Source organism: Opisthorchis viverrini (genome assembly GCF_000715545.1).
Source record: "Opisthorchis viverrini unplaced genomic scaffold opera_v5_276, whole genome shotgun sequence".
Taxonomy (NCBI): domain Eukaryota; kingdom Metazoa; phylum Platyhelminthes; class Trematoda; order Opisthorchiida; family Opisthorchiidae; genus Opisthorchis; species Opisthorchis viverrini.
Window position 1 is genome coordinate 275616 of NW_008751931.1, and position 72089 is coordinate 347704.

Sequence of the window (72089 nt, forward strand, 5' to 3'; positions counted from 1 at the left end):
CAGAAAACCGATGAGCACATACAGCTGTTTCACCCTTATTGGGAGTCATTCACAGTCAAGGCTCCAGGAAATTTCGAATTCATTACCTCATAGCTAACCCTACGGTCACCAAAGTCTGCTCAACAATATGATTAGCTTACACTTAGACAGAATATATACCGCCCCCAAAATTCAATCACCAAAATTATATCACATGTTCACGTGGTCAGCACAAACTGTCTCTGATCACAGGACGAACCCCTGGGGAAACTTCACTTTCACACAGTCTCACACCAAAAGGAATTTTTAGGTAGCTTCGGGAAAGAAAAATTCACGTCCTTTTGCGAAGAAGGAGCCAGAGAAAAAGGTCAACATGTGGTGCTGCTCTCAGAATTGAAGAATAATTGGTAAAACATCCTGTCTAATTGCGAGTTACCCACACCGCTGATCAGCCTCTCTTGGTCGGTCAGTTAATGTTCGGATTGCTAGCCAAGAGATCTCCGGTTCGAGAATCCCTAAAGTGACCATTACTGATGGCTCCCAACGGAAAAGAAACACTTGTCCAGTGCCCTTCGACTTCTCAACAAAGTAGCTCAGTCTCTTCAGAGGATATCCCTGTTGAAAGTCTCCCCGAAATGTTGAAGAATAGTAACATGCAGTATTGTCTGAATCCCGTCTCTCTTCTATTTCTGGACAAAGAGAACTGCGGACATGCCGAAATTTTCAACGCTAACATTGGGTTTTGGAGCTGGTAGTGGTATAGTTGTTTTACACTTAACACAATGGTCTCAAAATTATGCATTTTCAAGGACCCAACATTTCCATATAATGGATATCTTGTTTATTTCACTTGTTGGTCAGATGTGGTCGTCGAAAGTGTTATGGGAATAGAACTTCAAGCGAAAATTGCTAACTCCAGTGTTTGCTTTGTGCGTAGGCAGGACTTTCAACGGATGGGTAACAGATTCATGCACTCAGTGACCAAATTATGACTGTCCACTTTTTGGCACAACATTTGTAACACTAAATAATATATCGACCTGGATTCAAAAACTACCAGGCATTGCTTTTACACTTAATTAAACACCGCATGTTGAATGAAATTTAAAGTTTACCTATTGAGGATCACATTAACCACATTAAGCACAAAAGTGATCACAAGCGAAGGGATAACAAGTAGTGGTCATCAGGGCATACTATGATCGACCACAGGTAGTTCGGCTTATTTCTGACCTAACAATAGGTTCGCTGCTGTGTTGAGAGTGGTTGTCAGATGCTTAGCACTGATGACTGAACATGTGATTTTAGCTTATAAATACGTCTACATGTGTGAGACTTTCTCAACCAATTTACAATGCATTTATCACAAGGAAGCTGAAAAATTCTTCTGCCTAATTCATAGGTTTGGCTGCGTTCCAGGTTAGCCTTTCGTCATAAACAAAATGGATATTTTTTCAAAACTCAATTTTTTGATGACGAAAGAGGACCCATTTTGACTAATTCACCTCCATGCGTTGTCAAGTGAACCAATTTAAGTAAACAAATACGAATGGGCTTGAACAGCCATTTAGATTGGCTGGAATTTGAAAGATGTGCTTTCAATGAAACACCTTTTAAACAGTCTTCCTTTGCTCTGCTGCAGTGGCTGCAGGTCGCCTGTTTTTATGAAACCTTTTTCAATAAGGTCAGAAACAAACCTTCTGATGCCATTTCGCTCATCAAACATACTGACGCATACTAATTGTCCACAGTCACTTTGGTGTATAATTTGGAAGCAAATCAGCAAATTGGTAATCGCCGGATTCAAAAATATGTGCGCAAAAGTAACTTGCGCAACTTATGAACTTGAGCTGTTCTGCAAAACATTCTTTTCTAGGAATGTCCGACCATTTGACCCCATGACTCACTGATACGTAAATCGCTTCCAGTGTCGTATATACACGCATGATTTTCAAGCAACCGCTGCATGTTATTTTCGGCGGGTACCAAGGTGTTCACTTGATCGCTCAAAAAGGAAAACGTTTAGGAGAAGTAGCTGTCGTCTTGTCGCTGAATTGGATATGTTTCAAGCCCGGCCTGTCTGCAAAAATGCATATGCCCACATGTCCTAACGAATATTGTCGAAACAATATACAATAAATTGTCAACCCACTGAAAAATATCCCTTCTTATTCTGGAAACTACGGAATGACCCCTAAAATAGTAAAAGTACATTTAAGTGAATTTGGCTCCAGTTATATTTTATCATTGGCAGAGGATTTAGACCATTCTAGAACGCACACTATAGATATTTGAGTAGCAAAGCCATTGAACTACTAAAGCGACACCCGTGCACGTTGGCTGTTTACGCACTGTGTACAGAACTGTGTGTGGAAGGCAGCCACACCTGAACGAAATGTATTTTCCTCCAGCTTTCTGCCACACTGGTGCTGAAAGTAGCATGACAAAATGAACTGAATGTAATAAGTGGATTAAAATATTGGGTCTGTGTTTTCTTTTGAATATGATCAATTTTGGCAGAACAGACAAATACTTTGTAAATCAGTCAAAAATTGACCATAACCAAACATCTCGAGTAATGAGGACTAGCAGGCTTTGGACTGGGAGTTTACACGTTGAATTATTTAGTTTCGGATATTTCCTCAAGAATGTTGAATAATCCAGATGGATAAAGCACCATCCAGCTTTCAGTTACGCGGTTATAATAGCCTTTTATGAATGGGAATTGGGTGCTAGGTCGATCAATTCTCGAACAAGAGAACTTACTTGTATGTCTCGTTTTCGAACAGACAACTAATGATTTGCAAGAGGAAATTTAGTGGTGGTCTCCAAAACAGACAAACTGTGTTTGCGTTCATCCTGAACTTTTCAGCATGGGTGGATTTCTCCGTGTAGCACAGTCCGAATTCCAAAGAACTCTCTTTTAAAAAAACGATGAAGCAAGTCGATATCAGCTTATAGATATGCAGATTTTACAGCAAACAACCAATCAGTATTAGGGCTGATGATCTGTTCAGCAACGCCCTTCGTGTTGCTAAGTTGTCGTTTGAATATGAGCGAGTCTTATCCAGGTTGACTTCAGAACATCGTTCAGATCTTCCCGCTGAATAAAGTGAAAATAAATTAATCTACCATGTGACAAAATGATATCGAATAGACCAAGGAGTTTGCAAAAAGTCGCAAAATTTAATTTTGGGTTTCGATGATACGGCTGCTTATTTGCGCAGAAAGAAAACGGATCACAGTTGTGTGAGGTTGAGTAAACGGTCTTCTCAGTAGAATGCCTGGAACAAATCTAGTTAAAAAACCCAGGTCTCAAGATCTAAGTGTCCCATCTCCCAAACTGGGCTATATATCATCTGATCACATTGGTAATAGGAAAGGCCCACATGTGTAAAAATTCCAGGTCATACGAAAAGGTTTTTATCGATTAAGCCATTTAAAATCTTGGTTTCTGAAAAGAATGAAGAAAGGAAATGACTGAAGCATGGGTTAATGAGTAGCTGACGGTTCTGTACACCTGAAGAAGGTCCTCTCGGATTTGGATTCAAAATAAAGGCATTTTAACATGTTCCGCAAACTGATTTCTCAAACCTGATGTGACTGTTACGCTGTTTTTTGATCTCTCCAGAAGTTGTGTTTTTCCTTTAAGTGATAGCGAAATGGTGAATATCATGTGCAACATAGTGTCTGGGGCATAGGTTACCGTTTAGTTCACCGCGGTTGGTAGTTACATTGAAAACACTTTATCACTATTTGAGGTGTCATCACCAGTGCGGGTTTGTGTGCATTTTCTGTGTTCGTGTGGCTGACAAATAGTACATAATATCCTAAAATGATTGACTGGTGGCGAGTTGGCTTTCCCGTAAGCATAGTGTTCACCTTGGAATTTTCGTTTCGTTGTGGTCTCATCTCCTTGTGTCTGGTTGATTCGATAGATTCCATCAATTCAATATTTCCGTTCCACGACTGTAGTTTTTCCGCTTTGTGGTTTGGTGTTTTTCTGCTGTACTGACTGACATTAGCAGTACAACCTTCGGTTTTCAGCCCGGTTTTACCCGGACAAAGTCATCGACGCCGTCAGTAAATCAATACGAACAAAAATAGTACACAATTGTGGGACTCGGATCCACGTGGGGACCCAGACAGAGTCAAAGTAACCAACGGATCAATCAGATTAAAAAGGGAAGCACAAAGTTTACTGACGAATTACGGGGTATAAAACATGTCCATATACATCCACCACGTGCATTAATACATTGTCTCATCCTGGTTTATGATGCGTGCTCTTGTCCCGTTGTCTACTCAAACTGTTCATTCGAGGAAACTCGATAAATATAACAGATACAGTCTGCACAAAACGCTGATGCTTCGCTGCTGTAAAGTCGTCCAATCGCCTTGGCAATGCGAATGTCAGTGGTAAAAGTACTATGTCAAGAGTTACCGAATAACACATATCACCTCGGGGTCCCAACGTTATGCCTTTAAAAGAAAAAACGATTGATTCGAATCTTCAGAGTTATGCGAATCAACTCTTTTGTTAAATGTATTAGTGTAGATCTCGGGTTCTTATCTAACTTTGCTGGGTTTTTCTGGACCAGTCAGCAGGGTTGTCATAGACCATCTGGACCAGCTGACTGCTTGTTTCACCCCCTTTTATGCACTTCCATATCGCGTCTTCGGCAGCATAAATAATTAATCCACCTAGAAATAATGCTACTGATTGATTTGCAATGAACCGGAGAGGTATACTGGCACAACCCCATTCTAGATGTCAGTCTGATGAGCACACGGCATTTTCCGTTCACTATCGCAGATCGCTATCACATTATTCCAAAGCATGCAGATTAATTTCTCTATTTCGTTCTTTGTGGAAACTGAGTCCTCCAAAGAAGGACATTGTGAAGAAAAGTTTCAACCAACGTTGATCGGTCTTATCAGAAGAATTGCTTGCAAAAGATTATAGTGGAAAACGAAACTTAGACTGGATGTTGGCAAACTATTCGGTGGTTGCAAAGCGGGAACATACATACAAAGTGCATTCAAGCTAGAAAAGGGAATATTTTATGCTCTCAAACAATTCGCAGACAACTGAGAAGACTTCGTTAGTGCGTGGGTGGGTGGGTGGATATATATCACATACTTGCATTTCTTTATATAGTTTTTAAAGAGAACCCATTGTTTATTGATTCGGAAGATGGCAGTGTTTATTTCATTGACCAGTTGATAATTTGCGTCAGGTTCTGATACGCTTCTCCGTTTTTAATATACCCCTGTTGTTGCTCGTTTTGTTTCCGTAGAATAAATACAATTGTCAATTGCATGCGGTCTACGGACTGTTCGCATTTGCGAATTTCCATCTAATGATTACGGCTGAATTACACATTTCTGTCAGGAAACTGGATTAGTTCTTATAGTCGTTTAGAATTTTTCGAGCCATTGGGTGCTCGCTTTTGATATGGAGGTTGTTCTGGAAAATCTCGAGTAAAAGCAATCGGATTTGTACGAAATGTAGTCCCCTGCTCTATTCAATAATTCAATTAGATGATTACAAATTAATCCTTCAAACCTATCTTTAATAAGACAAACGCTTTTACATGTGTTGCTGAAGGCAATGTTGGTTTGCTTGAATATGCCATCGATTATATCAATGAGGGTTTATCCCGATGAAGCTACCTTTCGCCAATATTTAATAGATTTCGTGTCTAGTTTCAAGAGTTCATTGAACTCACTCTCTGTATATTGTCGTGAGGCTATGTAAATAAAGTTTGCTGCACCACGAACTCTAACGAACCCTACTTCGGACGTCTAAACCTGATGTGTAATCTTTCCTCTAAAAAGCAAGGAGAGGATGCCCTTATAAGGCTGAAACATGAATTACAGTTAACTCGTGATAATTTTCCCATCGGCAAATGCATCGAGCAGAGTAGGTGCTGTTACCGCTTCTGTGTACCGTAACCCTAGACCGGGTGACTGACGTACATCCAGTGGCAACAAAATTAAAGGTCAATTCCAGATGTGGTTGATTTCAATGCCGTTCTTATTTGACGGGGCAAACTGATCCCAATATGGCGGAATGAATAACAGAAAATTTCGATCTGTATTAAACTAAAACCAACTCATCATTCTATACCTTTTGGTTTAGTCCCGTTTGGTTTTGTCTTGACTGTGGAGCGGTTTACATGTAAAGAGTACAATTTAGCTCGGAATCTAATCTACGCTCAGTAAGGTAAGATCAGTCTGATCAGGTTTGATCAGACGATGCATATATTTTCACCAATTTTTCTCAAGTGGTTGTATTACACGTAATCCCTCCACCTGATCGACGATGAAAGATTACAAGCGAACAAGAATTTCTTATTAAAAAACTGGCCTGTGACATCCATAGGGGAACGTGGACGCAGGATTCAGTTTGTCTTTCAAAGACCCATCAAACAAGTTACAACTAGCTTCGTTAGGTTCTGCGGTTTGAAAGCCACTTTGAATGATCGGCAACTTCATGTGATTTTGCTGTAATAGTAATAAAAGCGAAAATGAACAAGGTCTGTTTTTCAGTGTGTCTCAGTGTGGATAATAACACTTGGCCAAAGGCTCCAACTAGACTTGGAATGTATCAATACGTCACACGCTGAGAGACCCTTCAAGCGATTCCCCATTACATGCATTGTTTTCTGTCATTAATTAGGTGATATCCGTAATCCGCTACCTAGATAAATCTCATTCCGTTACAGATCACATGACTAAGCACGATTGTGTTGTTGTTTCATAATTGTAGACTACATCATACCTGTTGGAGCACCTCCTTCAAATCTGAAACATTTAATATTTTCCCCAGGGAATAAAGACTTATGCATATTCAAAGTCATGGGCATCAAATCAGCACATTCTAGGTGCCCTCAATAACAAGACGGAATTGCTTGTGAGGTTGTACCTCGGATTAGACATTATCAGGGTTGATAATATTCGCCTAAGTATTTGTGACAAATCAAATGTCATACATAGTTGCTTGGCATCTACTGTAAGAGTTTTGATTACGACCTAGCACGTAGAGTAGGGTACCAAATATGGCTTTATAGCCTTGGCCACGCCAGAGCGCATTTTTAACTCCCATTGATGTAATTCCAAAGAAGAAATATTTCATCACAAAATGGATAAATGTATTTGGTGATGTATTATTGAAAGCGAAAAGTGTTGAGGCGTCCTGAAAATGCTAACTATGAAATGCTATATTTTGATATAACTCCTGTAGAAAGACCCTGTGCACGGTTGTCATTGCTCGGCCCAGGTCAACTGTGACCTGCTCAAAGTCGGCAAATGTGTTAACTGTGTGAGCCATCGGTAGCCCTAAACATTCGGATGTGCGTTAATGCCGGTCAGTACAGCATTGCACATTGTTATTGGCGAACTGATGAATACTCCTCAAAAACAGTGTCCATTTAGCCCCATGAAACTATACGAGGCATCGTTGCTGTCCTTGAAAGGACTTTTTTGCTGCCCCATTGAATATACCCTCGATCATCAACCAGAAGAGGACAAATAGTTGACTCCTCTCGTCAGATAACATTGTATGCAAAAAACCACTCTAGGCACACACAGCTGGACTGCATGTGAAACTGAGCTGGATATGTTTTCATTGATTTAAATACATACCAAGTGGTTCCATTTGTTTTGCTGCTGCATAAAAAGCCCTTTCATAGCTCTCCTAATAAGACGTTTTGTAAGTCAAAAACGACCTTGAAACATATTCCATCCATCGTGCGCTTCGACAAACCTTCCTAGTCAAAGTTATTGTGTATGTTCATATCGTGCTACCTAATAGCACTCGGTGACCTATGGCTACAACGCTACTGGCTGCCGAAAGGATACGGTGTACAACACAATGCAACGACGTGTTCTGCTATACGTGGCAGTTTTATTACTACATTCCGTTTGCGATTGTTTTCAATGTCTCTAGTATACCAGACAAGAAGTGATTACATTGTCTATAGGTCTGTCATAAGTAGCAGTATGACGGACTCTTCTGTGTTAGTAAACGGATATTCAGAAAGAGCGCCTGGCAGTATACGTAATTTTGAAAACAACGCACAAGATAATAGAAGGCCGCGAGGACTCAAGCACCGTCAACGCTATTCAGAAACCCAGGTATCCATCTCCAGTTCGCATCATTGCACGAGGACCGGTCTAAGACAGCAGCATGGATGGGTACATCTTGTTTATACGAATCTGTTGAGCGGTTGAAAAAATTGCACACTTTACGCAAACTCAACTCGCCTACGTCAAGACACGAAACAAAGCACAAATTTCCACTTTCATATATTTAGTAGTCAGCGCCTTTTGGCGTGTGTATTGGGGATGTGTGACAAATTTGGACGCCATCTTCATTTCAAGGGCATTTACAACAAAATGAGTTCTTACACACAAAACGTGTGTATCGTTTCCAGTAAAACAGGAACAGACACGTTGTTTGTCACGTGTACAGAATAACTAAATAGTGTAAAAAGCCCATCCAATTAGACATAGGGTCAGTAACGCATGGTTAGCCAATAAATACTTTTAGATCACCGGCCAGTGAAAAACAACGGGGCTTTACTTGTCTATTCCGCCCTAGCTATTTATTTCTTCATTACCGGTCTTTTGAAAACATCCTTTTGAATTGAAGTCACCTATAAGGCCTGTCTGGTTGATTCTGACACAGCCGGTGCTTTTACTGACCTCCTGCTCAACAAACTATGCTCCAATCAAAAAGCGAAAATTCTCCTTTCTCATCCGATGACCGGATTGGATATACGATGGATTGATTGAATCCCAGTTGCGCGTTCAGCTGGAAGAGATGCGTGGGCGAGTGGCCATTAACTTATCAGTTGGTTAGCGCAATTCAAATTAAAACTAATTCATAATTTTATTTCCGATGCGCTAAAGCCAGCATAGTTTTAAATTCGGAAGATGCTATGTGACAACCGAAAACGGTGAGTTGCCCAATTTGTGAAATTTACTAGGGCCCGAGTATGGTCTTTCCCGTTTTTTTATTATCGTCATTGAATTTTTTTCAGTCGTATTCTACAGAAAACCAATTGGAAGATACAGTCGATCACATGATTATTAACAGTCTTCTGCTTACTTATTGCTTTGAGTTCCGCATCCTCGATTCGACATACGTGTTAGGAGGACTTTTTAGCTACCCTAATGTGTACCCTCAATCTCTAGAGAACCGGAAGCATGCTGCAACACAAAGTAATCTAAGTTCTTACTCTTAACTCTACTGATCTAATACAATGAATATAGTTTGTGTGGGCCAGGCTAATCAAAACCGTCTTTTCAAACTCCATAAGGCACCTTGGATCATTTTTAGGAACCACCAGAAAATTGAAGCCAAACATACAGTAGCAACTACGTCCTAACAGTGGCTCACATTAGATTTGGTTTGTTGGAAGAAAATTCTCCGATTTAAAGGATTTTTATACTAAGAAAATTGTTGCTATGACATAATGAAGTCAACTCAACGTGGACTATCAATACACTGCTAAATTAATCTCTCAAACATACTGTACAGTAAAAATTCAGTCGTAAGTTTTTGGCTGACCCACAATCTACAAAATTGACGGAAGAACTAAAGTATAATGGGAAAATAGAGTTAGTTTTGTAAATCTTCGAAGGAATAGTTAGAGTAAAAATAGGTTAAGCAAACTAACGCGCCTGGGAATAAACTGATGCCATCGACTTCACACTTATCAACGTCTGGGAAGTACTTGACCTATTTTGGAATTCATACAAGAGGTCTATGGGGGTCCATGGAAGTTGTGTTCGATGCTGTGTGACAGTGGGTAATCGTCCTCTGACGTTCACCTGGTGAGACTCTCTCTAGGTATGATGGAGTAAGTCTGTTCAAGAGTATCTCCAGTGGTCTACTTATGTTCGCGCTATGCGAATTTGGAATTCTTCATTGAGTAGTGCATGCTAATCATATCAGAAATTAACATCATTGTCCGAATCCATTAGTTTCTATGGTGAAGAAAGTATAGCACTATGATGAAGCCCCGTTCTCAGTACGATTCTGGAAAGTAACTATCCCTTCCAAGAAAGCATACTAACGTTTTCAGTGATATTTGTTTCACCTTAGAAGACTGAAGAGAATTCTAGAAATTTTATGTACTGAAAGACGTTTATTTGTCATCAGCGAAAGCACCGATGAGCGCATAGCTCTGTTTGTAGACAAGAGTCTGTTGTTAATCACGCTTACTTCTCCCACCTATTGCTTAAATATTTTGCAATGGGGTGTACGTTTGTATTTGAATTGGAAGTGTGTAAATATAAAGATGCCAATTCCTATCAGATTAATTTTCTAGTTCAACTGACCAATGTAAACGCATCCAAGGCACATTTAAACGAAAAGGATGCAGTACGGTGTGCTGCGGGTCTGCTGCAAGGTAGACACTGAGAACGGACCCAACTACTATATTACCCGTCCGTAGACATACGAAATCCTTCAACACTTTTAACACGGAGGCCCTGTGGATAGTTGTTTGGAGGTTGAACTCTACCAAAAAACCGCCACTGTTACCCACTCTCTTCAATGTGGTATGACTTGTGGAACTCGCTCGAGTTCGAAACTTTATTATTTGTATGTCTGGAGCCTAGTGGGACAAAGTATATACTAACTTTATGAGCCTGTAAACAAGAAAACTAATGCACCTCCGTGGTCTAAACCTAATATCAGTTGCGTAGAATACAGTAAAACTGACCGACGGAGTCGACGATCGTTCCGGTATATCAAGTGAGTCCCGATCCATAGCAATCGTACTTATGCCGTTATCTGGTCACTACGCGTCGTTGTTATTTACAAAGCTCTTTATTCTCAGTGATCACGTCATCTCAGCATAGCCAAATCCCGCATGTCATATGGAGAAAAATCGAAACCTCTCAAATGGAATACAAAAAACTCACCCGATTGAACAACCGTGGCTGTTAACAGCCATCTTGCCACACCAGGATAGGATCTTTGGGACCTAGTTACATTTCTGATGATTGCCCTCATCTTGTCCCTTGTATCGACCAATAAACCCCGCGACAATTTGCCTGGCTCACTTGTATAGCTGTTCCTTCAACCATTAACTCAAACCACATAATAATCAGGTCAGAAGGAATGTGGCCCTCTCGTTCCTCGAATTTAGGATGCAGTCTTTTGTCTCCATAGGATAAATTTTGACCAGTGTAAAACTCACGAACAGACCTAATCGGTTGTTTACAGTATTGCCTGCAGTAAGCGAATTCAGGGCATTAGTTTTTGTCTTCTGATCATGTGCAGAACACGTGCAGCGCAAATCGACGTTGCAGAGTACCCACGCGTTAGGCAACCTGATTCCGGTAGTACTCATCTGCTCAACTCTAGAACATGTAATTCGAGTCATTCCATACAGTTATCAATAACCAAAATCTCTAGCAAAAATCTACAAAAATCCCAGTTGATTCCAAAAACGTAAACATGCAAAATAGCTCTGGGGCTAGGATGATCCTATCAATTTTTTCCCATGAAAAGCCAAACTCACTAATCATTTGAAAGCACGTAAGCGTTCAGCTTAACGAAATTTCCATATTTTCTGCTTCCGACTGGCAAAGTTGCTCACGACCAAAGAAATGATTTTATCCATATGATGACATCACACTTTGATGCTAATTTTTTTCTTAGTTTTAATTTTACTTCTGAAGTCCCAAAAATATAGGTCGGCGTCGGGGCGTTGAACAAAAACTGAAGCGATTGGCCGTTATAAGTCGACACTGGATTTATTCTAGGGAACTGAGTCATCTGAAGGCCGCTAAATATTTTGTCAATCTTTTGTTCTGGCCTCCAGGTTTAAAAAGTTTGCAAAATCTGCCATAATGACTTTGAACCAAAGACAATTTAAGCCTCGAAATTGAAGCAACTACTCCATTGGTTCCTCGTTAAGAGGAATAATGGAACGCCCAAAAACAAAACAAAGTGGGCTCAAATTAAATAGTCCTTTCTAAATGGGGATATCACCGGGGACAGCTGAGGTCTTCTTTTCGTTAAAACGTTTCTTGATAGTGGCGTGCAAGTGGATTTTTTAAATAACTTCGTAAGGATTTATCGGAGCATATCACCGCGTTCTTAGAGTGGAATGGTCTACAAAAATGTACTATTTACAATAATACATTAGTACATTTTAAAAGCAAAGCTATTTTTAACATACTCTGATAGCAAGCTTGAAAAGGCTCCTTTTTGTCAGAGGACATTGAGAGTTGCAACTTAGTATCTTGTTCTGAGTTGGATCCTTCCCGAATAAACCTACGAATGGCCATGTTGTGTGGCTTTGTCTACCAGACTACATACCGGGAAAAATTATTTAAATTTCTAAAGGTCACATAGTAGTGTCCCACTGATATAAGAAGTACCTTGCTACAATGGATCCCAATGCATAAAAACCTTCGCTGTGTTTCTGTGGTGCATTCATAGTTTCAGTAACAGTTCTGTACCTGACTCTTGTTCTTTACTCTTATCTGGACCGAATATATGTAATCAAAAATAGATATGCGTGATCCTTATGCCTCTTCGCCCGTCATAAGAATGCTTTAAAACTCAATGGGCCGATTATTCTAACAACTATACACTTGGCTGCTTGCTATAATGCCGGTAAGCAGGGTCGCATTCGTTAGTCTGGTGCGTAAGAAACGGGCACAGTTGCACAACGTGACGGACAAGTGGCGATGAATGACTTGTACTGTACTTAGGTTTACAATTTTGACAGCTAGTATAAGTAATTTGAAACCTTTCAAAAATGAGTAGGATCTTCCCCTCAAATAGATATATTTTGTGCAAACACATCTGGCTAAAAATGGCAAGAAGCTTCAATATCACGCAATGATTTTCAACCAGCAAACTTCACTGAACCTTTGAAAAGCACCAATACAAGACCCCGCAACTGTCCTGATTCCCTTTGTTTAGGAGCTTTTGGTGAGAATTAAATCTTCAAGCCCTCAAAGCACTTCTTTACACTTGTATTATGACTGTATTTTGTGGAGAATAGCCGTAGTTGCCTTTTGCCGCACACGATAGTTGTGTTAACAATTCTCATTATTGTGTTCAGTGACCCAGTATTGTCCACGTGAGTGTCTTAAACGGTGTGGCTTTATCTACTGGTCTCTTATATGCCTTCTAATAATGAAGACCTTTGGTCGAACCTGCGCCAGGACGGGTGGCGTCACGACTTCTTGGGTCATGAGCCATTTCGGCGGTGAGGGTCGAGGGGTATTTAGGCGGAGAGTATACGTATATAAATAAGTATAAATACTGTTTATCCAAGCTAGATATGTCATCTATTACTAAATGTGCAATCTAATCTCATCACTTTTCAGCCTCACCGCAATGTTCCTTGCACTATTCCAGTGAGGAAACCGGATAATCATGCGAGCGATGAAGAGCAACGTTCCCTATCTACCTGGTGTCACAGAGACTGAAAGCAATATATCCACAAAGACAGCTGTCGAGATATTGCTTGTTGTTGTTGGTAGTGTTTTGCTTGTGCTGTTTGCACTGTTTGGACTTTCGACGGTAGTAACACGATCAACATGGTGGTATAGACGTCGGCGCACCTATCTTCGACGCCTGGATCACGCAGGTCGCTGCGAAAACATACCATTAGAGGACAAGCTATTCCACTACACCAGCTATATCCTGGAGTCGATGTCATTTACCAGTGGTGAAAGTGACGCGGATACAAAGAAAATCTCACTTCGTACAAAACTGGGGGCAAAATCTGCCACGCGCGATGAATGTCAACAACCAGCTCTACCACTTCGTTTTCAGCCGGAAAAGTTATACGGGACGGTGTCCACAGTGCACAGGGACAACCTGCGTAAAAAGAGTTGGTCCAGTTTGACCGTTCAGCCATCCATTTCTTCAAGCCGACGAGCATCCATGGTAGATAGTCTACTACACAACACCGCCTCTCCGAATACGAAGACTCTGTCCAAGGTTACTGCAAGCACACAATTATCTTCAACTCAGGCCTGTCCAAGAAAAGCGTCAGAAAAGCGCTGGAATATAAATGAACTACCCCAAATAGATATCACTTGTGTATATGATGAGTCTGAAGTTGAAGCTACTGCTGACAGTTATGAAAACATTGCCACTAGTAGTAGACCGAATGTGCGAGAGAATTTAACTGTCACTCTTCCTGCAAGAAGAGCATCTTCAACAAATTTTGAGCTCCTCAATACTCGGTCAGAAAGAAAATTGAGCATAACTGAAGACAGTGTACAAAGGACAGCTACGAATGCCCATTCAGACGTGGAGTCCAATCCAAGCGATCTACATCCGAGAGCCAAGAAGCACTCGTTTGGTTACGTTTTATCCAAAAAGCGCCCCAGCCTACGCGAAGTGATCCAAAGGGGATCCTTTTTCTGGCCCGATCAAGCGCATTCCGGAACACTGAAGGTTGAGATGGATGAAGTAACCAAATCATTCACTGCAGGAATTCTAGCGAAACCAGAAAAGGCTACTGGATCGGAGGAATCTATCACTTCATTGACGGAGGAGCAGGATCAACCGAAACTTCCCAGCACCCCCTTAACTTTGGAAAATGGAGACTTTGTTGGGGTGATTGCACTAGGATTGGCGGTCGATGGCTCTACTAGCTTAACTCCCTCAAAGCTGCGCATTCAGCTCCTAGCTGCGAGAGGATTAAAGCCTCAACGGCCCTGGCAGAAATCCACATATAACTTACGCTGCATCTGTCATGATTCAGACACGACACAGCATGCTTCGGTACAGTTTAAAGAAGCTGACTTGAAGATCCTGCGTGCACGAAAAAACTTCGAAGTATCGTTTGACTGGACGTCACAATCAGACTCATACGGGGAGCTACAGATCCAACTATTTGAAAATTATTCCAAGTGGTCTGGTGAGAAAGATCATTACCTCGGATCAGTCATCATACCATTGAGGGATATCTCAATGAATAAACCGTCTTGGTATAAGATTGTCCCGGCTTACCCGGTGAGTTTTACAGGATCCGTCAGATTTATATTTTTTACTTGTAGAAAAAAGCTTAGTAAGTGGCACTACATTAATGATGGTAATGATTCTCGAGTACACCGTACACTGATACTTTCAACGCACTGCTGCTGAAAATTACGCGAAGTCCTCGTGCCTTCGGCAAGGGAGATAGGCAAACCAAGTAGGTAATAGCTTGCTAAACCTCCACATGAAAGTTCAACGCCTTGGAATCCTAGGTCAAATATATCCAAAACTTCACCCTCCTACTGATGCTCTTTGAAGTTATCCTGACCGTTGGTGCATATGACAGAGCTATTTCCGATAAGCCACACCCGATTCGGAGTACGATCTTCCCGTAGGGTCAACATGTAGTACTTTCAAATTGACTGTAAAATGACGTTCCAAGAAGATTTTTTCACAAATGCCTGAAGGTTTACCTGCACTTATTTTTAACGCGTCCATTATTGTGTGAGAGCAAACACACCTACTTTGCATCGGTGAATATTGTGTATAATCCTTAAACTATTTGTGAATCTTCCATAATTTCGGATTCCCATGTTAGCAACTAATCGGAATTCAGGAAATTAAAGTAATGCGATAAGTGACACCTATTTTTGAACATGGTCACCCAGATCAGCTATAGTTGTAGAGCCGATCTTGACTAGATTGTATGAAAAACTCTCAGCTTGTTGCATCTATCTAAATCAGGTTTACTTTCAGCACTGGTCGCCAGAAGTTCACCATCAAGGTACAGCCCAGATGTCATGAGTCCTCAGTTTTCGCCAAGACAAGATGACGCATTTACAAGCTTATGTAAAGACAGGGAATCATGAAACACACCCACAGAATGGAACAGCCTGGAATACCCTTTTAAAAGTAGTAAACAAGTAGAAAATCCATCTTAGAGGTCCATTACTGGCAAGGAACAAGAGGAGCGGACAACACGCACGGATTAAGTTACATAGGACGTTGAGGCAGTCGGGATTTAGAAGAAATCACAAGTCCTGGGTCTGAGGTGGGACTACCAACAGAGACTGCAAGCGGACATTTGCCATTATATGAACGAAGAAACGCGCGAGTTATCCCAGTAGGCTGAACAGAAACGAGTAGTGCTAAAACTTAAAAATGCGTTGTCACCAATCTGCAGGTACCAGGAAATTCAGTCTACGTCAATAAAGTTCAATAAAGATTGTATTGCTCAGAGCTCTTCCAACTTCAACATTGAAATCAAACGCGTGCATTTCGATGCTCTCAAATTCATCTTCGATGCGCAGAGTCATTTACCCAAAACCAATTCTGCTTCATTTGAAGACAAGACTTTTCTATCTTGCAACATCGTTTAGACAGATATTACGTAAGCTTCCACTTTGTAGCAACCTAATAAACATCTAGCTGTTTTTCTAAAGGCTTCACTAAATTCACCTGCAAGAACCGGCCTCTGATCTCAGGCGGGCGGAACACAGTTGAGTCTATCTTCATCCATGTGGCCCGGGATGTAACTATTCAAATCTTCTTCGAAGTGGGGGTTCTGGTTTCCGTAATTTGGTTCACCTTCATCTACTAATTGCCTATGTGCCACGTGCCATGTGTACGTACCCTTCAGAAATGTTGACGTTGCTTAAAATTACATACGGACGAATTAGTCAGTGGATCTTAAGACTGACGTTGGTGAAACACCATCGGATTGTAAATATATCCTTAGTATGCTACTCCAAGCCCAATATTCTTGTCTGTATTACTTAAACATGAGCGCAATATTCCGCATCAGTTTGGATCCTTTCGTAACAGCGAAGTAAACAAGAAATAAATTTAATGCTTCCCAAAGGTAAACTGTGCCTTATAACTGACAACATGTCTCTCCATAGAATTACCCCGTTCCTGAGTGCACAGGACTCACCCATATTTCTAGCGAGCAGAATAGGCACAAAGTGATTTAAGGGTCTACATTAGTTACTGGACCCATGAACTCATGAGAAATGAAGACGAAATTTCTACAGTGTAGAACAACTAATGCACCAACAAACTTGTTTTCCCCGTTACTCCGGTTCCTGGGGCAGCTAAACTAAATCTACCTTTTGCCTGTATAAGACCAGATAAAACACCCAAGCGAGAAACAACTTGAATGGTCCACCTTTAATGTTTGCTTTTGATCTTCCCATTGTTATACATACGATAAAGTAAATCCTTATCCTAACTTGCGCGGTATTTATTATTCTTTAGGATCTGTTGTCTGTATCAATTCCTGGTAGCTTTCTGTACACGCGTGGCTTCACATAAAATTTTGACTCCAGGTAAACGTGATTTCAAAGTTGAATATGGAAGCAGCTCATTGGTTAATATTTAATCTGCTTCAATAGTGATCAAACGAATATACTACTGCAAATCTGGCTGTACAAAATGCATTCGTGTTTGCTCTGACCTTCGCCGATTATTCGTGAGCGGTTCTGCATACGACGGTGCCTCCTCTCAATAGAAGTTTTGTTTGAGGATTTGATCTTGTTTAGTTGGAGCTGAAAATAAAAACAACTGACTGGAATGGCAAAACCAAATTTGAAGTTTCGGATTGTTAGTTTAATAATGTATACCACAAATCTGTCAAGCATCAAATTATAATGAAAAGTCAACGTGTTCATGCCTGACCAAGTCAAAATAAAGTTAGCATAGAGCGAATTTGGGTGGATTTATGCCCGGTGCAATTCTGGAGTTCGCCGGAATCATATTTTCTCTTTATACAACATGCATCGTCAAACCGTCGCATAAATACGTCAAAGGATGCGGTTTTCCGTCGATTGTTAATTAGAAGTTACACTCTCCCTTTTTACGGCTGAACAATTTGTATTCTTAGGCAAATGGCAGACTAATCCAAATTCTTCGATAATTCACAATTTTTATACGATCCTGTTTTTTTGGTGATTCCTGAACCGTTTATGTTTAACCAGTGTCAGCTGCTGCATAGTGTTTTTAAGTGAGTCTTCCTGATGAGTCGCTACATCTCCCTCACCTGCTCAAACATGACATAACCACATACTTGACCCACGTGACATTCATTCAGGCGCGATTTTATAGATGAGTTTTTGGGAAGTTATACATATATACATACATATACATACACATATACATATATATATATATATAAGTGGGCGCATAGCACGTGATTCTTCCTGTATCTGATGTGCGCAATGTTGTTTTGATTCATCATTATCTACCGTTCAATAGAATGGCTGTCGGCATATTGGACGCTACTGCTTATCTGATGCTTGACAACAGGAGTAATGAATTATTCCGTCAGCGGAGATATTTTCTCATCCGACAGTTGGGCGTTCACTACTGATAAAAGTAGGCAGCCTAATTACGTTTACCACAACGTAAGGAAAGTGCTTCGGTCTTGGAAATAGGACAAAAGTTTCTATAGGTGCAACCAAATTATGCATTTGCTTGATACATACAATGGTCTAGCTCCAATTTGCTAAGACCTGTTCACATAGTTTATCATAATTAGTCACTGAAATCCGTTTTCTGCTGCATGAGTTTCCCTCCGGTTGGTATTGTTGACGATAATTTATCATATTGCATCACAAAAGTTGTCGCGTTGAGTAAAGTTAGTATGGTAGATTCCCTTACTCATTTGTTTGCATATGGTAAACATCAAAATACATACAACTTTTAACATTTTTTGTTTCACTCTAACCTACGTTCCAACAAATAGGATTTTGGTGTTTTTGAGTAAAAATGAATTCCGTCCTGACTGAGTACATTTGAACATACAACCCTTCCTTTACAAGGAGTCGTCAGCTTGGAGGAAGAATACGAACGAAATACCTATCCCGCAAAACCCCAAAACTGCAACCAAAATGTTACCCAGTGGGTTTCGGGCGTGTCAAGCTACCTGACTGGGAAGTCCTGACTGGCGGTTCAGTCGATCGTCACAACCAAGGCAGTCACCGGGTCGTCGTTCGTGCAGTCGTGCACACCAATCACATTTATCAGGCGTGAACCCATCCACCTGTTCAGACGTGATAATTCTGATGCGCCCAACGTGCGTCGGTGAAGCAGGGGTTACACGCTCGCCTCGCATGTCAGATGTCCGGGGTTTAAATTCCGGCACGGCCATTGAATATGCACTGCTGATGAGCTCTGTTAAGAGCGAAACTCGAGTTCAGTGCTTTCATTTGGTGTGGACTGGCCGGAATAATTACGCAAGAATGGGAAGATGACCGCCCAAACGAGAGCGATGTGACTTGAAATTTGTGAAATTTTGGTTTGAAGTCACCACTCAAGGAGCCATTTAATACGTAGCGTCTTCAGTAGGATTTTTGTAAATGGAGGGTAATGGAAGCTATGTAATTTCTAGGTGCGAGGTGATCACTATTGATCACTCGCTTCTGTGCGAGCGAATAGTTGTTTGGATGACTTGACAGGGTTTTTCGGTTTCCGAACTCCATGGAATAGGACTCGTGCTGTTGATGCTCCTCACTGCGCACAAAAGATTTATTCTGTGCTGTTTAGTTTTTTCAGCACAAACAGGGTTCATTAACACAGGAAAGTGTTTGTGAAAGCTCCACACACTGAAATTCATCTGACGATTACCATGGTTCTTGTTTGTAACTAACCGTGTATCGTTCTACTTACAACAACAACAGTTAAATTAAGCGGCAGATCAAAGACCTAACTGGATAAAAGGCCTCATTGTATCATCGTTTGACAGAATCGGAAAAAAATATTTGCTCCTGCCCTATCTCGCTTGTCCCTATTATGTCAGGCTCACAACTGGACGGGTCACAAAAATCATCAAATAAATTGCACCCTATCAGATAGATGCACGAGCAACCACCAAGTGAATCAAGGGTATAAAGACGATTCAATTTCATCATGACTATTTTTCCCCAATTTAAGATACAACTTCATAGGTATTTGTTTTCATACATTAGGATAACCCTTTGAGAAGTTTGCCTACATGCAGAACGCGTTTGTTTTTAGTTCTTCCAAGCCTCTTCAGGACATACCTGGAAAGTTCCAACTGCAGAGGCATGACCAGGTCTTGTGTTTAGGCTTGGCGCTTTCCTCAGTCTTGACATTTTGTGTTAAAAAATCCAGCAAATAGGATAATTCCCTTCGCGATAAAGAATACGGGCAACTACAAGCTTACGGCTAACACCAGAAACATCAATCAATTTTTACTCATAACGGCTCCCAAATCATCTACTGATGCCACAGTCAACATTTTATCTGATTGAAGCAATAGGCTTTGGAATTCAGGACTTCAAACCTCATTTATTTGATTGGTATTTGCAGATTCTTAAGTCTTCTGCATACATTTCAGTCCATGTAGTATCAAGCACTAGTGAACGTATTTACACTTTGGACTTCTGGTCAAATCACTTTCAAAACTTTTGTTAATATTTGTTGGAAAGAAGGTTCTTATTTACCTCTAATATAGCTATATCTAATGAATGGCTGAATTGATTTCTAAAGTAATTTCAAATGATGTCAAACGATTTCAAAAGTGTATCAAATGAGGACTCAAAAGCCTTTCATTAATTTTTGACACTTTTTCACCCAAAACTTTAATAAACCGCTATGTTAGTTATCCGCTTGAATGGTACAGTCACATGTCACTCGCTCACTGGGTTTTCAGGTTGCGACTTAATTCCATTCTCTGCCAAATCAGTTTTCTCCCATACTACACGCCGCAGCGCTTCACCAAATTCAGTATTACAGAAATCCAGTATTCAGGTTGTGGGACACTTTAGTAAAAAACAGTGTGCTCTTTGCAACAAAAATGTCAACGAACACATTGCTCATTTTTCGATAACCCGTCTCTTTTGTCGCTAAATTAAGAAGGGCTTCCAATCATAAAGAAAGAGCAAAAATATTTGAACATTGTTTCAATGCGTTAAACCTGTTACTACCAGAAATAACAGGCAAAAAGACTATATATAGAAGCTGTTTATTGACTAAACTCATATGCATTTTTTATTTACCATCCTCCAAGGACTTAGACTGAGTTGTCCTGTAAGTGGAACTCAGCAAGGCTAAATGGAGCATTTCAGGGGCAGATTGCCCAGAACCTAAAACCGCACAAACACGGCAGAGAGTTTCTGGTCAAAAGTGATTAAATAAATAGAATCAACTAGTGCTTAAGTTCGGATTTCGACTACAGCTACGCAAAGAATTTGTGAAGTCGACAGACGGGTAAAAATTAGCTAGGGCACAAACTGCCTAGCAAACAGGAGAGCTTGACTGGGCGAACCAAACTTTCTAGATGCTGACGGCAAGTTCTGAAACCGAGCACTGGTATTTCCAAGTACGCAAGGACAAAATGGAAGTTAGGTTAGATTGTTGCCTCGTTATCCGCCCAATATGATGGTGACATCACGCAAGATCTCTTGGAGATATCGAAGTAGTACTGAATGCACGTGATACGTATCTGGCTATTTTATGTAAATAAAAATCCCCAAATTCATCACATAAGTTATGAATATCACCATCAGGTTATACAAGGAATTCAACCCCGACGCAAGATTATCAGATGAGGCGGTAATAAGTGTGAAAAAAAGACAACTGGATATCACTTGGAAGTGACGTGGAAAAAGAAAAAAACCCTCTGAATAAACAAACACGGGCGTCTTTAGCCCGCTTTTTTCCTAGCGGCTTGTGCTGCCTTCAAATTTTATTTACGCGAAGACATGTATGTGTGTATTGGTTACCAAACTAGTGAATCAAACAAGTAACCCGGTGCGAAAATCACAAATAGTCGTTGGTTGTAACTCTTGTCTGAGTAATCAACTGTGTAACAGGTAGAGTCCACATTTTCAAAACCAGAAGTCAAGTTTTGGGATTTTCAGTCCTCAAAAATCCGTTGATAACCTATATCGGTTTGAAACCGACTGAAAAGCTCAGTTTGGAAAAGATTAATTAAAACACAACATCAATTCACCTGACAGTAACTAATTCTGCCCCGCACTCTCAGAAACGATTCTCACAATGGAATAATATCCATGAACTTCTTCGCTGGTCCAAAAATAAAAGTTGTACATGTATTTCACAAAGTAACGGACAAACAATCATCCTCCAAACTTCCACAAAGTGTGTTTTGCCAGCCCTAGGACACCGTCAATAAATCATTGCTTTTGAAACTATGGTGACAGCTCGAGATGTGAACTATGGTGTGGGTTCCTTTCCCATTGTTTCTGAACTGAATTTGGACGTAACATTGTTCACGGTCTCTGAACATTCTTCTTTCTGCCTCCACCGGATGATCCACTTGGGACAATGGACAGGAATTAGCAGATCAAGTATCCTGTTTGGTGGTATTTTGTCATTCAAGACAATGGATTAATGGCAGATCGTGTATACGCTATTTAGAAGTTATTATTGGTTACTGACAGGTCAGTGAAGTCGGCTTGAGGGTAACACCTGTTTCATAGCTACGGGAGGCTGAACAAACAAAGTTCCTATTGTCAAGGGATACAGAAATGACCATCAATATGCGTTCAAATTCTTACTTGCGCAATTTAGCATCAATTTTCCTTGATGCTGCTGGAAAGATCTAGCTGCTATAATGTGGATTTCTGAGGAAATAATTTGCAAACAGTCATTTGATTAGTGAAACGAATTTAACACAATTTTCATGTTCTAAATAAACGTATATGCATTCAAAATGTACGATGCTTAGTCCAGAAGCCAATTTAGCCTCAAGGCAACATTTATGCTTTCTGGGCGCAAAATAAAGACCTAAGTCAATCGATCAATACCGCCTCTATGATCCTTAACCTACTTGGACGGCTGCTTTGAAAAGAAAATCAAAGTTCAACTCGTTAGATTATTTCGACCAGATGCCTAATATTGGACAATTCCTTTTTAGACTCTTTCTAGACTTAATGGCATTAAACAGTAGTGTATGGTGTCATTCTGCCCGATTTCCTAGATTTTTGTCGGTTCAGCTCATGCCTGTATTTCCGCAAACGTAACTGCGTTGATAAATGAAGTAATTAGTTGCCAGATCTCACGCTAGAAATTTGATTGTTACAGGGGTAGCTCCTGGTACCCATTTAAACTGCTATTGCAATCTGAACATACACGGAACAAAAGAATGGTGACCACCAGGGTACCTTGATGTTGAAAAATTCCTATCAGGTTCCAACATCTAGCAGTTGGTATTACTAAATTTTAATAAAACCTAACATTTATCCCGCCACCCCTGAAAATAGCCTCATACAAAAATAACCAGTACTTTAAGAAGGGCTGGTTTATTTAGATCTCGATCTTGGCGACAGAAGTTAGCAGGAAATCTACGAAAAAATTATAAAACTGTGGCTTCTATTTTCGTCACATAATCCAAAAGTAACAAATCAACATGTTCATTCAAAGTTCGCTATTCTTTTAATACAGCTTTTTTTGAGATTACGTCATGTGCTACAAATGCGTAAGGCCATGCGTAACTAATATCATTCGCAAAAGGATTTAATCCTCTTCGTGTTCGAATTGCCTAATGTTCATACCCAGTATTTATATTTTCTTGTTGCAGACTTTTTCTTTAAACTTAATTTTGCGACAATCAGTATTCTCCATCATCGTCAGCTGAATCTGTGACACGAAAAATCATGAAACTTCAGGGTATAACTACATTGATAGCTTTTCAGTATATTACCAAGTAATCCATCTGTAAATACGGCTTAAAATTGCAACAATCACATGTCGCCTAACCTGAAGACATCTCTCCTAATCAAAGTAAATATACCTATCCCCGTCGAAAAATCACCTACAAGACTAGGTCTGGCCAAATAAACTAGGATAGCACTGCACAATGAACAGATGTTTCACCTGCCTGTGTCTGAGTGGACATCCAGTGGTGGGAATTTAGAATAGTTTAGTTCGTAATTTGCATGCCAGTAACACGGACACTGTATGCCTAATACATGAAACCTACAGCCAAATTCTTATTCATAAAGTAAACGATCTGCCGGGATGTCACTCAATAGTCTAAAATAGCAAAGAGTGGTTGGTTGGAGTGCGAATGAAAAATTACTGAGTTGATAAGCTGAATTATGTTTGCTTGTCTGCTCAACGTGTTTTGCTAAAATCACCTTTACAGACATCCAAAGAAGTATCACTTTCCCATGATTAAGGCGAATAGCTCTCTGATCAAGCACAACACAATACACGTAGTTTCAACAGAGTCAGAGTAGACGTCAAAGTGAAATATTTTGTCAGCATACGTGGTAGCAAACCACTTCTGTCGTTTTAGAGTGATATAATTTTCTGCCACCATGCTCAACCTCCCTTCCACCGAGATATAAAATTAAGGAATTTTTCAAAAACGCACTGGGTGATATTCAATGGTGTGGGTGCAAACAATACCGAGGACACGTGGTTGGAATCTGAGAAAAGACAAGAGATGGCAAGGTAAAAATCTGTGGCCAAGCGACAAAAGAAGTAATGTGTGAAAAACCTAACGTAGGATCTCCATTTTTGTGACCATAAGTTGTGAATTGACCAGGTTTATAATGCTGCCGAGTGAATCTAAGAGTTGTTGAACAATATTCTAAGATTCGTGGTCAGAAATCCATTCCATGCTGCCCACGAACTCAATAACCTTGATGCCAATAATTCATTTTTTTAATTTGCAAACTATGAGGAAACTGACTCATAAGGTTGCAGTTGTATTGGTTATCCCAAAGTTCACAGGCCAGCCTCTACCGTCCTGTTTTGCATTTCACGTAAGTGGGTTTTTGATGAGGAGTGTAGATCACTGATCGAAAATGGTTATGACACAGAATTTGTAGATAGCTATTGCATAAGCATTTCATTGTGGACCTCCAGCGTATGTGTATGACGCTGCCGGGTATCTACAGTATCTTATCTACGATCTCAAGTACCGACATCGACAGCAATTATTGACCTCTTAAAATTTAGTCAAGCGCATTGTTATTTTCATCACTTCGAGCGTATGAACAAAAATGTTTGCTGTTCCACCGTTTCCCCGTTTGTTATTAACATTCATACATTGATATCGTAAAACACAATGCCACGATGGACTGAGCCAATTTTTCAAAGTACCACCAAATCACCAACCCTGGCCTACATTTTCGACATTCGCAGTGCCAAACTTGTATTTTAACTTCCGTTCTGCCCCTGTGATAACTGTTCACTATTTATCGCAGACAACAGGATTATGGTATTTTCTGACATGGAAGATCGTGTAGCTTGAATTGGGTCAACCGATAACTGCGTTTTCAAGCCACTTTTTATCAAGGACGCCTTGTAGTATGGATTCTTAGGACATCACTACAGAAAACTTCGTATTTCTAAACCCATCAACTCTCGCATCTATATTCACAAAAAGCGCCAGGTTAGCAAGTCTCGCAATGACCGCATCGGCCATTGAGATATCTAGTTTGCTTGTTTGTGTAGTCCAGCAGCGAAACTTTATCCACACATTGTTCTTCCCTCTTTCAGATAATCCGGATCAAGGCGGACGTTCTTGTATCCCTCTGTCAGCGTCCACTTGAAGGGTTGCTCAGTATTGGAGTGCACGAAATTCGCAATATCGATTTCGAAGCTTATGGTCCCTGGGATCTGGAGAACTTTAAACAGGAACTCAAACATCGGCAGAGTTAGTAACTTATGATGCGTAGTAGAACTACTGATGGTTTTCGTATGTCTGCGTGTATCTTATCAATAATTTATCAGTCAACTTAAACTCACTATTCGCAATGTAAATAGGTGACTCAAATGAGTGCTACATTACTGAATTTTACCCAAGTCTAGGTACAATATTGAATCCAATGGTAACTACCAATAGTTAACCACTGACAAGTTCATGCATTCATAAGATTTGTTCTACACAAGTGGTATTACCGATTCAGACGTAGCATAGCCTTTGCCGCCAATATGTGGTCAGCACTTAACGCGGATGACAGAAGTGACAATGTTGATGTCCGTGAACAGTGAGATAAGTTCGGCAGCCTAGGCAACTGGTAAACTGATTTTTAAATGTAAGCCTCAAGCTACGCAAGGATGCATGGATGCGTCTATCACCGCACACATGATAGTATGTTGCCGGTTTTGGGGTAGCTACATTGGAATGTTTCAATATTAGTCAATTGTTACTTGACAAATTCAACCATCAGTGGTCTAAATGTCGGATATTTCCATCTGGTATTCACAAGCATTTCCAATATGAACGAGCCATCAACAGGGCCTGCGAACTTGTTTTTGCAGACAATCTATCGTACTCACTTCACAGTTGCTGCGAAGCATACTTCTCACATTATGATTTTAACATTTCATTATATTGCTGCGGAAGGTAAACTACATGCTCCGGTAAAACATGTACGCCAAACACACCGCGTTAGTAGAATCGCCCACAATTCTGTCTCGTGATGTAATCAGCTGCTTTATTCCACCAGTGTTGGACAAACCTCTGAGATGTGTCTAAGAGATTGGATGCCTAGCTGGATGTACTATAGAGCAACTGGAATCAGTGTAGCAAAAGTGCTGAGATTGGAATTTCTTTCTGCTTTTTTGAATGCATTAGTACAAACGCAGTAGTAAACAGTGGGTAAATTTTATAAAATATCCTGAAGGTTCAGATTTAGCAAGGCGAAACTTACCACTTGTTCTCACCTGATAGCAAATGTCCATGAGATTTACACAAATATGCTTACGAAAGAAACCTATCAAAACACGGATAGTACCCAACTGAAAAATGGATAATCCCCATCCATAAAAGCCAAAATGAATCAGCGTAAAATGGATAAGGTGGGAAACCATGGGCGGAAGTCAGCGTACTTGGTTGGAGAACAATAGCAAGTATACCAAATCACGAAGAAGAATAACGTACCAACAGAGAATATGTGGAAAGCAAATAACTCTTCGGTGTAAAATGAGAATAAAAATAGTACTTAAAACGACATGGGAGTTCAGTGCGTTACTACATAGATGCTTCACTGTCATCGTTGTTATTGTTCTTTACCTGCACCAACAGACTGGAAAACAGATCACGCCTACAAAAATGTATTAAGGTCACCTTTGATTTCTATTTTCTTAGGAAATAAATGGAGCATAAATGAACGGAAAAATCACCGTGACCAAAGGTTTTACCGTTTATTCCATTCCACAACGGAGGAAACTAGATGTTCTTGTTTTAGATCACAAACATTGTATGCAGGTCCAGTTGTTCTATATATTCAATATATGAATGTGCATTTTTGTATATCCATGGTAGCGCGTAAGAGCACTGTTGGAACTTCTCTATTTTCTTTTATTGGGCAACCTAGTTTACACTGTTCAGTGCAAATACCCTCTGCAACATTCCCCGGAGGACCCAGCTTGGAAGAGCACGAGGTTTTCAGAGTCCAGTACTTGTAAAAAACGAATCCCAGGTCGTTCCGTGGCAAATTATTAGTAGATGCATTGTAATACTGGGGAAATTCTTTCATGGCTTGACGCTATCATTAAAAATCATCCAAAATGGGGAACCTGATCCTTTGAATATTCATTACAACCGTCAATCACTAAAGCAGAGAAACCAAATGATATCGCTTGACAGGGAGTGACAAGTACGATGCCTTCTGTTTGACAGGGCAACTGCATAAAAAAACTTTATGCAGTCAGTTCAACGCAGAGTGTATTTCGCCTTCGGAACCATTCTGATTTTCTGCTGTTACAAGTAAAAATGCACCACTTTATTAGTACTTCTGTATTCAGTGCATTTTTCTTATTTTTCGATTATCTTATTTTAGTCGAAGTTGCCGTCCACGCATGTCTCTTCCACGAGGGTCACTTGAGCAAATCGAGAAAGAGTATCTTTCTGCAACGTCCCGGTTATCGACCTGTTCGCTCGAGGCGAGCATCCGTCAGTATGACTCTTGCTTCAAAAATATCTGCAGATTCCGAACCAACTACAAGTGATGTTCCATTCAACAGACTCGTTGGAGGTGAACACTTTTTGCAATTCTCACTTCCCGCGACAAAAAAATCGTTCGGCAAACTCCAGTTGTCAGACTACGGTGTTGCTTTATTCTTCTTCAGTAAGCTATTAGTTGTCGATCGCCTACCACTGGAGTGTGTGCGTCAGCTTAGGTCAGTTGGTGTGAGTGAAGCGAAGTATCTGAATGCAATTGGCGAATGTTTCATTGGCGACCAGGCCGCACAGCTTGAGAATCGAAAACAGCATGGACTTGTTCCGAAATTCGATATTCCAAGCTCCTCTCTATGGTCGGAGGTCAGCATTCATGGATCAAGCCGAGTGTACCAGTGGTTGTCTGTGGAGTAGCTAGAGTTTAATGGCTGTACTCAGTTGACTGACTGAGCAGTCTTCTGACATTATTTTCATCTCAACAGTTTGAATCCCCTTCTTTGACAAGGTCACTCCCATCAACTCGGCACATTTTCTGTCATTCGATCATCTAGTCCGTTTATCGTGTTTCATATTAATTATGTCTCACGCCCCACTTATGTGCCCATGGTTCTCCCAAGTACTGGCTCAGTGCAAACGTCAGTTCATTGCCATCAAAAATGAAAACAACTCAGTGTTTGTGTCTATTCACCATTCAGATTCACCTTGATTTGTCCACAGAATTGTCATTGTGTATAGCGTTGTTAATTCTTAGGACGCCTGAAGTAAACTGTGTTGTTCATGTAATATCATTGTTATCCCAATGAAGCCACGTCGGATCTACCGGCAAAAGTCGCTAGTGGCAAACTGATGCAAGCTTACACCAGTTGATGGAAGAAAGGTTTTCTGCCAACAGACGGGAATTTTATTCCAAACTGACTCGCAACTCCATAAATGATGACTGGGATGACGTCGTTGCACTAAATAACAACCTCTAAGATTCAATTATGTTTTTTTTTCGAAGAAATGGAAAATAACCAGTCGCGTCAGAGGGCGTTGCCTTTAGACCTCAGCTTCAACAATTTTAGCAATTAGAGAAAAAGCAAGATTTTGAACTTGAAATCACAAACCTCATTCTTACACACTGACGTTTATTATGGCAGAAGTCAACCATTCCTTCAAAATCATTTTTTCTGTAATTTTGAACAGCCGATTCTTCATGTTCTGGCGTTCTTGGGCGGGTTGAATAAAATGCTTGCCTTTTAAATTCTGGGGTAATATTTCTAATGAAAAATAGTTCAGTTCCATCTACTGAGAGCGTTGCCATTCTAAAACCTATTGATGGTCTTATGTAGGGCACTGGGAATATGTGGGCCGCGTCATTTCTTTTGAGAATAATACAGGAGTTGTATACGCCCGCTGGGATCGGTGAAGAAGCTCGATCTGGTTAAGTTTCACTGACTGCCACTCACTATATCTTTTTTAACTGGATGCAGGGCCTTTTTGCTTAGAGTTCGCCGAAACTAAGCGCTTTTTCATGTATTTCTCAGTACTTTTTTCGGATGCGTCCGATAAATTTGTGGCAAATAAGGAGCCAAAAAATGAACAAATTAACAGGTAAGTCAGACAGTGTTCGGTAATGCCGCTTCAACCTTCCCATATACTGATAATATCTTCAGGGTGTGCCTTCAGCAGCTAACACACAAGATGGCCGAATCAATCCGTGAGAGAACACAGGCCACTGATCAGTCTTGGGATGTTAATTTTACGTGACTTTTCTGTACCACAGGTATGACCATGCTTGTCCAGAGATTAGCTGAGCGAGTACGCAGGCTTCGTTGTAGTTTTAAGTACGCTGATGTACGGTACCTCAAACCTAACTAACTGGTGACACTTAGGCGAAACATCTTTCTGGGTCGATCTCCAACAGGCGAAGAAACGCGTCCAACGAGGAAGCGCTTTCTGATCCCAGAATCGAATAACAATAAAACACTGACCTCTTGCTTGTTCTTAGACCACTGAATTAGTATTGACAAACAGCACCTGACCAGAGGTCTTCACTTTGATATGATTTCAGTAAGCTTTATTTTTCCGGCCATTAAAGCACTTGGCGTCATATTCTTTGAGGTCAATGGTGTAATCAGTTCAGCCCTTCGTTTTCTGCCCAGGAGAGCTGCATGTAACCCGTAGGTTTATCTTGGACGTAATACCTATATATAACCCTTTTTATTGATTATCGCTCTGTCGTTTGGCATTTGATTACGGTACGTGTACTGTTAGGCGTGAATCGATGACCTAAACAGCAAACACAAGACAACTGGACCAAACGATTCATCAAAACACCAAGTGATCGGTCTTATTTTTCAGTTCCAAAAAACGCCAAACACCGCCAAGCCAAACAGGTGTTCTTTGAGTCCACCACACAAGCCTACAACTGATCATATGGCTATTCGAATTTGTGAAGCAATGTTTGCTACAGAGTAAAGGCCCACACATTTTTCGAATTCACCCCTTCTGGGATATCACGTTACGGCAGTTGTGTATGCCGGATAAAGACCGGGGGTAAAACTCACTTCCTTAATCATCGGGCAAGTAATATCTACGGAGACGTGGAAGTAAAATCTTTTTCCGTTAGCTAAAATGATCGAAAAATCATGTTGATTAATGAATGTTTATTCACGTACGACCCTGGAAGTCCGCAGTCGGTGTCGCTGCATATCACGCAGTGTCTTTAGGAGGTGCCTGGGAAAACCTGTCACAATTATCATCTTCCTAGAATATCTTCATGCAAAGGAAACGTCTCAACTCATTATGCTTGCCCCTAATTACAAACAGAACGTTTTTTCTGGAAAAAAAGTACCACGCATTTTTCTGCTGCTATTCTACTGCTGTTCTTTCGCTGAACACCAGCTAAACTCAATCCAAGGTTAAAAAGGAATGCAGCAAATTCATCATTGCCCTGAGTGCCATCACAATTAATTGGTTCTTCATCGTCCTCAACGTCGGTATCTAAATCATCTTTACCACTGTACTCAAACCACGACAACGATATTCGCTGTAAAGTTATACAACACAAGAGACTACATGGTGCATCCTGTGGGGCCCCGCGTTTATTTTTATCGCTCTTACTTAGTGAGCAAACACAAGTTGGATGATATAGTGAGGACAACAAGAATATTAGACAAAAGCCTACCATTTCTGTACCCTAAATAATTTTTGCTTCCTTGTTTGCTGCAAAGATGCTTTGTGATGTTCGGATGCAGTACGTCGCATAACTGTCACCTTGCAGTATGCTTTATATTTTGTGTTAGGCAGTGTTATTACAAGCATTTTTCCGATGTATGAACGACCCATGTGCGCATCGAACTGAAAATATCGTAACAAGAATAACGCTAGGTATCGCCTGGGTGACTGAAATTACTGCAAACTTTATGAGGAATCTCTAGTATCTTGTAGTGTCTCCATTTTTGAAAAAGCACCAACAAGTACGGGCTACTCCATTACAACAGCTAGTGATTCAGATACAGCCTTCAAAAATTGAAATGACCTTCAGTACAGTAATTCAGACAAGTCTCGGATTTTAACCTATAAGTGTTTACCGAGCCTACCAATAAGGGTGTGTACTGTGGTGCGCTATTTTCTACCTGTGTAACGGTGCTACTACTGGTGAGAAGGCATGCTAGTAGTACGTTCTCTCGGAAATCCGCTTTGCGTCTCTTGAAAAGTGAGATCTATTACGGAATTTGTGGCGTCGTTTTGTAGCATATGCTTGCATTTGAGCAATGTTCAATGAGTATCCAGGGAAGTTCAGAAAGATGCGTTCAAGGAGAAGATGGACATTTAGGTTTTGTAAACAAGATGCAATTGAGGGTTTTGCTTCCCTGTCCAATAGTCTGTAACTGTTCAGTTGACATTTTCTAATAAATAACTCCACAGCGAAAGCCTTCTTCCTTTCACCTGTAGGATAATGTAGAAACCTTCGGGCTTGCCATGTGAAGCATACGATGTGCAACCTCAAAATAACAAACATGGCCGGTTTGACCTTCACATCTAAAATTATAGAATGTTTGCACATCAATTGCTTCACTGAGATCCTGAGCAGTTCGAGAGATGACCGTCAAGGAACATCTGAACCTATAACGATAACGATAAACGCAATTATTTGTATATAAATTTGGTTTTGACGGGAGACTCAAATGAAACCCAGATGGACCTCTCAATTATTAAGTTTTAAAGCAAATAAATGCGCTGCGCCAGGCCGCCTAACTTTTTCAGTTGGCAAGATATGTGAGATATCGCGATGCAATGTATGGACGCAGTACACTAGTCTCAAGGTTGCTGAAAATTCTTCTTGAATTTCCCTTCTTGAAGTTCCCCAAGTAGACGTTCTCCCACAGTTTCTAATAAGCTTATGTTCTACCTGAACCCAAAATGGACAGCTTTCGACAAACACTGATTTGCATAACATTTGTTGTTGAAGAGTGTCCAGCAACCGTACGGGTGTAACGATGATACGGGAGACACGCGAGTAGTATGTGTTGTTCGTAGGATTTCGCTTTGCGTCGATTGAAAAATGGAATTCTCTTGCGAAATTCGCGGGGCCACTTTGTAACATTTGCTTTTATTTGACCGACGAATGATTGGAGGCAATGAATCTCCAGGAAGACTCGTTCGGGAGAAGATCTGTGTCCAGTTTTCGTAACTAAGATGCAGATTAGAGTTTTGCTTCCTTGTTCAATGGTCTGTAACCGGTCAGCTGGCATTTCCGAATAAATAACTCCGCAGCGAAGGCCTTCTTCCTTTCACGGGTAGTGTGCTGCATCCAAGGTCAGTGTTATGTCCTTGAATAAAGGTCCTGCTCATTATTCCCAAGTTAGAAAAGTTTCCGTGTCCATCAAACACCTGATTACGTCTGATTTCAACACAACATAAAGGTCTTATTATTTTATTACTATTTTAAGAGCAAAATCTCTCAGAATATTCCGCTTTAAGCATTATATCAGCACCGCAAAAACTATGCAGAAGTCACCTCAAACACTGAGTTTTTGAAGTTGTCCAAAGCCTGAAAAAATAAGCTGGAACCTTCAGAAACACTCCAAGTCTGTTCGAAAAATTATTCCTTCAGTGCCCCCTTGGCCTCGTTGCTCTCGCAGAACAGAACTCGAAATACAGAACCCGTTGTCTTGAATTCATTCTAACCCGAACAACAGGATAAAATCGGAAGTTCTCTTTTTTTGCGATTGTCGGACAATCCTATTTTCTTCGAAAGGATTTAAAATGATAAAATCTCAAAGCACACTTCCTGTCAAATCCCAACTGCAACGAAAAAATGGTTAGGAAGAAATGACTTCAGAATTAAACACGCTTTTCTTCTGTTACAAACCATGAAAAATGACGCCCGCAGAATTCCAGTGAAAACCAACTTTTTCTCTTAGTAGGACTGTTTCACAATAGTAAATCTATATGTGGAAACTAACGCAATACGCTAACAGAAATCATCCCATTCTTCTCCAGGGGAAAAGCCTAAGCACTTTACATCAAGAACTTGGATTTACATGCGACGTCTTCGATTATCAGCGAAATTCATCGGTTTATTGCGCCATATCAATACATTCTGAAACCTGCGTGTATTAATCGGGTACCTAAGTTTGTAAGGTAACAAATCAGTCAAGAAAATCGATATGTTTTCGAGGTTTCTCTTTCACCCAGCGAGAAATTTCTATCTTATTTAATGTGTTGTTCCGAATCGGAATGAAAATGTTCACACTCGAAAAACCAGCTGTCAGATGCATTTTATATCAAAAAGAAAACTGTGTCAGGCTGATGAAGCGTCAAGTTTCCATGTGTAACTAGTTTTCAGATCATGAGATGAGTTATTCATGCAGCGCCATCCCGAATTCCCAGCAGTCACCGCTAATGGTAAAATAGTAAATATGTGGCATCTTACTGGTTTATAGCAGTATATGAAGTTGTGTTTTAGGTTTTGTAGAGAAGGCCGCTCGAGGAACAGTTGACTCAGAAGGTACGTCTAAGATAGTAACTCATATATGTGAATATATGTTGTTCGTTTATGTGTTCTGTTGCTCAAAGATGGTTTCTTGTCTAAGAGAGTGTGTGGATTGAGAATGAAACAAACCAGTGAATATGCCGGTATCCATTCGCCCACAAACTTAACTAAAAAGTACAAACACAGCAACTCAGTATATCACAAAACGCTTTTTTCCTACACTCAATAGTGATGCTACGCACCCGTGACTCCTTTTACCTTGTCTTTTTGTGCCGTCTATTAAATGTCGAAACAAGCCTTGTGCGAACACACACACCCACACACACCGTATGCGTACCTACACATGGGAAAACTGAACTGAAAACATCACGAACAAGGGATTCATCGGGGTTTCAGTAGGATCGCTCGCAAAACCAAATTTGTTTCTAAATGGGTGTACTTCGCTCATTTCGTGCAGTTTGGTGTCCAGCAGAGTGTACCGCTGACGCAAACTCGGGGACTGTGCTTACCTGATGAGCCCCAAAAAGGGCGAAATCAGTCGTGGGCTGTCGAAGAATTTTCAGCAAACATATAAGTAGTGTATTACGTATATCCATGTATCGCAATATCTCGAATATAGCATTGAAATATAAGACAGCCCGGTGCAGAACATCCAGCTGCCGGGAAACATCACAAACGATAGATTCAGCTGAGTTCCAGGTGAGTATCTCGCAAAACGTAATTTGTTTGCAAATGAGTTTATTTCCCTAACGTGAACACAGTCTACATGTACAAAAGCACTACGCACGTCACCCGACTCGGTACAGGGCTGCGCAGGAATTACGGCACACAATCCACGGATAACCAGCAGTTACAGCGGCTAGAGAAACACGAAGCCTGCGTCCGGACAAACAGCAGGAACAATTATCTCATGCTTACAAAATGATAAGTTCTTCAATTCAAGTAACAAAAACAGTCTCAGTTAGTGCTCATTGCCAATTTTGGGCTACATTAGTGCATTAAAAAATACACGCACAACTTACCGCCGGTTGACATGCAGCCCCCTGTGCACTCAAATTTATGACTTGTAAGTTGGATTCTAGGTTTCTCTTAGTGCTAAATTCCATTACTATTTATCATTCATCAAGTAGCTGGTTTTTATAATCACTGTAGTACTGGTTACATTATCTGAAAAAGAATACCTCAAAGATTCGGTTCAAAGCCAACTGTAATAAGGAAAGTTGCATTTTCCAGCTTCGATGATTCATATAGCTCGTGCAATGGATAAAGCTTGCCGGATGATAATAGACTGCTAAACAAATGATTGGAATTCGGTAACCCGTTCGTGCTACCCATTTGATTCCACTGTTTGACGCATACCGTTATCTTTTTCCTTCTAGTGATTTGGTTCCTGGTGGCCCGGTGGAAGTAGCGTTTATCATCCAGAAAGTATCATACTGTCGGGCTGTAGATTATTCAGCGCTCTCATGAATTCTGACTTTGAAGGGAATGTATTCCGCACAGAAAGAATGAAACATTTTCGTAGAAGAAAGTCTCAACAATAGTGCACTGATGGTAATTATCGTGAAAAAATCACGTTTTAAGGCTCAGTTACTAGTTCTCAGCATTGGTGCTTTCAGCTTGCAAGGCAGGTAGGAAGTAATACAAAACTCTTAAACCAGACTTAGTTATCACCTCATGTTTAGTCGTAAAGACTTTTCTGTCCTAGTGAAAAGGGGTGAAATAGAGGTAAGTCACTTAGTCGAAAACTCCCTAAGGGTCACTTCTAGAAAAAAATGGCTATTCTGGATTTATTAATTGTTTACATTAAAAGGAAAAGAATCCTCTCATTTGGAAGTGCTTTCTGAGGTGAGGATTTTCTCAGTGTGCTTATGCGATATTTGAGTGTTTCCCATTTGGTGGATTGTATATATATGTATATATATATACGGCTTTTTATTTTTCGGGGCACTGAAAACTCTCTGTGTGAACTTGTTAGCAACGCGCGCGTCTGATTGTTCTAGTTAAGGTTTCAGATTAATACCGTATAATTTGTCATTCATCCTATAATAAACGTGTACCGAATACGTTCACTAAAATATTTAGTATATCCAGAGTAAGCCTACATACGGCTATGTTACACATCATTACTCTGCTGAAGAACGTCAACAATGATACTTGTCCGGAGATTATCTTTACATGCAAAAGAAGAAATTTCCTCAAGAACTATAGCTTGGCCTCATGTTAATCTTCATCACTGCGTCCATGATTATCCATCAACAGACGTGCGCGTATAAACTTTCTACCTAGAGCCCCGTTCTTGGGCTGCGCGGTGTCAAATACCGTCGGTTTATACTGTTTTAAATGTCTCACTTCCGACTAGTAAATGCAGACCTTGTTAGCTCATCTGTTCAAACTGATTCATCCTGAGAAGCACATACTGGGACGGAAGAGTAATATCCATCAAACCATGACTGCTCCTCGCATTGAATCGTCCTAGCGTCGCAGTTTAATAGGATTTTTCACCTTGTCAGTTCGCTGATTTCTAAACAGGAGAATCGAGCTAACTCATTTGTCTTTACCCGCCTGGTAAAATCTTTTTTTCTTTGAAAATAACACGGACCTCTGATTTTCTTATGGCAAATCACTGGACAAAATCTGTGTTTACTTAAAATCATCAGAAGTGCTGTAAGACTGAGAGTATGATGAAATTTACACATAACACACAAGCTCTTCTAGGAAATCCCTAATTCAAAGTCTGTTGCAGTGTACAGATCAAGTAAACTCGATTTCCACACCACTGCAGCTAACATATCATAACTAGTCTCGTTTTTGTAGCTGACATATGTTGAGTTTACCGCTGGAAATATCATGTTTGGTTCAATTACTGCACACATCACGGGTATGAGGTCCGCTTGCTGAAACTGCCTAAGCCGACATTGTGTTGATTTATTCGTTTTGTTCACTGACTGCTAATCAGGAAGAGTTTGTCCTCAGCTTCACAGTTAGTCTGTAGACGTTTCGTCACCATACGGAAAGATATCAGTAACGCGCGTATGGATGTGGATTTATTGCATAGTTTCTTGCTTTCTTATAGTTTCCAAGGTGTATTTGGCACCCTTGAACCTATAGACTTCTCAAAAGATTCCCCTGCTCATGATTTAATCTGTCCCGTGCAGTTTTGCTTCAAAGTAATACGGAGCAACGCAGCATCGATTCTAAGCAGACAAATCAAATCAAAAGCAAGCAAAACCTTTAAAAAGCAGTCATTTCAGGGCTATCGAATACTATATAGAATCAATATCGACGTAAAGCAACCTAGGGATTACACAGGGAGAAGTCATCTCCTCCGGTGCTGACAAGGTTTCCCCAAGCTTGTTGCCAGTTTCGGCAAACAGTTAATATTCCACCTGATCCGCAGCAGCTGATCTGCTCCAGCTGTTTAGAAAAATCAGGGATTCCACTCAAGTATCCATTCCAACACCCGACTAGCCAGTGTTTTATTTCGAGGCCAGTTCACCGTACGCCGCCTAACCCCTGTACGACATCGACTGCAGCTCCAGATAAACGGCATTCGACGATTTCCAAAAAGATGAATTCAGACAAAATCGCAACGAACTCTGTTGTTATTTAAAGCTTCAGGAGATATCTGACTGACTCTCCTAGGGCGGTCGTACATGCTGTTCTTTCCAAAACACTGGTCTAAGATGAAGTACAACCATCTACGTGTTCTCCAAACGAGAGTGCCTTCTGATCTTACTCACTGTTGATGTCGTCCACATTCTGCACAGTATAATTAGCTGGTTCACAGTGGACCATTTTCCATCATCTTGCGTTTTTCTATCCCATTTCGGACCCTTGTTAGGAGACCAAACATCGGGATTTTTTTGTGCTAAAAGGGTGAACTGATTTGCATACGTCTCGGTAAATCAAAAGTATAGCAATTTTCTCGATTGATGCATATCCAATGCACATGATTCCATTGGAGCGCATGCAGCTGGTAGGACCTCCTACTCTTCATACAGGTTTAAGCATACAGGTCCAGCCAAAATATCTCATCACTCAGGACGCTCTACTTCTTGTGCATTGTATGTCCTTGTCTAGCAGAGCGTGTAATCTGCTTTGAGCTATCGAACCTGATTTCTCAGGTCTGTCCCGCATTTATGGCATTCCAAACTCGGTCCTTCCGTGTCTTTGCCAAGCCCACATAGCGCTGGTTGGTGTGTCAGACGTGTGTGCTTGGGTCCAGAGGAATAAATCGGCCGAAATTTTGCCGCAACTCTAAACGAATGTCCTCAATCTGGTGCTCACAACAGTTTAAGCGAAGTGTGCTTAACTCTGCAGCACGCCACGTTGTCGCTGCTTTACAGAAGCAATCTATGGGGGCGCCAGTTTGACCAAAGTGATATATCCGTGTGACCGATAGAGAATAACCTATAACAGTCTATCTTCACTGTTGTGCCTTCATAAGCGGCAAAGCAGACAGAAACTTAATACGTGCGATATGCCCTTAAAGTCCATGTCTGATTGGACGTTCAGCTATGCAAACATGGCCGCTTTAGGAGTATGAATATGTTACCTTGACTGGTCTCCTACAAAAGTTTGGCCTGCCTTGTCTGATTGTCGGTCTGACGACATGGTATTGACCGGAATGCCCATTATATGTAAGATAGCTGATAAATGACCGATCTCGTAGTAGTAGTGAAGTTCCTTATCCAGTCCAGTTTTATACCATGGAACCGACCCAATGGATCGCGGACCCACCGCTTGGCAGAATCTACGGAAGTAAGAGGAAACGGACATACCAAGGCCATAGTGTGTTCCTTGGCAAAATATAGTGGTTTATCCAAGACTCACAAAATCTATAAAGTATTGACTGAGGTCCCCAGCTAAGATATACCATCCGCAAGATTTTGGACCAAACAAGGTGTAAATCAACATGCAAATTTTTCATGATTCATCAGTTAGCCTGGGAGATCGTCCACGGCCGAAATGCTCGTGAGCATCAAGCTGGTTCGCTGACAGTTGTTTTGCTGAAAACAACCACGAGGTCTCCACAGGTGGGTTCCGGTTTATTGGATGATGAGTTGGTGTTCAGTCACTCAGGTAAACCAACCGACCTAGGTATTTTAACTTGATTTTCGGAGAGGATAAGGATGTACCGGTATTCCTAAACAAAATTCCGGTAATATTATAGCACTTTGATAGGAACAATGTATTTGATGCCAACAAACATGGACATCGACGGTCAGTGAATAACGGGCAAGGAGAACTGTTGAAAGTGCCACACTGTCTTTACTTGCCTGCACGTTTGGAGAAAAGCTGCCACCAGGGGTGGTTGGGAATTATGCCAACCCGCACTGGTTTCAGGACATTGAGATCTCTCAATTACCGGTAATTTATTTTCACCCCAAAATGCCTGGATGACCAGTGTTTTGCTTTGCGACTAAGTTTCGTTTTCAGCAGTGAATGGTCAAGTGTCTGAGCAAAATCCATACTTTTCCGGATAATGCCTCAGCACAAGGAAACCAGGGGCGCATTAAGAAGTCTGTTTGAAACACCTACCACTCAACTGCAATGGCCCTTCTTAAAGCAAATTTCTGACTCTATAGCAATCGTTCAGAGGATCAGTAGGCTGGGATAAGTCATGTGGAGGATATCAGAGTTTTGGCAATCACATTTGTCTTGTAACTTGAATTTTTCCTCACAGACTCTTGTAAATCTCAGGTAATTTGGTGCCTTCACAGTGTAAGCAATAATCAAGGCAACAATGAGAAAACACTTTGGAAATTCAGGCCATTCAGGATCCACCTGATGTCAACTTCGTTAAGGTCATACATTCTGGCTAATTCAGAACGGCCGTGGAATTCAGCAGATCACCTTCTGAATCCTCCAAATATCTGTTTATTCGGAGGTCAAAATAGTAACATATTTTCATAACTAATGCGTTATTTTGGCCCGAACGGTTCGAAACTGTGATGTAACCAAGTAGCATGGGGAGCTGTTTTCTCAGAATTGACAAGGGACTAGAGCATAGATTTAAGGAACGGTGGAAAAAGTGGCGGTAATTTATTATCTCTGCGTTAGAGTTGCATAGGTTTCGGGCAGCCAGACGGAGCATGATAGTACTGATATTTTGAAGTAGTCTTTCACTGCAGCTGGTTCGTAATCAGTGACTGAAACGACTTTCATCTGTTCTTCATACTCACATTACCCGATATCAGTGAGGCATCCAGGGCGAATATCATCGAGTTAGAAACTACAGCGCAAAATCTAAATCAGGTCGGACAACAAGCCTTCAAGAAGTACAGAGCCTAATTTACGCTATCACAAGTAAGCTGAAGAAGCCGTTTGCAGTTTTCTTACTGTTACTAGCTACGACTTTGTTGATTTCCATCGGAATGGGATGAATCCGAATTTGTGTCATTTTCATTTGAGTCTTGAGGTTCCGGCAAAGATTCAGCTTCCACGTGAGCCTCTCCGTTAACCCATTTTCTTGACAGCCTAAAAACCAATCTGCGAATGTTTCAAATTCACGATTGAACACTAGTACGGACATTCAACGTAGCTTGCAGTGCAAATTCACATGAACACTATTATTGTGATATTGCAACACTGATATCCACGTAGCTGAACTCATCTCTGAGTCTTTGCTGCCATTCAAAAAACGAGCCTACTCGGGAACTTGGGTTGCGTTTCTGAACAACTTTGATGATCTTTTTCAATGTCACAGTGAGAAAGAATATGCGAGGCCTAAAAAGCAAGCTGCTCTCATGGCTGGAGTTCGTGAATTGAAATTCGGTTGTATGGTTGCACATACGACGTAGCATCACCTGACTGCACTCGCGCAAAATCTCTACGTCCAAAAAATAGAACTTTGAAATATAGGGTGCATGATGTTCATTTGAAAATGATTTCATCTTATTCCATTCCGCTAACTTTGATCATCAGGATCAATAATCGTTTTTTGACATTGCTATTTTCCTAGTGCAACTGCTGCTTACAAGATAGCACAAAGATTTTATTGTCTTACCGCAGTGGGAATCACAAGCATGATTAAAAGCTGGATCGTTCTTGAACAGTCACTGTACCTAACCAGCTTTGAACAGAAAAATAAATCCCATTATTTTATAGGAGTGCTCACATCTTGCAACCACATGACCAAGTGAAGTTGGATGCAAACTAGCTAAATCATTCTACCACATAAATTGCTTCGAGGATGGCACGCAAATAAAACAAATATTTTTACCCCACATAAACATTTCCATACCCCAAAAGAGGTGGTTTTACGAATCAGGTGACCTCATCAAGAAACGTCGTGTGTACAATAAAACACTGCCTTACAGCTGGCCTTTTGAGTTTATTAGTAAGTTTCACGTGAACGGTTTTTTTACCTTCAGCTTCGAAAATTGTCCTAAAACTGTTACACTGATCCTATTAATTAGAAAGACACTGCATTCGCGAGTGCGAAAAATCTGTCCAGATTGAAGTTTGTTACCCGTGTTAATCTACTTTCAGCTTGCGGTACAGGCATCCTCCCTGGTACACAAGATTTCCATTCCGCAACTAGGCTATTGCGTGCCGCGTTAAATTACTACTAGCTGATCAAACACCCGATTAAACAAACACATTGCAATTGATTTTGTAATGCTCCACATCGGTGTGGGGAACGTTCTGCAGTAAAAATATGAAAAATGTCATAAAATTTTGCAACTATGTGGCTGATATGAATAGACCTTGGTCCTAAAATGCAATCCGATAGGTGTCATATCTAAATCGTGTCAGTATCGGCCCCCGCAGTGTTCTTTAGATTGCCAGTTTTCATGCGTTATTTGGGCTCCAAGAAGCCACTGACTACATTTGCGCGCACGGGATATATGAACAAAAGAATAATGCGACTCACTTCGAGCTGTTTTTCATTCTAATTTGTTCACACTAATTGTTCACTCACTAATGTGAAGGGTACCTATGAAGGTAGGGAATGTTTTGCGTTTGCTAACATATTAGTTACTTAGACACAAATATCCAATAGTGAGCAATACATCAACCTTAAGCTAAATTAACACGATAAAACAAAAACTTAAAGCATGAGGTGATTTATTTTTCAAGTGATAAACGTAGTCGTTTATATTAAAAGACATTTGAACAGCCCGTATTCAGACCTTGTAAGGTTTCGAATGGTTAAGTGGCAAGTTTGTTTGTGCCGGTATCACTACTCTAGAACCTGGTGTGTTTCGCCTCAGATATTCTTTCCTATAATAACGGAGGTCAGTTTAAGCCCTGTCTTGCACATGACCCTGTAGGCCGTTCTGCTGGAATAATTAGAGTTGTTATTCCCAAAAAATTTGCTGATTTGTTGAATACTCAAATTTCTTGAAAACAGTTGATCGTGGATGTTGTGATGATGTTAGAATCTTGTAATTCATCACTTAAGTGTCGTGAAATTCATATATTCGGTCAAATCTCCTGCTGCAGAATAACGACATGAAATGTCCTGCCTGGTGTGAAAACACAGAATTTCTTTTTACTCGGCGCCCACACACATCCAGTTACTACTGCTATCTCTTTATCTGTCGACTAGTCAGCTAATGACGCCGCAGTCCTCAAGATACATTGAGCAGCCGAGATTTACCGACCCACAACTGCGCTGCACTCTCGCTTACTGTAAGCAGTTGCTTGTTGTCAAAGTGAAGGATGAAGTAAATTCATGGATTAGTACTTCTCTAAAATCCGCTTTTCTCTCACCTGACCAAGAAGAGAATACTGATGATTACTCCAACATATACTGTCGCTGTTACCTGGCTTAGGGCCAACCGTGAATCAGATAGTCTACTGCGCCCCTACGATTCGGATCCAAAAGCTTATTAAACTCTGAGGTAGCATTTTTTCGACTTACAGGAGTACAAGTGTGTTTCAAACTCAAAAGTACTGAGGAAAAATCAGAGGTTCCGTGTATGTTTCGTCCTATTTGTCTGTTGGTGCAACATCTCCTCCCGCAGACAAGCCAGTGACCTGTAAAAACAAGGCTTTTCTATCATAATATATGGTTTTCTTCTCCGAAATTTCCTCTAAGTCAGTCCAGGTCCCTGGTCGCCAATTCTCTCTAAACTTATTTTCTGCAGGGTTGCCGTACGCTGCAATTTCAAAATTCTTTATTTTTTCGTCTGCCTCTGAAGCACGCAAACCACATAAACTGACTCTACAACGAATACACTGGTGTTTTGCCTTTAGAGATGATTTGGGACTTCATGTCGAAACCGAAAGGGTCACCAAATGGTAGCAACAATATGATCAGGCTCAAACCAAAATTCTGATTCGTGAACCTCACGAATCAAGGAATTATTTTAAAAAAAGGTTGCACCATTAAAACAATGATATCAGAGCAGAGTTGACTGATACGCATTCGCATGCAAAACGTGATAGTGTCCAAATATTTTCTCTTAATAGTCTGGATTATTTGGTGATACAAATTGAGAAAACACATGAGATGTTGATAGGACATTGATACCGAATGGGTTTTGAATCCGCTGAAAACCATATATACCAAGGGCTATGCCTAGTTGATACATGAAAATTTTTCATCGACCAAACCTTCAAAACCATGCAACTGAAGAATTAAACTGTGTCCGTACACTTTTGGACGCAGTTCTTCTGTTTCCAACGCGCGTCATAAGAGATAGACTCCCGAAGAACCCTTGAGAATGCAAGTCTTCAAAGTCACTTTTTGGGGGTCAGTTCAGTAAGAAATTTGCCCAAGAGTTGATTATTTCATGTCGAAGATGCTTCCGAATGTATCACAATAAGCTGCGGAACTATTCATTGTCTAAGCTGCACCTTGTGATTTGAACGACTACTGATGTATTTGTCGTTCTCAGCAAATCATACCAACGTGGAACTTTGCTGTAGGCAACTGTCAGTAATAACACTAATGAGGTATATATGCTACCACCCTCCTTAGGAATAAGTACTGAGGGAGTCATGCTCAAAGGAAAATTATCACAGTTTGCTAATGGTAAGTGCGCGATATAGTTCCGTGGCTTTTCCGGGTAAAAGTCGATGTGGTTTCTCAATCATACCAACATGAGACAACTCAGATTGATTCGAAGCGTAACTCTGCCGAAATTAACATGGTGCTGTCATTCTAGCAACCTGAAATGAGTCACCCACAAGTTCAGCAAATGGTGAATATTAAACAAACTATCACTCAATGAGCCGTTGCCTTTTTGAAGGCCGGCCTTTGGCCACAAAAGGCCATGTTCAATGATCCTAGTTCGTATCATCGGGTGTCTTCAACTCCTAATGGAACTTTAACGAAGTAAAAGAATGACAAACGTCAAAATACACGTCGTACCGGCCAGCAACTGTGCGATGGACAAATCGGGTCCAGCCTCTTCAGGTCGCTTGCTTGTCGTTTGAAAAGTTTTCTACAACTTTCAGTTCAACAACCTGACCGGATGTTTAGGTTCACTTCTACCGAAAAATCAATGAGGAACTTACTAGTGGTTGCTTACTAGTTAGTTCTACGAGCACGTAATTTGTGGCATATACAAATGATGAAACCGCTACCGACATCTTCGTCAGTTTTGCAATATTTGCGCAGCTGGTCCGGCTGCCAGAGATATGTTTCTTGATAAGGACAGATTTAATATAATATTCTTGTCCATCCGATCTTGCGAATGGGTATCAGCAGGCTCTATCTGTCAACCGATGCAAGCTAAACTGGGACGAATAACGGGATCAGTGGGAAACGTCAATAATTTTGTCAGACCAGTTTTGACTTATGGGCACCGTATGTGATCAACGGCTTTGCTCATCCACTGAGCGAATTCATTATCATCAGACAAATGGAAGTGGATTTCTCGATTTCTCATGGGAATGTGTTGTGTGAACTATTGTAGGCAAATTTCCATCGATGGTTTTACAAATCCACGTTTTCAAACTAGGTGAGGAAGAGGCACTAATTCATGTATGGAAATTTAGCTCAGTGTACAATGCGAGGCCATGGATGAGTTATAAGGAATATGGAAAGACCCAAAAAAGTTGCTGCGTAAATCTGAAGGCAACGGTTTCACTGTTGATTAACTACTAACATGTAATAGGCGGTCGAGAATACATTCAGAAAAAATTTCAATTTTACGCGCTCCCAATGCTTCCGCAGCACAATTAGTATCGATTCATTTTACCAGTGAAAACATAAACAGACAAGAATCAGAATAGGACGAATGTGCAGAGGACAAAGAGTAGCTCACCCCCTGCTTGCTAAAACTTGGAGGCAAGCAGTGCGTTTTCTCAGAATAGACTAGTTTCCAGCTTGAATTTTCAAAATTCTTGAGGTGTCTCCCCGTGTTCAAACCAAGGAACATGTAACAGAGGAGAAGGGAGACGTATCCGTTTAGGTGTCCCTACTTTAAATTAAAAGTCCAAAGTATCATTCCCAGGCAACGCAACCCAACATTTGTATCGTTCAGTTGTATTGGTTAGTTTTCTGTATGTATTTTATGTTAGTTTTGAAGACAAATCAATGACAGGCCCACTCAACTGTTGCACTCTATGGCACGTCCACTATGATTTCGTGAAGATCCAGCTGATAACTTTTCACTTTTAACTACATGACTGAATGATTTGCTTATTTTCCAAAAAAAGCAGCCCCTTACATGTCACACAATATTAGGGTTTTCGTGGGCCACTAATTTGGGTCTCGTATCCCGAATGTGTAACTTACTAGGCTCAGATTTCTGCTGCTCATAAAAAAGCATTCCAATGAATCGTTTTAGACTGAATGTCACCGACGTTTCAAGTCCACTGAACTACAATAAGTGATCCCGTCACACTGGATCTAAACTGGCAGGACTTCTTAACCTGTATTTGTTCCAGCGCTTCCAGCACTTATACGAGGGTCCTTCCAACCTTATTAAATGCTTCCAGGTGGGCTGTTTTTCTTGTAATCAACGAAATTTTTTTGTCTGCTCAGTGCTAACTCATTCTGTCGGCTACCATCATTGATTCAAGCATACGCCTTCTTGCTACTCTTTTTTGAAGAGGTTGAAAACATCTCACGCGAAGCTGTGTAAACTCTAGCTTTCTCGGGTCATGCTACACATACCATGGTCGCCGAAGATGTATCAGAGAGACACATCTAGTTTGTCATCACTTATGTAAGATTTTCTCAGGTTTTATGTATTTATTTTCGTTCGTTTCCCCTTGGAAAGGCAGATTATGTCATGCACCTCCAGGCGGCCTCTACCATGAAGAAAAAACAGCAAATGTAAAACCGATTTCCTACTGATAACTGCGCACGGTTGAGCAAAGTGTGATACAGTCCTACAGATACAGTACTATCCATAAATTAAATGTTCATCCCGGAAACCACGCTTGCAACAATTTTCAAACTGCACGAATAGGCTTGCACAGTGTCTTTGACAAAATCAGTATGGTATTCTATATTCAGAAAAATTTCCGCTTTTCAATGCTGTAAACACAAAGGCGCACAGATTTCTATTTTGAGGTCAAGCAGTCGGTATCATGACACTCTCGATCTTGAAAATACAAATTGTCGGGCCACACAGATGAATATTTAACTTGCTTGTGTCGTCACGCGATTTTTCTATATTTCCGTTAAGACTCTGAAGGACAGAATATTCTGTACCGACCCCAGTTGTAACTCTAAACCGCTTCACTCGTTCAACAACGTCTTGAGCACTATCGCAAATGATTGACATAAAGAACGCAAAATTTGGTACTGATTACAGATGGAAAGCTGCACGTAATCTTAGCTGCTCAGCTGAAAATCTAACTGATGTTTGTATGGAATTCTCGGCTCTGCCTTGGCGCTTTACATGGATACTTACAAGTCTACAAATTTTCAGGGCACACCTACTTATCGCTTGCGAAAAATTTAACGATATAGTTCTAATGAGTTCGTTTGGTGCTCTTCCTGCTTCTGGAAGTCTAAATTGGATGGGGATTGTAAACCGTTATCTTCGGTGTGTGAGTTCAATCAAATCGTTATTAAGTTACTTGTTTACTTACTTCCTTGCCTACTTGCTTACGTCGGTTTGAATGCACTTGAACATTTATTACATTGAAGGATGAGGGAACAGGTTAAACAGCTCCATGTACAAACACAAAGTGTATCGGTCAGGATAACAAGTCCTGTGAGTTGGGTTATGTCCGTATGGTTTAATTATGTTGAACAATCAGTCCTAATCACAAGAATAGTGCAACGCCATTGTAAACAAGCATTCGGTTTTTAAGGAATCGACAATAAGGACAAACTTACCAGCAAACACCTCTCTAGAAACTATATCGATATAGAATAAAATCGAACCCCAGAATGCCAAATTCCCTCACTTCCTGTCTAGAACTGTTCACCCATTTTGACAGTCGCCGTAACATATTAACGAATTCACAAGATGAGTAAAATTTTCACCATTCCAGGAGCCAGTGATGGTAACTCCATAATTAAAAAATGAGTAACCCGACGTCCTGTCATATAGCAACTGTTGACCAGTGGCTTGGATTTCTAAAATTTGGCGGCACATTGTGACTTCAAATTCGACTAAGGATTTATCGAATTCGCCCTGCCAATGACCCCCAACAAGGATAAAGAGGCTGTAGTTTCCCTCTTAGTTTCTCATCATTTTTCGGTTTCACTTACACGAGAACTCCTCATGGAGCATTTAAATGTTTAGACGCTGGTTAAGTGAACGCCAATCGGAATAAGTGCTCGTCGGATAGTTCATGAACTGACAACTACATCCTTCAAAGATTTAGCCTGTAATCTATGTTAATAAGAAAACGAAACCAACAACAGGCACCTGGCAAATACAACGTAGTGACTTGCCTCAATGTGAGGATAAGTTTTACCTGTTCCTGAGTGATGAAAAATGGTCAATCATCTCTTCTATATTGTAAGCATCTTTTTAGGTCAGAGCAATCCACATGGACAAAACACTTGCACAGCACAATTCTTTGGCAGCTAAAAGTCACTCTAATTAGAGATACATTTTTGGAGGACGGCGATTTCGTCGTCAACGTGCCGCAGAAGAAATGCTGGCCCTCAGGTGCAAGTTCACTTATTGTTTTAAGATGTCACCACGCTATCTGGTAAAAACCGATACCATTCAACCGCTTTTGTGGCAATCAGTGGGTAATCATTGATGAAAAGACAAGTTGTACCTAACAATCTCATCTAAAAAACACCACACGGACGTTCCAAGCCTTAACATAATTCATCTGGCTGTGTTAAATCAAAACGAAATAATTGATTAACCTTCTTGGTTTAGGCTCAACCCACTAGGGTCACTCAAACCATGCAGTGTGACTTTTTAAACTTTTGTTCGTACTCTAAAACGTCTATGGTTTAACGCCCTGGGAAATGTTAGCTGAATTTAGTTTGAGGTATTTTTTCCAAGGAAACTAATAGGCAATTTTCTGTTTTATTTGGCAGAGTAAAATATCACATCGCCTTTGGCTTTAAAGCAAAGTGGAAAAATCTGGATCACATTTCAAAGTTACTGGCATCAAACACGAAATCGGTCTAGTTCCTCGAAGTTGGTTGAGTTACATCTTGCCAAAAATTGAGATCTGGTTATACCTCACAACGAATTAATGGTTCCGATAGCTGCCGAGGAAAAAATATGGTAAAAGACAATCAACATCTGAATAAGCGTTTGCAGATTTCCACAACTGGGAGTGTTGCGATGGTGGAGTGACAAATTCAAGAGCAGTTATGACTCGGAATAAAGTCACCATGGTTTAAAACTTGATAGACACCTAAAATAACAACAGAACTTTCTATATAATTAAACAATAGCAAAAAAGATTTTGGTAGACCTATTAGATTTCAAATACCATTTGAACTTGAAAATAAACAGATCAAAATCGGGATTGGGAAACAGTTTGAGTCTTCCGGGATTGTGTTCCTTACTGAGGCGAACGTGTTCGAGTATTGAGGAGCCTTCGGGGTCCTCCATAGGAAAAAATTCACACAGCTGAGCTTGCGTATATCTCAAGGTTAACAATACTGTGCAATTTTTCGCATTATGCGATTACTCCTGCAAAGTTGTCTGTAAGTACAGGTATTTCGTTCCTACCGTTTAGGCTGGATGGGCGTCATCATTCGGAGTGAGGGTTTCCAGTATCTTTACCACTCCACTTTGTCAGTAATTGGGAGCAAGTAAACAGTTGTAGTTGCTTCCTGCCTACTCAACTTCATTATTAACATATTAAAGACTATTACTGTTTATCTCTTGTGGCTTAGTTTCCAGTCCCTACAAAACTCCATTCAAGTACCAATTTTTAATAAAACCAAAAATAATAAGAAGCATCGTGATTGCCGGAATATGCGTGAGTTAGGGTATTAGTTGAAACAGTCCAACGTGTTGATATCCGAAAATGGGGGGTGCTGCTGCGTTTAAGACACTACCGAGTAAGCTAGATAAAGTTGGAGAGGTCACGAGGGTCTTAAATGATTCGGGTCACGAGCTGTGTGCGCATTCGGCAGTAGGAGAATATCGACCTCTGGAGAAGGGGGCTGAATTGTCAGGGGACTCGGTTGACCTGCGTTCGTCCGGTACAGCTACTTAGAACAAAGTCGAAAGAGACACATATCGGATCAATCCGAAGTGAAATTAATCTGTCTCACTGAGAGGTAGTCGGATTTTGTCTTCTGTTCTCCACAGGAATGTTTATTTTCTACTTCACCATCAAACATGAGTATAAGCGGTCACTTCTAAAACAAAACTAGTAAAAGTTAAATAAGTTAAAACATGGCTTCACAGCTTCAAATTGTCGGATTTTTTTGGGGCCAAGTAAATATATGTGAAGTAAAAGGCAACACAGCTCTTTATTTTTGTCACAGTAGGATTAAATGTTCTAGTATCAATATGCCCCTCACAGCTCATCGCGAACGCGATATACTGCTGAATGGAAGACCAACAAAAACACTTATTTTCAATTCATCAAAATGTTACACATGAATTACGTGGACAGTCAGGACCACTAAATGAATATTTCATCAGTAGGTTTTGGAAAAGATCCAGTCCATGCAACCTAAAACAATACTTGTGACTTTAAATCCACTCGAAAATGTCCAAGTGTCACCCTCAACTGCCAATTCGCTGAGGTATTTCTACTCGTTTTGAGTTTCCCCTACTTGCGATTATCGAATCAGCCTGTAATTTATCTTCACCTTGCAAATCCAACAAGGCTCGGGAAAACCATCATCTTCTTAACCTTATATACTTAGTTAATTGAAACCAAATTCATGACACTCGGTGATAATAACTTTAGAGCATTGTATTTTTCTCCTTATCTTCGTCATCATGGGCGGTGGAAGTTGTCCCGCACTCACAAAGTCAAGATCGGTGCCTGATAGTTTTCGTCAGTGACACTTCCCTGTGAGCTAAATTTTGACATCCAATTCAATTTCAAACCGAAAACCTACTTTTATTGTCGCAGTCGCATCCTCATGATCAATCCCTGGGCGTTTGATAAGTTCAATTTCATTGCCGGGACAAAATCGGACTCCAAAGTTTGCAGCGTAGAACTTTTTTCGAGGAGAAAACTCAAGAGTTAAAAACGATGCAAGCTGATATGAGGATGAAAAGTATAATTGGCCGACGTCAGAGTTACTCCCGGTTGTTCCTACAAGTGCTAGATTACCTGAACCACCATTCTATCTTCCGAGTCACCAAACCCTTGCCGTTTGCCGCGTAGTTGCACCCAAAACGGCTCTGCTACTAACAGCAATGGGGTTGGTGCCTCCGAATCATAAGCACCGGGCGGATTTCACCGAAATTCCTGCAACGAATCGCTCTGTCAAATTGATTCACTACACTCGTAGAATTCATGAAAAAACAAAGGTAGAAAACAAAGCCCCTTTAATTTAGTAGGTTCTCATCACAAATATGTGAACCATAAATACGTGAAAAGGTTACGCGAAAATCCCCAATACATACTGCTTAATCAAAGAAAAAATAAGAAAATAGGGAAAATTCATTAGATGGAACGTACCCTGCTCAACGGTTCATAAAGTCAAGTAAGCTAAGTCAAAACCAGACAAGTTTTCGCAAACCAACTGATGGCCATAGGTCGCGAAAGCCTCTATCGAAAGTGAAGTTACCGGCCATCCAGCTGGACTCCAGTTACCTCTGCGATTGACTAAAGCTTCCATCTTACCTGACTTGATTAGTTCAGGGGTACGCTGTTTATTACATCGAAGGCGTGGTTATTGTCGGCGACACAACTGCATTCTGCCCTATGTGACGCTGGTGCAGTTGAAGCCAGACTCTTCCAACTACACTAGTAGACACGGAATATTGTTCTCGCATTCTATCCAAGATCAAATCAATTGCACGAACTGTTTCGTGCGAAAATCTTTCTCGTGCACGGCCCAGATAGATACTATCAATCCCTCAGGTGTGCCCCCATGTGGAGTGGGTAGGTGTCAGTAGGCGTTTACCATCTTGTCCCTTCGTGTGATGACTTTTTCCAATATTACATTCTGCGTCGTGCGTCTGATGAGAAAGACCTCACATTTCTGGACAGCCACTGGTGCAATGCTTCCATCTGTCACAACAATACACTGATGACTTTATCTCAACTGGTGAACAAACACCTACAACCGAACTTTCCATCTTAACAGAGAAACCAGCAAATAACGATGCAACCTCAGGTACGGAGATTCTCCTCAAACGGACTTGGTTTCTTTATTAAACCTATTTTGGTCTAACCAATACCCTACTGAGATACCCAAAAGATTGTACAATCAATTTTCTCTGTTGATGTTTCCGAAATCATATTGGTGGATACATTTCAACCAACAAGAAAACTACTCTTCCAACGCCTCTTTTCTTTAAAATGAAAGACTGTACTATACCCGATGGATATAATTTTCCCCAAATAATCCAACGTCTCTTGATTTTTAACGGATTGCTTTCCCTTGTGCTCCAAGTGGGTTCATAGTTGTCTCTAAGTAACGATCCTTGGAGGTTTCTGCTGACAGTTACAAAAGTTTAAGCTAATCTTCCGATAACTAACATTTTATGATTAATGCACAGAACCGCCTGTGGTCTAATCATTCTGCATAGGACAAGAAGGCATTCGTTTTATTCAATAATTTATAATCAGTTTTCAAGTTCTATGAGTAATTTATGTCCATCCATATAGAGTACATTGCTTCACAGTGTTCCCCTTGGTTAAAGTAATGTTAGCTTCTGGAGAAATGGTTAATCAATCACAGTGAGCACTGTGCTATGCAAAGAATTCACCTTTTAAGATATTCGGAACATAAAGCAAACGTTGAATTCGCATTGTGAATTCACCTCATCACTCTTCGTTGCAACAGTTAAACTCTCCATTTTTGCACCGTTCCAATATACAAAGCCACCTACAAAGTGTAAGACTGAGCAACCTATCATCAGTTTTGCTTTGTCCCCAGTTCATTTGCAAATCCAATTTCTCAAACGATAGGTTTACTTGAAACGCACACCAATATTATTTTAATGTGTAATGGTGTATAGTCACTGAACAAAGCTGATGGGCGTTAGGAATAAAAACCCACCTGGTGAACACGGAAAGCAACATGTACTGGACCTTCGAAAAATTTCGCCAACCTCGGATCCATGTCCTAACGAATAATTCAATTGTTTAATCTCCCCACACAAAACTTCTGCGGACGAAACGGTGCAATACTCATAAAATATTTTTAATCGTGATTAACACTCTCCGTATAAGCTTTCGTAACTATCTACTATCTACGACAGTTCTACTTGGTTCGATATCAAGCAGGGTTACAGATCAATGGATTTTTTACCGGTCACACAACTGGCCGGTGACCGGATAAACATATTTTAAACCGAAACACATCCACATATACCCAGTATCCGTCAGCGAAAACAATATATCCAGTTTCGAGTGAACGTTTGGTTAGAGAAAGTCTACCCGCAACCACGAACGGACGCCCACGCACCAAACATTTCAAAACTGCTTCTGTCCGATCACAATTATCCATGAATTTTCTCATCGCAAACTATGACAAGTCACGGAAAGGCAAAATTTTCAACCAGGTGTGCACGTTATTAGAAGTGGCAGTGCGAATGTGTTTTTCGCTACTCACGATTTTGTTTCCAAGATCAGAACGTATAAATCATACGTCAAATAGCTGGCCGTCCATTCGCTGCTTTCGATACGATGAACCTTGTGTATATTTTGGATGCCCGACTTTCAAATCATGAAATCATTCTGTTTGTGCTTAGGTGAGTCTGGAGAGAGTACAGAAATATACCGGTTCTCAAACTTCACCGATTACCTGGAACAACCGACTCACATACGTTTTAAACATTTCATTTAGAACAAGCAAATTTATCCCAAGGAATTCGGTGAAATCTGAATTATTTTAGGGGGCGAGTAAAAAACTACTGTAACGCTGTTTTTTCCTATCGGGGTCAAGATGACCAGTCGCCAGTCATCATCTTCCTAAAGTTTGGACTGACGCTTCTCTGAAGTGAAACAGGAGAAACAGAGTGGGGAAGAAACCTGATGCTAGCCTACCTCAAGCATTTTGAAGTGCTTGCACACTAAAATGATCAAACAGGCATTATAGCAAGAGAATGCCATCAGAAAAACCATGGTTACCGGTTAGACACTATTCCATTCATTATCTACAGCCTGGCACAGTGGGGATCACAAGAATCCCAACCCTCGAGGAGGCCCACACCATCAAAACTCAAACTTTCGAAAATCCCTTCACATCCTCCTACTGCGTCACACGTCATCTACCAAATTAACCTTTTTACTGGACATAACTGGCTAGTAAAATACTGTTGGACTTATTAGGCACAAATCCATTGAGCGGCCTGATGCAGTTTTATACAGCTTGGACCAAATGTTCATCGGATCAACCAACAACTGAAAGCAGTATATATCGCCGAAGACCGACAGACATGACATATGTGAGCAACTGAATTAGCGAAGCGATTGGCTTAGTCTTCCCCGTGTTTATAGACCTTTGCATACTAAATCCTTTACCTGATTTGTATAATTCAAAATTGATAGATTAAATTGCGCTGATAGTGGGAGAATTTGCTCGCAAAACAACCAATCTTGTTTCTTGACATTAGCCGGTGCTTGATCGCTTTCTTAGTGTTATTTCTAGACGTTTCACTGTTGAACAGGTCTATATGAAGACGATATGAGTATTGAGTTGCACTGAGTCCACACTGAGCTCAGATCTGAGGTTCCATCAGCTAGTGCGTCAACATTTAATGTTCCAATGGCTGATGGTCAGTGGGTTGAGTAAGTGTGGTAGCCACTCGAGTTGTCCTCATTTGTGCAGTGCAGACCATCACTAAGAGGTTCGCTAGTTTGAGCCATTTACCACTGCATGATATGCTTCACTAAATTATAGCGTGACTTGCAAATAAGACGACAAACGAGGCAAACAAGGTTTGATATTGACAGGTTCTCCTTGACTTGTTCCAGGGTATGAAGTCAAGTCACATACCAATAAAACACGCAAACTACACTCGACTGCATAAATCACAATTTTTGTCAGCCAAAGGAAATGGAGGACTCACGTCAAAAAATTTTGTTTCCGGGAAGATGAAAGCCTCAACCACCCATAAGTGTGTCATGTCAATGGATGCCAAGAAACGCACGCAAACCACCTCCTACAATGTTCAAACAAATGTTACGTCGGCCACAAAAGTCCGAACGGATTAGTAAATGGGTACTCAAAGACCTTTACTCCAACGTAGGATGGATCAAACAGAAAGGTCCTCCTTTAAACCATGAGGAATAGCGCATGCTACCTCTAACGTACAAATAATTGCATTAGAAGCCTTGTGTAAGTCGCCTTCTTTGTATAAAGATGTACATGGGCCAGCTGCTCAGCAAAACAATTAAGAATAGTGTCCCGAAAACCCCACCCTATTTTTCAAAAGACTCATCGCCGTTTGCATTTAGTAATCAAGAGGAAATTACCATGTCGATTAGTATGTCATGCATTGTTAGCTGTAGTGCTTCCCTTTCATACGGTAAACCATGAGACTGGAAGAAGCAGGTGAGAAACCGGATATTCTTGAAATCCGCAGACAAAAAAACCCTCACTCAAAATGTGTGAAAGTTCAGAAATTCAAGCTTTAATGAAGCGCGAAAATCGATCTAAAAATAGTTGGCCATAGTTGGTTGCTGCTAACCAACAAAAGACAACTAGCATTTCAGTAGAACCAGGTAGCAACTGAATGCTTTGGGAGGGTTAATTTATTGCGTTTTTAGATGTTGAAGTGACACGTAATTTGTATTCAAGGGATCAAGGAAGGCGTAGGAAGTAAGCGATTTGTTTACAGTGTGGGTCAAGATTATTGGACGCGCATCATTTGCACGTTTACCTCCGATTGCTAAAGAAACATGACGTCCGATTTAGTTAAAGAGCTTGCTGTAAAGGCGTAAAGTTCTGTGGAAGGCAGATAAGAAGACTTGAAAGAAATTGACATTTTCTAATACAATTTGTTGCGCGCATGCGCAATTTTGCACACTCAAGCAACATTGAGGTAACCTTCTCTTAGATTAGTGTTATATTCATTTAGAAAATTTGTCACACGGTATCCTATTGCAAATGGCAAAGCTGTATCACAGCTCATTAACTAACTTGAATAAAAATAAAGTGAAGATATGACGACCAAATAATCACTGCGTATCGACAGAGGATGGCACTGTGACAAAACTAAGCAAAACTCCTCGAATCATAGTGCTTTTTGTGAGCAGTCATGGGCAACTTCACCAAAAACAAAAATAATATCACTGCGCTCAGCGTAAGCTTCGTAATAAAATGCCGCAAAAAATTAACATTTATAAAAATAAGCTACATAAAACTTCTATTAAGAACCGAGTGAAAGTAGGGAATCCCTTCGCTGACTACTTGCTTATTAGCAGACACCAACTAAACCGTTACAAACTGTCGGAAAGGAAAGTAAACATCCTATATGCACGTTTTTAAAAAACCTGAACATTCTCACGCGTCCATTCGAGCTATCATGTTTGATACAGCAATTTGTACAGTGGAGCAGCATCCTTGCTGAAATCTCTGACAAATCGACTGTAGTATGTTACTCTTCTTTAAGGACAACTTCGAGTAGTGGACTGCACAGACCTCGATCTTCGTCACTTTTTCTGGAAGTGATCCAACCTCACCATAACCCACCTTACGCCCAAGTAGTGTTACCGAATTAAGAGCGAGTTGCGTCTTGGCTTCATTTATCCGCATCCCAGTCTTCCGGATAAGCTTCAATATGGCCCTCAAGTGAACTGCATGCTCTCGTCCCGAATCGCTATTTACGACGATTTCGTCTCCGTACACTGCACCATTTCGTAGTCCCCTCGTCAAAGAGAGAAGCGAGAGCCCGAATATGAATGATGTGCTTGACAAACAAAAGGGCACTCGCCTAAATTGATTCTCGTGTCCCCAACAGTGAAAGCGCTTTCCTCCCGGTCCTCTGGCTTGATAGCTATCTGGCAGTATCCGGAACGCAAATCGAGAACTGTGAAATATCAGGATTACTGGAACAAATCGAAAATCTCTGCAACCGAGGAGATGCCGGAAATCCACGCTAAAGCGATATTTCCCGTTCGCCTTCTTCACAAGCACAACTGAAAAGTTGTGTAAATTGTTCTCTTCTTCGTGTACACCATTTTCCAAAATCTTTAGAACCTGTTTCCAGACCTCCGCTCGTCAGTGAAACGGTAGCAGATGGGGGCCGTAGGATCGAAAGCGTTCTGACTAGAAGGGAACTTCGTGTTTAATCTACGAGCAACAGCCAATCAACTCTTAATCTCCTGCAAACATTTCGGAGCAATCTTCGACCGCAGACTAAACCGATGACAAATTATAAAACAGAAGCTTTTGGACATGCAGTTCGCTCACGGCGTTGTTAGTGTAAAGTTCAAGCATGACTGAGCCATATTTTGTAATTAGTTTGTCCCGCTTCAGGGCAACCACGGATTCTACGTTCACCAAAAGGTCCCCTCCCAAACTCATACTGCACCGACCTGTCCTCTAGGCGCAGTGAGTGTATTTACAAGCCGTCAGTTTTTAGTCAGCACCCAACTACCCTAACAGCTAGCGCGCACTGTTTGCATTCAGCTTCGAGCCCACTCTGCCTCAACGATACCCTGCTCCTGTATCAATCGGGTACAGCTCCCGTTTCCTGTCTATCTCAATAACGGTCTGTATCGTGGCATGTGTCACTGAACTAATCGCAACCCTTCAGGAAAAAACAGAAGTCATTCAAGGAGCCCTTTTTTACTGGCTGTCGGGTACGAAGGCACTGAGTCTTCCAGTGGTCGAACAGGCCAGAGTTGTAGCACCGGCTCGTTTGAGATGTCTGCACAATTCTGTCATTATGTCCGCAAGCTATTCGATGACTTGGCCCACTTTCGTTTGCAGGTCCTGATGAATCCTCCCTCTTTTTCTGTGACTGCAACCCTGCCAATGGCTCCTCGGCTAATTCGCGTTCCAGATAAACTAGCTTCCCCAAGCTCAGATAGCCAGTTGTTGTTCCCAACCTCAAAGGAAAACCAAGCGCTGGTTGCACACCTTCGACGAGCTGGTCAGACAGATGCTGTTGGCGAGACACTGCATTCAGCCCCTACATGTCACAATCCAACGACTGGTGCCCAGCAAAGAGTAAGGTCGAGTCGCACCCCTGTGCCATCCCAACCAACTTAAACCACCTCTTGGCTTCCTGGCGGTCGGCCACTGAGTCGAACTCCGCTGCAAGGAGTTTCTTCGCGGAGGGTCAGTTCATCTTTCGAAGGTCTCCTGGCCGCATCCCGGGTTGTCCCCACTCGGTCTCCTATGATGGACTTTAGTGCCGCCAACTTACCCCGGTCGTTCTACAGCCTAGCCGCCTCCGAAACAACTCCGAAGTCTTGCAGGAAGGTCGGCACATCTCCATCCTCAAAAGGTTGTGGCCAAAAGATCATCATCTGTATTCCGGTCATGGCACCAAGTGGAAGGAAGAAAACCCTCCACCGCGAATTTACTTGTCAGCAGTTACAGTTCATTAGACAAGAAAGTAAATATCTTACACAGTCTTTAAGAATTGACTATTCTCACTCGTCTTTTTTAAATTTCTCGGATATTTGTTGGCTATTACGCAACTGTTAAGGAACACTGTGAAGCAGTTTCACAGGTTCCGTAATAAACTTTACCTTCAGTTAGACGCCGGGTGGAACTTCAAAACGACCACAGACTACTACGCCTTTACACTAGTGAACGTCCAAGTGTATGAACGCTGAAGGCTTTTAAATGTAATACCGTACGGCTTTTGGTTAATGGAATATTGTCAGGTTGCTATTTCCACGGCATATCAGTGGATGGCAAATTCTGTTGTGCTACGCTGAGGAGTTGCAGTGTTATGAAACGTAAAGGGCACAATGGATGGGGTCCGAACCCTAGTGATGAATAAACAAACAGTGTGGTTTCTTTTCTTATACTGCGTAATGTCTCGAAACAAAAATCTGCACGTTCACTCGCCTAAGTCATTTCTGAGTCTGCATCAGTGCCCGGATTTGCGTGAATTAGTAAAATATGCTCTGAGCAGATCAGAGTAGACCAGTGGTACGGCAAGTTTTGACTAGTAAGCAAAGCTTAAATTCGAGCCACTATAATGCCAGGCTTTGCACCATATACCGCATATCATCAACATGATTCTTGACACACTGTAAGTGACCTTGGGCATGAGGCAACTTGCAAATAGATTTGAAATCGAAGGCAAGTTCACAACATTAGGCTAATTAATGGAAAGCCCGGTTGGATGTCTTGGCCCATTGATATCACAATATAGTTTTTGTCACCTCAACATAGCAAAGGCTTCGCCGTAAAATAAAGACGCATTCAAGTATGCAATGTTATCCAGCAAATGCCCGGCAAGCCAAGAAAGCCAAGGATTAAGCTACTGCACGAGTTTAAGAGCCAAAGCATCGACGAAAGATGGTGTAGCTTGGATGAGACGAAGCTGTCAATTCCACTCAACCCAAAGTTTCAAATGGTTTTATACATCAGGCTCCCACGGACACTGAGTTCCCAGCGAATGACCTACCTAGCAGCAAATGTTTAATGACTGGGGTTTGCGTACCAGTGGTGAGTGTTTACTTTCTGTTTTAGCCAGACCTCTGTGGCCAGACCTCGGACAGCCGACAGGACTCTGCCAGCATATATTCGGTCGATCAACAACCTGGATTACTTTTGAAATGCTTTTTCGCAGAGGAACTAAACTAAGATGAAACACACCCCACTGATGAGATGATCTGGAGTGACAGAGGTTTTATTTCGCCGGACACTTAAAAAGACAAACTCTTCAAGTCCATACAAAAGAACTCTCTGCCCCATAAATTGCAAACTTATCCCCTATGAGGATAAACTATATTTGAAACGTTCTGCACCAGCCACGTCGATGTACGCGTCATTCGTCACCAAGGTGGGGTTGATATAGCCAGAGCTACCTTGTTATCCAATTGTAGCACCAATTCCTATGAATATTGCTTGACTCGGACAAATGTTTTCACTAGCACCCGAATTTGGTATTGGCGGGAAACCCAAATGAATCCGGATGAGTCTCCTGTTTGTGACTTGATCTGATCATTACCTTGACTTATTGTCTTTGCCGGAACCGTGGCACGGTCATCTATATTGTATAGTAAAGACACATATGACACATCGTTATTTGTCAGCTTGCAACAGACTTGATTTCACTTTTATTTTACATTTTATCTTGGCCGCACAATCACTCTTGCTTTTGAACCGCTCTCTCACTTTTGGCCAGTCGGTAAAATGTTGTTCGTTTGACACAACCGATGATATTTCAGGTAAAGAAGGCGGGCATACCTTGCCAACACACCAGTATGTCTTAGCTATAAGGATATTTTCTTATTGACGTTTTGTGCAATCATCACGTCCGTATTATTTTCCGCCGTTTAAAACCTCCAAAGACACCGAACTTTTATTTAATAGTGTGTAGAAAACATAAGATGCAATCTATATTTGTACCACATCTCTTCTGTTTATGAGGCAGTTTGATCAAACCTGCGAGTGTTCCATATTGTATGGTGTGGCCCATTCGCAAATAAAACGAGATACAATAGGAACAAAAATATTATATGGGATATTTGTTGGGAAACAAAGTGAAGAAATGCGAAATAAGAATCGCCTGATTGCAAAAGTATGTCTCTTTTGTGATTTAATATTAACCTTGTGCTAATGACGCCCAATCCTGAAAACCATGTCCTCAACTAATAGCCATCCCTCACTGGTTTCTTCGACGGTTCCTTTTGGTTGTTAGTGGAGAGCTTGCGCATACCTTCTAGATCACTAAGAACTGCAACTCCGTCGATTTTTATGTGTTGCCGGAAAACTGGATTGGCTGATTGACTATTAGTGCATTGGCTGACTGGTGCTTGTTTGTTCGTTCTTGAGACTTATACACTTTGCCCTTTGCCAAGCTGATACTACCTCTTAATAGGATACATAAATGGACAGACATCATCCTGGTTATCCGAAAAATTGCAAAGTTTACACGCGCAAGTGTTGACTTCTTTTCGATACTAACATTGAAAACTGTTCTACCAACAATGGTTATGGAATTCTCTCAGAAATGCATGGAACGTCATCATGCAATTATTTACGCAGTGGGCGTAATTAGCGGCTGATCTGTGAATACAGATGGCTGAATCCATTAGTTCAGATGTCTGCCCTCGACGTGGGTGAGAGGCAAAGCCGACTGGGTTGATATCCTTTCAGTAATATGACAGACGCAATGGCGAAATCGTAAGTTAGTATAAGTGGATTCAAATTGTACAAGTGGGCAAGTTTAGCCAAACCAGCTGGGCAGGGATGTATGTGTGAGTTTGAGCACCAAGTACGAATGAACAATTCAAGCTGGATGAGGATGATGGCGAATGATATATGTGCATTTGACACAGCGGTGGCGGTCTTTGGGCTGTCCCTCTAGTTGCACACGCCGATGGCATGACTGGGTAAGATGATAATCCAGTATAGTACGCTGAAATCGACGGATAAGGGCCAAACAAAGTAACGTGCGCTGATTCATAAGAATCGATCGATGCCTCGGCATGACTGAACGATCAGATCGGCTGATTCCGCATCACACCAGCCCTTATGCGGAAGTATCGGTTTGCGAGATTTTCTGGTTGCTACCTGGAACACCTCAGGTAGATGTTGATGACGAATTTCCGTATGCTTTCGGTGATACTCGTGAGTTTATTGCACTGGAACTTAATTCAACCAACCTACCTCCAACAGGACCACTGAGCAACATACGAATGGAACCATTTTGAATTGGGTGACTAAAAGAGCCACGAGATAATTAACACATCGACATTTATTACGTCACCAAATTGCATCCATGATGAATGGAACCCATGAGTTTAGTAGCACTCACTCGTGATAAATTGGTCTGTTTAAAAGTCATCGTGCTTTATGCACAATACTTAACTGATCGGTACATTAGAAGTGATTGTACAGTTCCTTTGCAAAAACGACTTATTCCACACAGATATGCGCTTTCGCACCTTAGACATAAACAACTGCTTTCCCAAAAAGTAGAAACGTTGACCTCGAAGTGTTGTTGTTGTTTCCGAGAAACAAAAGATACTAACCAGTTCTTTCATATTTATGTGATTCACCAACGCCTGCACATCACCAGGAAGAAATGTGAAATTAGAACACTGGTACGGAAAGTGTCACCAGGTAGTACCATGGCGCCCACCATTGTATCAGCGATCTCCAGAGGATTTCTGCAATAAGAACATTGAGTTGATTGAAATATTATTTTAGGTTTTTGATAAACAGTAAAGGTCACAATAAATTGTGATGGTTTATTAGCGCTCAACTCAAATAGCTTCTTCGAGTCCAAGGGCGAGTGTCTAACTCCAGTCCCTATTCGTTACTCATCTCATCCAGTTTCTTCTCTTCAATATTAGATACAAAACACATTTGACCAAAGCTGATGAAATAGCTCCTGAATAAGTCTTTGTGTGCGTGTTTGTTTGCCTATTTAGCTTGATCTAAATAAAGTATGCATCAGTAAACTCTGACGTGAGATGAGCAGATGACTTTGGCATTGCAGGTGAGGTCCATTGACAATGGAGTACCATGAAAAATATATTATCATTAGGTTAGGTATTTCACCAAACCACATACGATCTTAGAAATGAACACCTCTGCAACGAACGCCCCTGCCTGACTTCTCGCGTCAGCCTAATCGTTTAACGTGTTTATTCTTACTCAAAACGGTTAAAGTCCCAGTTGGCAATGTTGTGGAATGTAGGTAGCTCGGGTGCGCTGTTTGGTTGTTGGTCTGTTCGCCGAGCTTGGCAGTTGGATTGCAAACGTTTCATCACCAATCGAGGTGACATCGTCAGTGCAGGGTTGAGTGGGTGAATTCCTCCTCTTCTGCCTGTGATTATATAGCTTCTAAACAGTATCTGGTAGTTCTGGAAACGGTCGTCGTGTAGTTTGATTGGTCTTCTGTGAATCTCACGTGGTTTCAACCTCCTGTGTCTGGTTGGTTCGTTGGGTGCATTCAATTCGGCAGTTCTGTATGTGGTTGTCATGCTGTGATTCGGTCGTTTCCTTCTTGCTTTGTTGGGTGGGTTTTCCTCATTTGATTGGCCTTCTGTTTTTCGTGATTGTCTTCCTTTGACCCAATTACTCCGTTGGTTGCCGTTAGGTTTCTTAGCTCCGAGTCCCGTGACCGTGTGGTTCTTTCGCTCGTAACGGCTGATAGACTGGGTCAGAACTGCCGAATTGAATGCACCCAACGAACCAACCAGACACAGGAAGTTGAAACCACGTGAGAATCACAGGAGACCAATCAAACTACACGACGACCGTCTCCAGCTATATAATCCGAGGCAGAAGAGGAGGAATTCACCCACTAAGCCCTGCACTGACGATGTCACCTCGGATGGTGATGAAAAGTTTGCAACCCAACTGCCAAGCTCGGCGAACAGACCAACAACCAAAATCCCAGTGCTCTTACCTGTGGATACAGTTTACCAGGAAACCTGAAGGCTGAGAAAGAGCGTTGCTTCAGTTTCTGTGATCTAGATCAACCTACAACACGAGACACAGATCATCCCTTCATATTAGGATCGTTTTGAATTTAACGCCACCAAAATCATGTTGCTTCGGTTATGGAGTATGAGTAAAAGAGACATTTCAATGGAGATATTTAACTCTTGAAATGTGTCTCTACAAAAAGGTGCTATTTGGTGTAATAAAACTTTTTCAGATTTTGGTGACTGGAGTTTACAAACGGAACCAAGGCAAATAACGGACGCCTTGATTCCGAAGAAATAGTTTGATAGGGTTTTAAAAGTGCTCATGTTAAATAAAGACTTCTGGGAACGTTCATCATTGTGATTGTTGAAGATCCTTGGTTCATAACAAATGATTGGTCCATGCCTGAGGAGAAAACACGAATAAGCCTGAGATTTTCAAACGCATTTCACTAGTTCCAGACGGATCGGTGCAGAACTGTCTGGTTTTTGTCGGAAACCAGCTCACAATCTAACGGAAAACAAACATTTACAAAGTTTGTGGTTCTCTCAACATCCACCGATTGTTTTTCAGGTCAAGAAATGTAAAATGTTAGGAAATGTTAGTAATGTTAATAAAATGTTAGCAGCCTAAAGAATGATAATAATGTTTCTACGATGGCAGACAAATGCTTTGTGAGTTACGTAATGTGTTCATATTGCTTTAAACGAAAGGACTCTGGGATTCTCCCCGGTGAACAAATTTTAGCTGGGCAGACACAATCTACCATTGGCTTTGGAAATTTTGGAACACAAATGAACTCCCTACGCTTAATTAATAGTTGCGACACTCAAATACACGGGTACCAACTGCATCATTTGAGTGCATCGAAATCCCACGAGGAAAAATTAAGGACCACTCGAGCTGATCGCTCATCAGTCTCAACTCACATTCACGTTCGAATGAAAAAAAAAATCCGTCTGCTACGAGACCACCAAGTCTGGCCATCGGTCAATAATGAGACTGTTGAAATGAACTCAGACAACATACATAACTGCTTCAATCGATGAGACGGCAGCAGTTTGGCATAATGGATTCAAATCAGCGAATTTGTGAATCACCACAATTCTATGATAAAGCAGTTTATCGCAGTCTGTCCCGCTCTGCCAGACATCAGTTCAGATTATCAAGACGTGCATGCGAAATAATCACTTAAAACAGTTGTTGTACTTTCTAACTATTTCCGATTACATCGCACCAAATTACTAGTCTTTTATTGATAATTCAAAAGGCTATTCATATTAGTTTGGCACTTCCTTTTACCATGAAAACGGCTGCGTAGATGTAAGCAATTTTTGCCACAGATTCACTAAACTACAAGATAAGCCTGACAATAAATCACACAGTTGTATCCCCACCAACAATTCTATCGTCTTGATGAACCACACCCAACAAAGCTCAGGTAAACTGTACCCTCAAAAAAGGTTTTATAATGGAGAAGTTTGAGGAAAAACCTACAACTGAAATAATTGGGGCATCGCACTCGATGCGTGGGTAAACTACATGGAGTTTTCTATAACCTACTAAAGAACCAGAAGGAGCCGCAAAAAGTAGACCCGAAGGAAGAATTGTGGATAGAATTATTGTTAGCATTATGATGAGCTAAGAAAACTAGGTTTGTGATTCACTATTTTGTGGCGACAGGTAGAACTAGCACAAATCAAGTTTCAAACAAGCAAATCTTTCGATAAATACACTCATTTGCAAATTAATTTGGTTTTCACGAGAGACTCAACTGAATCTCTCGCTGATGATATTCTACAACTGAATGTGCTGCACACAGGCCGCCTGATGTTTCAGTTGGCAGGATATTCAAGAAATCACAGTATATTTTCATTAGAGAAACTAATCACAAGGTTGCTGAAAACGTTTTGACAGCCCACGACCGGTTTTGCCCTTCTCGGGGCTCGTTAGGTAGGCGCCAACCTTTTGTTCTACTTGAACCCAAATCGGGCTATTTTCCAGAAATACACTCATTTGCAAATCCATTTGGTTTTCACAACTCATATTACACCCTCTTGAATACGGAAATTCATTCTTAATGCCGTTGTGAGCGCACGCATTCAACAAATTTACAGTAGTTTTTAGACCCAGCTAAAATTAATGAAGCATAAACTCCAAGAAAAGCAGTTTTGATGTAAGTGAATTTCTCAACCTTCCTTGTCTAGTAGGTTTCAAGCTTCCGTTTCGCTACTTGACTTGAAAGTTTTGAGAGGTGGGTCAGCCGAACGACAACATAACAGGACAGTTACTGCGTCATCCATTGTTCGACGGGCCGGACAGGCTAATGACATCGCTCAGGCATGAACAGATATGCCTGTCCAGACGTGAAAATTTCGACTGGTCCAGCTTTCAAAGTGGGGTGATGTAACCAGGCTTGACTCCCACGTCAGATGTTTGGAGCTCGAACCCCAGCAGGAGCAAGGATATGCGCTGCTAATTAACTCCAATACGAGCGAAACTAGAGTCCAGTTTCCCACGTTGTGGAAGCACGAGGAAAGCTGCACCAGGACAGGCGAAGGGGTGTTCAAACGAGAATAATGTGATTTTGGATTTTGAAAAGATTAGCTGCTTTGCTCACAAAGACACATCGCCGTTCAGTGGGCATGGAAATGAATCAGCTGTTTCACAAGGTCCCTGTTATACAGGTCAATATCACTCAAAAAGATATAATTTAGATCACCGTGTTTGACGTTCAGTGTGGCTCGGGCACCGAAATCTAAATGGTACGCAACAACTTTTCGCTAAGCTCCCACATTATTAACCAGAAAAGCTGCAAGTGGTAGGGTTAACGAAGAAACGTTTGTTCAACTCTTCTTGGGTGGCCTAGAATCTCCCTAGTTTTTTGGTGAATTTTCGCTATGCTATCCAATTTAGGCGGACACGAAATCGCCCCTATCTATGAATACAACCGTATTCAGTCTCAAACAGTCTCAACAAAGACAAATACCAACGAAATATTCTGGCAAACGTTCGTTCGACAGATTTAACAACGGCCAATAAATGTTGGCCTGATTCAAACGCTACATAGCAACGTGATTGAATTTGACCGTTATAAATCGTAACAAATTTAATAAGACATTCGTTGTCTGTAGAATTTGCAAGTTTTCACACCGTTCGAGAAGTGATGGGCTGATGTTAGTGGCAGTACTGACGTGTCGGTGCTGTTCAGAGCTTCGTTCAGTCTACTGTGAAAATGAGAGTAACTTCAGTGAAAACGACCTAAGCAAAAGGACACCACTTCTTAGTGATTGTTGTTGTTTTGTAACGTTTCATATTGTTTCCGTTCCCTCTGACAACAGTCCAGTTTTCTGGGCCCAACGGTTTTATTCGAACTATCGAGCGGAATTTACTCAGGAACGTCATCTGCAGCATTTTTCTGCACTACTGTCGCAATCATCAGCATCAAGTAAACACAATGTGCTGGTCGCTCAAAGCTGCTAACTCAGCCAGCTGACACTCCTAAATCATAAAATACCAAACGGTGAGTTTCCTCACCGTCATCCCAATAGTATGTGAGCTAATAATATCTGCATACACTAGATAAACACCCGAGTCATCCGAAGAAAAACAGCGGAATAAATGTCACAAAGTTATATGGACCCACTTGATTCTATCAGAAGGTCATTTGTTCATCATGCTTATCTCGAACTCACCAGGAGGTACTCCAGACAACTTTTGGAGCCCATTTTGATCTTGTGTTGACCGACGTTAATTACAAAAAGTGCTGTGTATCTGATTGCCCTCCCATGTGTTTATCCAGCGACGAAAGTCAAGTCTTGCGTCACTGTAGCTATGCTTGACCGCATAATAATGATATGCCCTAACTCCGAAAACATTGTAGATTGCGGAGGTGGGGTCACACCAAATATATCGGAGCACACCAAAACGGTGAACGTCCTTGCAATATCTTAGAGACGGCTTCTCAGTATAGGCGCTTTTCGAAAGCGTGTTCTGGTGGCGCCTTTCAGGATAAAACGGAACATTCTGTCATATCTTAGACTATCCGCAATTTTTGCGGTGCAGAATCGGATCGAGTAGGTTGTGCGTTGAATGACACTGACCAGCTGTATGACACAATACTCACGAGGAACATTCCAATTAGCCACGGTCAAATAAATAGCAGCCCGCTGATGTTTGAGTGGATAAGTTTTAAAGTTTTCTGGACGGTACTGGTTTGTTGGTTTGTGTTCCCTACAACACGTTCAGTGGGTGGATGAAACTAGTGAGAGATTTTGAATGTCACGCACCGTAAAGTCGTAACCGGTTGCAGAGTTCATATCTAATTCTGACACTAAATGAAGCTTTGTAATGTATGGTGATAATTAATTACGCTTACCTTGGAAAGTCCGAAACATGCAGTAAGATGCTAGCATAGTGATTAGTACACGTCGTGCAGAATTGCTTCTGCAAAAAATATGGCGAAGGAAATTTCCTGCTTTAATGAAATGTGTTTAGCGATGAATCTTTGCCCAAGACAAACAAGGTGCAACTGAGGCCGTGTGGCGTTTAACGGTAGTGCGTCAAAGCTGACACGTAATCTATCTGATTTCGATTGTACATCTACTTATTTATTTACTTATCTATTTATTTGTCTACATATCTATCCGGTAAGCTAGCTACATAAGTACCTAGCTTGGTGCCTCATTGTGGTCGTTCCCTACAGGTCCACATACGTATGCACTAATAGTGTCCAAATTCCAACCCAATAAATTTACCGGTAAGAAATCGTCCAACCGTAGGTATTCAGCAGGTGGAAAGCAGTAACAAAATGCACTAAGAGAAAACTCTCATAGGGTTTCGCCTTTGCAGCAAAATCACCGCCCATGCCGAGCTAATAAGATATGAGAAAGACCCCATTCCAATGCCGGAAAATGGGTGATTGAGTTCATGTTCTCTGAAACTGTAATCAGCAGTCATTGGCACAAATATATTGAAATATTGAATGAAAAAAACTTTGCCTAGACATGTCTTGTCTCACTCCTCCACAATCAGGATACGGCCGACACATTGTTCCCCTGCGAATGAAAGTAACTCTAGCGAAACACTGACTGGAATACCATTAGGTTATCTACGAGTTCCTGTTAGTGGAAGACCCTCCGATGAAATCAGTATACAACTAAAACGGGCAAGTGCGGAAATCGCGAGGATAAAATCCTAACTCCAGGAAATCAGCGGTAGGCAAGTATGTTTCTGGTTGTTCTGGTTGCTAGCGAATTTGAACCCAAAAGGGTGGCAGCGCTGAGAAATACACAAAACAATATATACATACGTATGCACAATATATGTATGATATATGTATGTGTGCATATACACTATCCGGTACATCGTAAATCTTTTGAACCAAACTGCTCATCTCCGATATCACTCTCAGTGTATACTAAACGTCATACCTAACCTCCGACTGGTACTAAAACGCGGCTGTTATTTTGCTTGAACTTCCATTTCCTTGCCAGTGTATCTGAGCATCGTTCATTCAATGTTGGTATGAAAGAAAGAGAGAACTATTTGCTTAGTCCACCCAACATGACACATTAAAGGTGTCGTCGTCTGTGTGACTTCGTTTTAATGAAAAAGCAGCTGTATGTGGGTACAATTTATCCCACATGTAATGAGATCAAAACAAAAAATCACGTTATGCCGGACAGGACTTTTTTTCTTGCTGTACCAAAGGCTGAATCTTGTGTTTCGTAGTCGCAAAGTTACAATCAACCACAAAAGAATACTTTAAATGACGCTGTATATCTCTTAATGGCGCAAACATTCTCAAACCGCATGGGATTTCACGTTTAGACTGAACTGAACACATTACACGCATCTCAAACGACAGATTCAGTTGGATCCATTTCAGCCCCCAGCCAAAACCAAAAAATGGCATGCTGCCTGCAATCTAGGTTCAAGTAAAACATGACGTTGACAGAGATTCTGAGAATGCGACCCTAAGAAAAGCCCCAAAAACTTTCAAGATGGTCGTGAGATGCCAATGAGTTTTTAGCAACCTTATGAGGGTGTCCCGTGAAGGAAGTACGACAACATCTTGAACACCATACCATTGAAACATGAGCCGGCACTTGTGTAGCATTAACAGTTGAAGAACATCAAAGATGAAACATTCAGCTGGATTCAGCTGAACCATCCCTTAAAACCAAACTCATCTGCAAACAGTTGTGATTGGCAGGCTGAGACCAACTGGCAAATTGGTAGTACCATTTGCATAGAAGGTTTCCCGAAATTACCCCCAAAATGTAGTCTGCAAAATTGAAATTTAGCAAAGGATCTATATATAAGACAAACTAATAGCTATTGAAGACACACGAGAAAGTTGTGAGAAGAACGAGGATAACGACCTTCTGAAGCGCGTGGGTCATTGAACTGTTTCACGTGAATGAAGATACTCGTGGAAGTTAAGAGCAGAGCAAAGGATCCGGACAAAACTTACTACATAAAAGAATAGATGATTCGATCAGCGGATTACTCCATTAGCCTTTGAATTCGTGAATTCAGGCCTGTATTAGAGTGGAAGCATCCTCAGTTGTGACCACATATTTTTCTTTAGTGCCACAAATCAGGAACATCTGACTTGTCCATAATGCCGTTTCTGATCTTTCATAGATTGTGGTGGTTTTCTGAACAAGTTTTGACACCATCAGCCGACTAAAAATTTATAATCGCAGTTTTCGTTCACCAACAAATTTCAGATAGGCAGCCTGATAACAAAGACACACTTCATTCTGAAGAGATACTCCAATTCATCGACACTCAGAAAAAAATTCTACAATGGCTTGCTGGGAATTGTGATCGTCCTTTTTTTCGCTGATTAGATTTGTCTGACTAATCGAGTTACCCATCAGCTGCATTTTTTTCACATCTATTATATGGAATTCACTACGAGGGAGAATTCGGTGTAGTCTAAATTAGACGTAGAATTTTTCATCAACCGTCTCTTTTTGTCTACAAACTTTTGTGAAACAGTTCGTCGATAGGTTTTCCGTAGTACCTTGCTTTTAACACATTGGTGTGGTATGGCAAATTTAAGAAGTACCACACATATTGCGCCCTCAATAGCTCAGTCGGTAAACCAACCTCTCAACAAGCGGGGATTCGTGGTTCGGTTTCATTCTACCGAGTATCTTCTTGTCAGTGCCACGCGACTTTCGATTTCTTACTTCAGCGTCGTTTGTATGGCCTGTCGCCGCACATTCTTTCAATTATGGCTATCCCAAAAACCCGGAGAATAACTTCGATAAAAGAACAGTTGCTATCTACTGATAATACGCTCATTTCTGTCATAAAAACAGTTAGTTTCAAGAGCCGGTGTATCATCGGATCGTTTCTCACGTGATATGCAACAATCACACATGCGCGATTCGGAACAAAAACAACAATGGACCTAAGAGACCATTCGGTCTGTTGTCAAGACTGTCAGTCAAAGTTGCTTCACAACTAAACAAGAACATGCGACTCGTATTTATCGGATTATACCAACATTCCAAAACGACAGTCAAAATGTCCTAATGAAATGGCCACCCTTAGATTCAAAGCAGGTGATCGCACAGCTTCAAGGGCTCATTCCGCATAAGATTTACAGAGTTATAGAATTATTGTAATCCTTACTGCAGCAAAGGTGTAAATGCTTATTATTTTACTTCGAGATGATACACATCTTTCTGACGCCAGAAAAACATGCCTGGGTAGCAGTGATGAATGTGAATAGGACTGTTCTGTTCCGAGTAGATTGTCACATTTGTACGAAACCATGCAGGCTCAATCGTTACCACAAAATCTTGGCGTTGACACAGAGAGAGTAGGAATTCGCTAACAATTCTTGCATATTGCGCTCTTTTGTGCACCAGTTTGATATGAACTGAAGACTAACCGAATCCAGATGAACGGTTGGTTTACGGTGTTCTGGTCTGAGAGCCCTGAAGCGGTCACTAGTTCCCTCAGCCAACTTAGCGTAATTTATTCAGTACATCAGCACTCACCAGATCATGTGTCTGATTTGTTTCACGGGCACGCAAATCACGTGATAAAATCCTGTCCCATTTGCTACTTTGAGTACACTCCACTTGTCCGTCCACTTTGTATACGCTGCTACCGACTGCATCACATGCAATGCTTTGCTAGTGCCGTCTGTAGACATGCACCGCCATAAGGTGGAAGCCAGCCCTCATTCTGTTCGGTTATATCCAATCACAAAGGGTGTGAGAGCTGACTAATGCATTACTTTTGTATACCAGTAAATTCACCTCTGAAATTATACGACAGATCCTGACAAAAATCTTTTATCTTGCTGTGGTAAACGCACTTTAATGCTGCACGGATTCTGTGGGCGCTACTAGTTAGGACAGCGTCAGAGTTTACATAAAAAGCGATAAGCACCCATCTGGCAGAGAAACCCAGTGCCATGGAAAATCGTATTACAATGACGTTTTTGGCACGACTCGACACAGTTTCCTGCCACAAGAGTGTCGGACAATCAAGAAAATTTCCACAGACAAATAGTATATCTACATTTTGCCGTTCATTCTTCAGGATTATGGTCACAAACTTAGACAGATTTGGAAGCGTGTGCAGGAGAATGCTAGATAAGACGAGGAAGTGTTCCATTCGAAGGCGTGCCTCCAAGAATCTCCAATCAGACAAGGTGAATCCCAAAGTATGTAACAACGTTCAGAGTGGAAAGACGCGTGCAAAGACCAGCATTTGAAGATATGACAAACAAAACTCGCACATCAAGCACACAGCGTCCGTCATACTGGGTCAGGTGTGAAAGTCAGTAGAAGAAATGGACACCTAGTGCCAATTGCCACGCACAAAGTGTCCTAATTACGTAGAGAGCCCAAATGGGGGGGAAACAAGCCGCTGACCCTGACTTTATGAAGCCCATATTCAGCAAAAATCTTGGTGGATAAGGAAAGAAGAAGAAGAAATGGCCATCGGTTGGTGGGCCAAAATGTCGACATTACGATCGATTGCACGACTGAGATGATGGCGAGGGTATGATCATCAGCACCATACACCTGCTTCTTCTCATTCCACACAGTCACTCCGTGCCCATCCAAAACTATGCTTACCTCCATCACAGTTGCTCGGCACTCCGTAACAGCTACTAGGTCAGGCTTGATGGAAGAGGTCGACGTAAGTGCTC

At 41.1% G+C, this 72089-nt stretch overlaps 3 protein-coding genes across 3 annotated transcripts in view; 2 read left to right on the top strand and 1 right to left on the bottom strand.

Annotated features, from left to right (window-relative positions):
- Positions 1–8825: 8825 nt before the first annotated feature.
- T265_09402 (hypothetical protein) lies at positions 8826–28662 on the top strand (the record flags this gene model as incomplete). The annotated part of the gene is made up of 4 exons (XM_009175449.1): positions 8826–8945; positions 13348–14989; positions 25448–25604; positions 27736–28662. The coding sequence occupies 3 exons, from the start codon at positions 13397–13399 to the stop codon at positions 28266–28268; spliced, it is 2283 nt and encodes a 760-aa protein (XP_009173713.1).
- Positions 28663–57540: 28878 nt separating this feature from the next.
- Positions 57541–72089, bottom strand: part of T265_14826 (hypothetical protein) — a gene marked incomplete at both ends in the record, with an annotated part of 66037 nt that continues 51488 nt past the window's right edge. The window contains one exon of the mRNA XM_009175458.1: positions 57541–57671. Coding sequence (XP_009173722.1) covers positions 57541–57671 — 131 coding nt within the window. The remainder of the gene's footprint in view (positions 57672–72089) is intronic.
- On the top strand, positions 60949–61173 carry T265_09403 (hypothetical protein; the record flags this gene model as incomplete). Its single annotated transcript, XM_009175450.1, has 1 exon — positions 60949–61173. One exon carries the CDS (start codon positions 60949–60951, stop codon positions 61171–61173), a length of 225 nt encoding a protein of 74 aa, XP_009173714.1.